The sequence below is a fragment of the Aegilops tauschii genome, chromosome 1 (assembly GCF_002575655.3).
Source record: "Aegilops tauschii subsp. strangulata cultivar AL8/78 chromosome 1, Aet v6.0, whole genome shotgun sequence".
Lineage (NCBI taxonomy): Eukaryota > Viridiplantae > Streptophyta > Magnoliopsida > Poales > Poaceae > Aegilops > Aegilops tauschii.
This window is the reverse complement of record NC_053035.3, coordinates 497,425,088-497,483,326: the sequence shown is the minus strand read 5'-3', so window position 1 is coordinate 497,483,326 and position 58,239 is coordinate 497,425,088. Positions and strand designations below refer to the sequence as shown.

At 45.0% G+C, this 58,239-nt stretch overlaps 5 protein-coding genes and 1 long non-coding RNA gene across 6 annotated transcripts; 3 read left to right on the top strand and 3 right to left on the bottom strand.

Annotated features, from left to right (window-relative positions):
• Nucleotides 1-1,010: 1,010 nt before the first annotated feature.
• LOC109742681 (tryptophan synthase alpha chain) lies at nucleotides 1,011-4,187 on the bottom strand. The gene is made up of 8 exons (XM_020301775.4): nucleotides 3,738-4,187; nucleotides 3,268-3,414; nucleotides 2,987-3,161; nucleotides 2,585-2,661; nucleotides 2,173-2,250; nucleotides 1,653-1,730; nucleotides 1,475-1,534; nucleotides 1,011-1,362 (listed from the first exon to the last, which is right to left on the bottom strand). Exons 1-8 carry the CDS (start codon nucleotides 3,996-3,998, stop codon nucleotides 1,228-1,230), a joined length of 1,011 nt encoding a protein of 336 aa, XP_020157364.1. The 5' UTR covers nucleotides 3,999-4,187; the 3' UTR covers nucleotides 1,011-1,227.
• Nucleotides 4,188-14,229: 10,042 nt separating this feature from the next.
• LOC109742669 (putative F-box protein At3g16210) lies at nucleotides 14,230-15,051 on the top strand. Its single transcript, XM_020301764.1, has one exon. The coding sequence runs from the start codon at nucleotides 14,230-14,232 to the stop codon at nucleotides 15,049-15,051; it is 822 nt and encodes a 273-aa protein (XP_020157353.1).
• A 4,281-nt stretch (nucleotides 15,052-19,332) lies between these two features.
• On the top strand, nucleotides 19,333-20,818 carry LOC109742691 (uncharacterized). The gene is made up of 2 exons (XR_012183679.1): nucleotides 19,333-20,168; nucleotides 20,275-20,818. It is a non-coding gene; the product is annotated as an uncharacterized lncRNA (long non-coding RNA).
• Nucleotides 20,819-40,765: 19,947 nt separating this feature from the next.
• LOC109742680 (uncharacterized) lies at nucleotides 40,766-44,506 on the top strand. Its single transcript, XM_020301774.4, has 11 exons — nucleotides 40,766-40,800; nucleotides 40,955-41,091; nucleotides 41,208-41,469; nucleotides 41,571-41,682; nucleotides 42,594-42,630; nucleotides 42,789-42,858; nucleotides 43,027-43,131; nucleotides 43,433-43,583; nucleotides 43,669-43,751; nucleotides 43,845-43,938; nucleotides 44,028-44,506. The coding sequence occupies exons 3-11, from the start codon at nucleotides 41,442-41,444 to the stop codon at nucleotides 44,110-44,112; spliced, it is 765 nt and encodes a 254-aa protein (XP_020157363.1). The 5' UTR covers nucleotides 40,766-40,800; nucleotides 40,955-41,091; nucleotides 41,208-41,441; the 3' UTR covers nucleotides 44,113-44,506.
• Nucleotides 44,507-48,746: 4,240 nt separating this feature from the next.
• LOC141039206 (uncharacterized) lies at nucleotides 48,747-49,361 on the bottom strand. The gene has a single exon (XM_073506532.1). It carries the CDS (start codon nucleotides 49,359-49,361, stop codon nucleotides 48,747-48,749), a length of 615 nt encoding a protein of 204 aa, XP_073362633.1.
• Nucleotides 49,362-49,433: 72 nt separating this feature from the next.
• On the bottom strand, nucleotides 49,434-49,892 carry LOC109742668 (F-box/kelch-repeat protein At3g17530-like). Its single transcript, XM_020301763.1, has one exon. The coding sequence runs from the start codon at nucleotides 49,890-49,892 to the stop codon at nucleotides 49,434-49,436; it is 459 nt and encodes a 152-aa protein (XP_020157352.1).
• Nucleotides 49,893-58,239: the final 8,347 nt, after the last annotated feature.

Genomic DNA, 58,239 nt, shown 5'->3' with positions numbered 1-58,239 from the left:
TGCCCGACTGAATCAATTTCTGAAAGTTTATGAAGCAGGTTGTTAACCTTACAAATTCATGAAAGTTTCTAAAAGATAGGTTTCTAAAATTATGAAGTTTCTAAAACATAAGTTTCAAAAGCTCAAAAATTCATGAAAGTTTCTTGACAATCCCGAAAGTTTCAAATTATGAAAGCAGGCATAAGAATTTCTGAAAGCCCGCGGTCCAAGTTTTGAGCTCCCAAAAAGAAAAAAGAATTTATCTAAAATGGAATTTTTCTAATTTATTTAGGACGATCAGAATTGACCCTGCAGGTCAAGGAAACCCCTCATGAACATAGTATAGTTAAAATGGCTACGCTTACCACATGGCAGGTGGTGGACAGCCCTTTATCTTGATGAGTATTTGAATCTTGACAGAAGGAGAAGAAAGAAACGAAAAATGGCTACGCTTGACTTCAGACCTTCACCCTGTTTCATAATCTAGTGCTTCTTCAGATTCATCTCAATTTTGAGGACTCGACATTGTAGTATTAATTATCCATGTACCACAGTACCACAACAAAACATTAGGTAACATGAGCTATGTGGTCTTCATCTGAGTCGTTTGATGCGAACCCAAGAAAATAACAGTCTGGCATTTCCCAGTAAATTGATTTTCATTGGTTGTTTGATTTTTGCAGGAGTGTACTGCCCAAGTGATTTTACTAACTAGACGACGAATCTTCCTGGCTATTTAACCCAACAAGTAAATTGGCATCCAATTGTATTTATAGTAAAAAAAAGAAAAGGTATAGGTATATCAAACCAGAAAGATCTGTCATCCAGGAAGTGACTTGAACATGACAGTTCTTGCTCAACCTAGTAGTATTTCTAACTTGAACAAAAATTAGTGTTGGGGTTTTTATAGCAAAACAAATAAATGACAGGAATATTAAGCTGGAATGTAATAGTTTGATAAAATGATAAACAGTGACGAATGCTGTTCAGAAAAATAATAACCCAGGAAATCATTGAAACGGCAATGGTACTGGGACAGAAAGATGCTTTCTTTTGCATAATTTGTAACACTAGCCTCAATTAATTTATTCACCCGAGCATTCAACACATGGGTACAATTATTCTATCACACAACAGGATCCTTCAAAATCTAAAGCCAGGAATGTAATGCTACACTGTAAAACGGAACTATAACAAATATATATGGTATTCATGCGATTTCCCACACAAAAGATAAAAATGCATGTTTCATGGAAATGCGGCCTTTAGGCTCTTGGCTAATTCTTCTAGCTTCTTCAATCCTTCTTCAGGAGAACCAGATTCGCCCAACTGTCTCACCATTGCGCTACCGACGATCACACCATCTGCACCCCAGCCCGCGATCTGCAATTTTTGTAGACAATATTGAAGCAGCAAGCTTGTCAAAGATTGCGCAAACAAAGGAGTATAAAACAAGATATTTTGCTGAGCAGGAGAGTTGCTGGATATGATTTACCTGCTTCACCTGCTCTGGAGTCGACACTCCAAAACCAACAGCAACAGCTTTATCTGTGACCTATAATAACAAGCAGACAATGTTCTATAAGCATCGTTGAACAAGATGTGCATTGCACAATAAGCTAGCAGACCAAAACTAGTTCCTGAGTTGACAATAAAGAAAAGACTTAGCAAACCTGCTTGATTTCCTTGAGAAGAGCTTCCACCTTGAAACTTACGTTTGCACGGGTGCCAGTAACTCCAGTAGTGCTTACCTGAATAGCAAATATTACTGCAACTTAGCAAGTAGCATATCATGTAACTGGTTATGCTCAAACAGATTCAGTAGAATCACAAATGCTCAACGTCAACAATGTCAATTCCATTTAGCGTACATTTTATTATATTTTCAGTTTAGCAATTAGCACAGCTAGCACCAGGATACATGTCAGCACAAAAGCATGTCAAGCCAGCCTCTGTTGAAGAGAAAAAAACATGACAGGGCAGAAGCATGTGCCTTTCTTATGTTTATGAAGTCAACTTCAGATGACAAATTCCGTCAACAAATTTTAAAATGACAAAATACCGTACTCTTGTTAAGTTATAAAAACACTACGCTGGCCATTATGAGAACTTTCTTATTAGCAATAAGAAGAATGTGCTATACCAGAACAGAGTTTAAGGGAGCAAAAATAATTTGGAGTTCTGGACACTTACAAGATAAACAAATCCTTCTGAAGCCTTTGTAATTCTCTCCATTCTCTCTGTTGGTGTAGTTGGTGTTGTTAGTAACACCTGCAGGAATTCATGCAAATGAAATAACTTATAAGACATAACAAAATTGATGTAAACAGCTGCACAAACAAAAGAGGCATCTTCAATATTCCAGACTAATCAGAACCTGACGAGTATTACGAAGTTTAAAATTACAGCAAAGCAATGAGCTAATAAGCATAACTTGTCATTCTGCATCAGCGCTTAAATAATAAATATCAAACAGGGTCTTTCTTCAAAGATAGAGAGTTAATGATAATATTCAACCCTATTTGGTTTAGACACAAAAATGGATAAAAGGAAATAGTTATAAAGGTAGGATGCATGATAGATGATAATGCCAAAGAGAGCCTACCAGCTCTAGGTTGTTCTTGGCAGCCTCGCTTCTCAAAATATCTGTCTCTTCCAGAGGAACATCAGGTACCACAAGACCTGCAGCATGGTAATAAATATGTAACTTGGTTGTTACAATGAGAACATAACTTTACAACAGCAAGAAAGTGCCACATTGCTAATATCACTGTGCGTCGTGTAAAATATAGTTGTGCGTATCTGTCTATGCTGTTACACAACTTTTTAATCCTCAATCGTCTACCTGAAACCTTATGCACTACAGCACTAGTAAAACTAAGATATGCAGGATAAACAATGCCATGTTTCAGAATTCAGATAATTAACAAGGCGACCATATGAGTAGAAATGGCATTTCAATGTAGAAGAACATCACTGAACCTATGGAAAACTATAAGGGCATTACCATGTACACCGGCTTCTTTTACAACGGACATGAAATTGGCGACACCACGCTTCAGAATCGGGTTGTAATATGTGAAAAGCGCAAGAGGGCAGGACAGCTCAGGCACCACCTCTTTCACCATGGAGATAACATCCTCAAATGTGGTGCCCTTTGTCAGCGCGCGTGTAGCTGAAGCCTAAAAATGATGCAATCAAAAATTAATGTTAAAATGTGTAAGCTGAACAACATGAATACTACAGACAGAAGACAATACTAGATGTGTATGTAACATTGTAGCGTACCTGAATAACAGGGCCATCAGCCAACGGGTCAGAGTACGGCACGCCCAATTCGATCACATCGGAACCACAGGCATCGAGAACCTTCAGCGCCTTCGCCGTGGTCGCCAGGTCGGGGTCACCGGCGACGATGAACGGGATGAACGCGATCTGAAAGTTGCAAACACCATCAGAACACAAAAATTATGGCAGCTGTATCTAGTTATGGTGGAAACAGATCGAATCACAGAGCAGGTAACATATAAATATCACATCTGAGGGATCTATTTAGTACTGTATATATTAATCTTTTAGCACAGACGAACACATGGATAACTACAAGTTGCAGAGTAAAGTAAACATGGCCACTAAGACAACCATTATACTAAAATAGAATTATCTTTTACTGGCACCATGAGGATGGCCATCCTCCGCGGCCTAATCGACGGAATCAAAACACGCGCAGACTTCGGGGCGGTAAGAATTATCTTTACCTTGCCCTGCTCCTTGAGGTTGGTGAAAGTGCCCGAGATGGTGCGCTTGTCCCCGGCCACGGCGGGGGCGGGGGCGGCGGCGGTGGCGGACGCCCTGATGGCGGCCACTGGGCGCGCGGCCCCGCGGAGCGCGACCCTCCTCGCCGCGGCGGCGCGGCCCCTCGGCACCGCGGAGGCGGCCGAGAACGAGGGGGACGACGCCGCCGCCGCCGAGGACGCGGCGAGGGCGGGGGAGGCGGAGGCCTTGAGCGCGAACGCCATCAGGGGAGGGAGGAAGGGGTCGACGGCGGCGGCGGTGTGCGCGCGGGGTGTTCGACGCCGGGCGGGTTGGACTGGCTGGCTGGGACAGGCGGCGATGTGGCCGTATTAATAAGTTGTCAGTGTGGGTTGGTGATAGGGCGCGCCAGCCTAGTTGGTGAGGCGAGGCGGATGCGTCGACCCGGCGCCGGCGGGTGGGCCCGGGGCGTCAGCGAGCCGGTTTTGACCGGCACGTGTGGCGTGGATGGCGTTTTACGTGGTGCTGCTCGTAGAGTAGGCGATGGGCGCCGGTTCTCCGCCGCCGCTGCGGTGCCGAGGAAACATCCTCGGAAGAAGCCGTCGCCTCGCCTCTCCGATCCGTGTGATGTGATGTGATGGACCCGGCAAGACATTTTGTACTTCCTTCGTAAAAAAATATAAAAGCGTTTAGATATATGTGGATACGAGGTATGAAGTGTGTCGGTATTGTCATGGCCATTTTCGATTGGCGGAAGTGACATCGCTCGAAGAGGTGTTGCGTCTTTTGGTCTCAGCTTCTTTGCGTGGCAGCTAATGTTGTTTCCAATATTGGTTGTCATTCATGAGATTAATGTTGTCCCCAAATAGCCGCGATTGATTCTGTAACTAATGCTATTTCCAAGATTATCTACAGTTAATGCAACTAATACTGGTTCCGGATAATTGCAGTTATTAGATATTCCATTATGGACTACATATGAAGTAAAATGGATGAATATACACTTTAAAATATGTGTATATACGATACTACAAATTAGGGAGGTAGCATCATACACTAATATCATATGCATGATGCTAACTTATGATACTACCCATTACAAGCAGCCTTAGATCGACGGTTGTGTGTTGCACACATCATTTGGGCACAGTGGCGGAGCCAGGAATTAAAAAACAGAGGGGCAAATGACTCAAAATTTTGATAACAGGGGCCAAATTACCGTAATACATGTATTCTACCTAAATTATACATTGTTCATCTCCAAATTAGGACTAAATCAGGGATGTTAGGGGGGGGGGGGGCAGGGCCCCTGCTGGTCCCCCTGTCTCCGCCACTGTTTGGGCATCTCCAACAGGTTGTGTGTAAGTCTTATTTGTAAAATGATTATGTTATCGACCAACCAGCTAACATACAACTATTCAAATGAGTTATATCTAAGCCTTCTAATAGAAGGTGAAAAACAATTGTAATTGCTCTCTATTTCACCTTCAAGCTTGTGCAAGTGTTGTTGGTTAATTTTTACGTATGATACGTCTCCAACGTATCTATAATTTTTGATTGCTTCATGCTATATTATCTTCTGTTTTGGACATTATTGGGCTTTATTATTCACTTTTATATTATTTTTGGGACCAACCTATTAACCGGAGGCCCAGCCCAGAATTGCTGTTTTTTTGCCTATTTCAGAGTTTCGCAGAAAAAGAATATCAAACGGAGTCCAAACGGAATGAAACCTTCGGGAACGTGATTTTTGGAACGAACATGATCCACTAGACTTGGACCCCACGTCAAGCAACCAACAGGGAAGCCACGAGGTAGGGGGCGCGCCTACCCCCCCCCCCCTAGGCGCGCCCTCCGCCCTCGTGGGCGCCCTGTTGCTCCACAGACGTACTCCTTCCTCCTATATATACCTACGTACCCCCAAACGATCAGATACGGAGCCAAAAACCTAATTCCACCGCCGCAACCTTCTGTACCCACGAGATCCCATCTTGGGGCCTGTTTCGGAGCTCCGCCGGAAGGGGCATCGATCACGGAGGGCTTCTACATCAACACCATAGCCTCTCCGATGAAGTGTGAGTAGTTTACCTCAGACTTTCGGGTCCATAATTATAAGCTAGATGGCTTCTTCTCTCTTTTTGGATCTCAATACAATGTTCTCCCCCTCTCTCGTGGAGATCTATTCGATGTAATCTTCTTTTGCGGTGTGTTTGTTGAGACCGATGAATTGTGGGTTTATGATCAAGTTTATCTATGAACAATATTTGAATCTTCTCTGAATTCTTTTATGTATGATTGGTTATCTTCGCAAGTCTCTTCGAATTATCAGTTTGGTTTGGCCTACAAGATTGGTCTTTCTTGCAATGGGAGAAGGGCTTAGCTTTGGGTTCAATCTTGCGGTGTCCTTTCCCAGTGACAGTAGGGGCAGCAAGGCACGTATTGTATTGTTGCCATCGAGGATAACAAGATGGGGTTTTTTTTATCATATTGCATGAATTTATCCCTCTACATCATGTCATCTTGCTTAAGGCGTTACTCTGTTCTTATGAACTTAATACTCTAGATGCATGCTGGATAGCGGTCGATGTGTGGAGTAATAGTAGTAGATGCAGGCAGGAGTCGGTCTACTTGTCTCGGACGTGATGCCTATATACATGATCATACCTAAATATTCTCATAACAATGCTCAATTCTGTCAATTGCTCAACAGTAATTTGTCCACCCACCGTAAAATACTTATGCTCTTGAGAGAAGCCACTAGTGAAACCTATGGCCCCCGGATCTATTTTCCATCATATTAATCTTTCAACACTTAGTTATTTCCGTTGCTTTTTACTTTGCTTTTATTTTACTTTGCATCTTTATCATAAAATACCAAAAATATTATCCTATCATATCTATCAGATCTCACTCTCGTAAGTGGCCGTGTAGGGATTGACAACCCCTTATCGCGTTGGTTGCGAGGATTTATTTGTTTTGTGTAGGTGCGAGGGACTCGCGCGTAGCCTCCAACTGGATTGATACCTTGGTTCTCAAAAACTGAGGGAAATACTTACGCTACTTTGCTGCATCACCCTTTCCTCTTCAAGGGAAAACCAACGCAGTGCTTAAGAGGTAGCAAGAAGGATTTCTGGCGCCGTTGCCGGGGAGGTCTACGCAAAAGTCAACATACCAAGTACCCATCACAAACCCTTATCTCCCGCATTACATTATTTGCCATTTGCCTCTCGTTTTCCTCTCCCCAACTTCACCCTTGCCGTTTTACTCGCACTTTTTCTATTCGTCTTTTCGTTTGCCTTGCTGTCTTACTTGGCTCGTTTGCCCGTTTGGTTGAAATAGTTGAGTATTTATTCCTAAACAGAGAAGCTAAGATCTATGGATCCCCATCCGCTTGCCAATCTTTTTAAGAGATCCAATTATGATGAACCAATTCCTAGTGATTTGGGTGCACTAGATTATCTTTATAAGGTTTTGCTTGAAATCCGTGAATCTGAAAATTGTGATGAAGTGCTTTATGAAGTGATTCACGATAGATCTTTGAATAAAAAGCATGATTGCAATGATGCTATTATAAATTCTCTTAATGTCAATTGTGCTAATATTATGCAAAACCCTAAGCTTGGGGATGCTAGTTTTGCTATGTCTACTACTTGTTGCAATGATCATGATTGGGGCGATTCTTCTTTTGATCTTGAAAATTTATTTAATCCCCATGATGAATATGAGATTGATAATATCGTTTGCAATAATATTGAAAGTGGATTTGGAAGAGTGTCAACTTTAGATCCCGCATATTTGGAGAATATTCAATCTTATGAAATTTTTGATAAAAATGGGTTTGGAGAGGTCGTGACTTTAGTTAATGTTAATCCCACTATTTTGGAAGAGTGTCAACTTTGCATACATGTGGATCGTGTTAAGAATATGTTTTGTGATAGCTATATTGTTGCATTTGCTTATGATCCTACATGTAATTATTATGAGAGAGGAAAATATGGTTGTAGAAATTTTCATGTTACTAAATTACCTCTCGTATGTTGAGATTGCTATTGTTTCTTTCCGCTTCCTTGCATATGCTAGTTTTTGCTTGCCTTGATAATCTGTTTTCCTATAAGATGCCTATGCATAGGAAGTATGTTAGACTTAGATATGTTTGTCACGTGTTTTATGATGCTCTCTTTGTGCTTCAATTCTTGTCTTTCATGTGAGCATCATTAAAATTATCAATGCCTAGCTAAAAGGCTTTAAAGAAAAGCGCTTGTTGGGAGACAACCCAATATTTTTGCTTTCTGTTATTCAATAAATATTTGATCTAGCCTCTGGTTAGATGTGTTTTTATGTTTTATTTAGTGTTTGTGCCAAGTTAAACCTATAGGATCTTCTTGGATGATAGTTATTTGATCTTGCTGTAATTTCCAGAAACTTTCTGTTCACGAAAACAATTGTTAAAAATCACCAGAACGTGATAAAATATTGATTCCAATTGCTGCTGATCAATAAACAAATTGCCTAGGTCGTCCTATTTTGGCTGATGTTTTGGAGTTCCAGAAGTTTGCGTTAGTTACAGATTACTACAGACTGTTCTGTTTTTGACAGATTCTGTTTTTCGTGTGTTGTTTGCTTATTTTGATGAATCTATGGCTAGTAAAAGAGTTTATAAACCATAGAGAAGTTGGAATACAGTAGTTTTAACACCAATATAAATAAAGAATGAGTTCATTACAGTACCTTGAAGTGGTCTTTTGTTTTCTTTCGCTAACGGAGCTCACGAGATTTTCTGTTAAGTTTTGTGTTGTGAAGTTTTCAAGTTTTGGGTGAAAGATTTGATGGATTATGGAACAAGGAGTGGCAAGAGCCTAAGCTTGGGATGCCCATGGCACCCCCAAGATAATCTAAGGACACCAAAAATCCAAAGCTTGGGGATGCCCCGGAAGGCATCCCCTCTTTCGTCTACTTCCATCGGTAACTTTACTTGGAGCTATATTTTTATTCACCACATGATATGTGTTTTGCTTGAAGCGTCTTGTATTATTTGAGTCTTTGTTTGTTAGTTTACCACAATCATCCTTGCTGTACAAACCTTTTGAGAGAGACACACATGATTCGGAATTTATTAGAATACTCTATGTGCTTCACTTATATCTTTTGAGCTATATAGTTTTGCTCTAGTGCTTCACTTATATCTTTTAGAGCACGGTGGTGGATTTGTTTTATAGGAACTATTGATCTCTCATGCTTCACTTATATTATTTTGAGAGTCTTAAAATAGCATGGAAAATTGCTTTAATTAATATCATGAGAAATTTGATGCTTGATAATTGTTTTGAGATATAAAGGTGGTAATATCATAGTTGTGCTAGTTGAGTAATTATGGAATTAAAAAATACATGTGTTGGAGTTTGTGATTCCCGTAGCATGCACGTATGGTGAACTGTTATGTAACGAAGTCGGAGAAAAGTATTTGTTGATTGTCTTCCTTTGTGTGGCGGTCGGGATCACGCGATGGTTAACTCCTACCAACCCTTCCCCTAGAAGCATGCGTAGTAGTACTTTGCTTCGAGGGCTAATAAATTTTTGCAATAAGTATATGAGTTCTTTATGACTAATGTGAGTCCGTAAATTATACGCACACTTACCTTTCCGTAATTTTCTAGCCTCTTCGGTACCGTGCATTGCCCTTTCTCACCTTGAGAGTTGGTGCAAACTTCGCCGGTGCATCCAAACCCCGTGATATGATACGCTCTATCACACATAAACCTCCTTATATCTTCCTCAAAACAGCCACCATACCTACCTATCATGGCATTTCCATAGCCATTCCGAGATATATTGCCATGCAACTTTCCACCGTTTCATTTGTCATGACATACTCCATCATTGTCATATTGCTTTGCATGATCATGTAGTTGACATTGTATTTGTGGCAAAGCCACCGTTCATAATTCTTTCATACATGTCGCTCTTGATTCATTGCATATCCCGGTACACCGCCGGAGGCATTCATATAGAGTCATATTTTGTTCTAAATATTGAGTTGTAATTCATGAGTTGTAAGTAAATAAAAGTATGATGATCATCATTATTAGAGCATTGTCCCAAGTGAGGAAAGGATGATGGAGACTATGGTTCCCCCACAAGTCGGGATGAGACTCCGGACTAAATAAAATGAAAAAAATGAGAGAAAAAAAGAGAAGGGACAATGTTACTATCCTTTTACCACACTTGTGCTTCAAAGTAGCACCGTGATCTTCATAATAGAGAGCCTCTCATTTTGTCACTTTCATATACTAGTGGGAAATTTCATTATAGAACTTGGCTTGTATATTCCAATGATGGGCTTCCTCAAATGCCCGAGGTCTTCTTGAGCAAGCAAGTTGGATGCACACCCACTTAGTTTCTTTTTGAGCTTTCATACACTTATAGCTCTAGTGCATCCGTTGCATGGCAATCCCTACTCCTCGCATTAACATCAATTGATGGACATCTCCATAGCCCGTTGATTAGCCTCGTTGATGTGAGACTTTCTCCTTTTTTGTCTTCCCACATAACCCCTATCATTATACCTTATTCCACCATAGTGCTATATTCATGGCTTGCGCTCATGTATTGCGTAAGAGTTGAAAAGGCTGAAGCGCGTTAAAAGTATGAACCAATTGCTTGGCCAAAACCGGGGTCGTACATGATATGAATATTTTGTGTGAGAAAGATGGAGCATAGCCAGACTATATGATTTTGTAGGGATAACTTGCTTTGGCTATGTTATTTTGATAAGACATAATTGCTTAGTTAGTATGCTTGAAATATTATTGTTTTTATGTCAACGTTAAACTTTTATCTTGAATCAAATCAAATCTGAACATTCATGCCACAATAAGAAGAATTACATTGAAATTATGCCAAGTAGCATTCCACATCAAAAATTCTGTTTTTATCATTTACCTACTCGAAGACGAGCAGGAATTAAGCTTGGGGATGCTTGATACGTCTCCAACGTACCTATAATTTTTGATTGCTCCATGCTATATTATCTTCTGTTTTGGACATTATTGGGCTTTATTATTCACTTTTATATTATTTTGGGACTAACCTATTAACCGGAGACCCAGCCCAGAATTGCCGTTTTTTGCCTATTTCAGAGTTTCGCGGAAAAAGGATATCAAACGGAGTCCAAACGGAATGAAACCTTCGGGAACGTGATTTTTGGAACGAACATGATCCAGGAGACTTGGACCCTACGTCAAGCAACCAACAGGGAAGCCACGAGGTAGGGGGGGCGCCTACCCCCCCAGGCGCGCCCTCCACCCTCGTGGGCCCCCTGTTGCTCCACCGACGTATCCTTCCTCCTATATATACCTACGTACCCCCAAACGATCAGATACGGAGCCAAAAACCTAATTCCACTGCCGCAACCTTCTGTACCCACGAGATCCCATCTTGGGGCCTGTTCCGAAGCTCCACCGGAAGGGGCATCGATCACGGAGGGCTTCTACATCAACACCATAGCCTCTCCGATGAAGTGTGAGTAGTTTACCTCAGACCTTCGGGTCCATAGTTGCTAGATGGCTTCTTCTCTCTTTTTGGATCTCAATACAATGTTCTCCCCCTCTCTCGTGGAGATCTATTCGATGTAATCTTCTTTTGCGGTGTGTTTGTTGAGACCGACAACTTGTGGGTTTATGATCAAGTTTATCTATGAACAATATTTGAATCTTCTCTGAATTCTTTTATGTATGATTGGTTATCTTTGCAAGTCTCTTCGAATTATCAGTTTGGTTTGGCCTACTAGATTGATCTTTCTTGCAATGGGAGAAGTGCTTAGCTTTGGGTTCAATCTTGCGGTGTCCTTTCCCAGTGACAGTAGGGGCAGCAAGGCACGTATTGTATTGTTGCCATCGAGGATAACAAGATGTTTTTTTAATCATATTGCATGAATTTATCCCTCTACATCATGTCATCTTGCTTAAGGCGTTACTCTGTTCTTATGAACTTAATACTCTAGATGCATGCTGGATAGCGGTCGATGTGTGGAGTAATAGTAGTAGATGCAGGCAGGAGTCGGTCTACTTGTCTCGGACATGATGCCTATATACATGATCATACCTAGATATTCTCATAACTATGCTCAATTCTGTCAATTGCTCAACAGTAATTTGTCCACCCACCGTAAAATACTTATGCTCTTGAGAGAAGCCATTAGTGAAACCTATGGCCCCCGGGTCTATTTTCCATCATATTAATCTTTCAACATTTAGTTATTTCCGTTGCTTTTTTACTTTGCTTTTATTTTACTTTGCATCTTTATCATAAAATACCAAAAATATTATCCTATCATATCTATCAGATCTCACTCTCGTAAGTGACCGTGTAGGGATTGACAACCCCTTATCGCGTTGGTTGCGAGGATTTATTTGTTTTGTGTAGGTGCGAGGGACTCGCGCATAGCCTCCTACTGGATTGATACCTTGGTTCTAAAAAACCGAGGGAAATACTTACGCTACTTTGCTGCATCACCCTTTCTTTTTCAAGAGAAAACCAACGCAGTGCTCAAGAGGTAGCAACGTACAACTCTGCTCGCTCTCTCTCTATCCTCATTTATTGCATGTCATAATCACTATGTCCTAGGTGGTGAATTTACCAACACCCATCTTACAACTGTTAGAGATGCTCTTAGAGCAACATGGGTCATTGGATATAGATGATTGAATGGCTAAGATCATTTTGATTCAACAAACTCGTCCCTTTTATAAGCATGACATAACCGTAGTGCTCGATGGACATGAGCGCATATGTTGTATGTGCTTGTGCACCTACAGTCATATCCAACTACTAATATCATCCTCTCTAGAAAAAACTACGGATATCATTATTTGGTTTCTTACTCTCTTGAAAAGAAGCTACTAATGCCAGTCAAAGGTAAAAATTGACAACCAAACAATATACTTGATCTATATGCATCAAATCAAAAATCAAAACCCGGCTGATGAGCCCCCAAATTTTCCAAAACCCAGAAAAGGGGGTCGAGGCGAAGTGATTGGGATGTCAGCGAGGAGGTCATCATCAAAGGTGTCAAAGTCGATCTCTTCTTCCAAAGTGATGGCATCTATAGATAACCCTTTTTTGTTGAAATCATCGTCGGCGGAGTCCCTGGCTCAAGGTTCTTTGGAATGGTATCCATTAGGAGATACTTCCTCTAATGGGAGAGTTGACGACAGAGATCCATCTATGCCCCATGGTGGGCGCCAAATGTCAACGTAACGGTCTGCCGGTTTTACAATTTGAAGGTTCTCATGAAAGAATGGAGAGAAAGGGGTGGTGCCCGAAGGGGTCTCGTCCGTAACGATGGTGACACCGTGGTTTCATCTCGGTTCAGGCCCCGGATGGGTGGCAACTCTACGGCATGCCCACCTATCTTTATTGATGATCATGGATGATTATAATGGTGTTTTTCCTATCTACTGAGCTATGTATGATACAAGTATATGCTTCATGTATCTTGTGTCCTTAAGCGGGGATTTGACCCTTTATATAGGTTGTCCCATGCCGGTTGTTAGTCTCAAGGGATATGATTCAATCAGGCGATCATGTAGTTATGAGGCTCAAATCTCCCACAACCACAGAATCTCTTAAATAACGCTCTTGGCCCTTATCCTTATAGTGCTTGCTCGACTCTGAAGTTTAGGCACAGTTGGTAATGATGTCCAGGTGCATCTGCATCGTCTCTCACTCCGAGTGGGTATCCTTACTCATCGACAAACAGTAAAAAAAATTGTACGTTCTCTCACAAGAATAAAATGCAGATTTTGAATGGTCCAATAGGGAGAGGATACCCGCATGAATTTTACAACACCGTCCAAGGGCAAAACAGAGCCTAAATTGCACCATAGGGGGACAGAACTCAGCACACTAGAAACAAACCTTCACTGCTCTCAACAAAAAGGAGGAGCATCACCACGGTGGACGAAAAGCACACCAGTCACCGAGATCAATCATGCATTTTTTAGTAGTATATACTCCCTCCGGTCCTAAATATAAGTCTTTATAGAGACTTTACTATGGACCATATACAGATGTATATAGATGCATTTTAAAGTGTAAATTCGCTCATTTTGTTTCGTATGTAGTCTATAGTGTAATTTCTATAAAGACTTATATTTAGGAAGTAAAAACAAACTCCCCCAGCTATGCATATGCATGCGCATATCCACCCATTAGATTTTTTTTCTTCTTCTGTAGTTGTGGGGGGACATATCCACCCATTAAATAATAAAGTGGGCTGCACTAAAAAAGAAGATGATAAACTGGGCCTGGGCATATGGATATGCCTCCATGTTGGTGGGCTAGGAGAGGAGGCCTTATCAGATCCGTCCCGTGTCTCGTTCATCCGCTTGCTGCCGAACCTTTTTCTTCCTTCCTATAATCTTGGAATAGAGACATCCGGAAGGAGCGCATCTCAACCCTAAACCAACAGAACTGCAGCAGCCGCAGGCCGGACACGGGATGGAGAAGGCGAGGAAGGAGGAGGAGGAGCAGGCGCTGGAGGGCCTCCCCAACGACCTCCTTCGAGAGATCATGTCACGGGTGCCGTACCGGTCGCTATGCCGCCTCAAGTGCGTGTCGCCGGCGTGGCTCCTGCTTTGCTCCGACCCAGGCGTCCGCAGGAGGTCGCCCCAGACGCTCTCCGGCTTCTTTGGCGATTCCCCCGACGGTACCACCCGCTTCATCAACCTGTCCGGTAGAGGCTGGCCGCTGGTCGACCCCTCTCTCCCTTTCCTTCGCGGCTTCGAAAACGTCAAGCTCCTGGACTGCTGCGGCGGCATCCTCCTCTGCCACGGCATGAGAGCGTGGCGCGCAGAATACATCGTGTGCAACCCCGCGACCGAGGAGATCTGGGCCGCACTGCCCGTGCCTCGTAGCCACCATGCGCCACCGGAATCTTATGTTCACGACCGCACCATCAGCTTCTGCTTCGATCCCGCAGTTCCCTCTCGCTTCACGGTGTTTGTCATCATCGATGATGATCACGACATTATTACCGCGATAGAGGTCTACTCATCGGATGCCAGAGAATGGGCTTCCATGTCGAGTGGATGGGGTCACCAAAAGCGGATTGGGTCACCATCGCGACAAATATTTTGGGACGAATGGAGAAGTTGTGAATCAGGATACTTCTTCTTAGACGGCACTCTGTATTTCATTGCTTGTTATGATTCCGGCTATAACATATTTGACTCGGAGGGTAGTACAATGCACTTGATAGTTACGGTGGACATGGACGTACGGGAGTACCTGGAGGACAATTCAACAGCCGCCCAAAGTTAAGTTTACTTTTATTGGGCACTCTCAGGGACGCTTACATGGTATGCAGATAGATCATTATAATGGTTGCCGGCTATCAGTTTGGGTTCTTGAGAATTATGCTAGTGGCCAGTGGACCTTAAAGCACACTGCCAGCATTCTGGAGCCGCTAGGAAGGCCTTGTCTATCTCGACACTTTACCTTGGTTGCAATCCATCCAGAACGTAACCTGATTTTCCTTAATGGTTGGGTGGAATCGAAGCAGGCACTTATGTCGTATGATATGGATACCCAGAAGCTGCAAGTTATCTGCACCCTTGAAAATTACCCCATGGAAAATTTAAGACCTCATGTTCCGTGTTTTGTTGAATGGCCGCCGTCGGATGCTCACTGAATTTCAGAGCAACTTCACATATGCTAAGTTGGCTTGGCACTTTCATGAAAGTCAGCTGTTGGGTATGGTCCTGATCTTCTAGTTTTGGGCAGTGGCTTGCACAAGTTTTACATTTACTCCAAATTTTTTTCATATTGGTTGGCTTCCAGGTGCATGTGCTTTTATGGCTTGAACAATGTTTTGTTGGATAGGCAGTGAGAACTTGTAAGCCACCCTTCAATGGGTTATGTCTAGTAATATGAATGAACCAAGTTATTTGATCTCCTTGCCTTATGTACTAATTCTTGTGGTCACTTGTTCTTGTTAGCCTCTCATGTGGGTAAGTGTGAGACAATGGGTATTATATCTGTTTGAAATTATCTGTATTTTACATCTCTCTCTGTCCATTTATTCAGGGCAAGAACCTCTAGCAAGGAACTTTCTATCCCAACAAAGTTAAACATTGGTGTCGTCTTGTTTTGATGCATTTGAAAGTTTATTTAATCCTTTTTTCTTATTCGAAATGATTATCTCTTTGTGTATATAATATAATTATACGTTAGCGTTGACTTCTCAAGATTATTGTTTTAGTGAAATCTGTATGCATGATGTTCCATTGACCGAGAACGGAATACTATCGTCTTTTCTAGGGAAAGAGAACAACACAACTTGTGTCATGAACTCATGATGATGTTTACTTCATCACTTTCGGCTGTGCAACCCGTTAGTGTGCTGTTTGTCTTTGTTCCGACCAGTATGTCTGAATTTTTGCTTGACTGAATCAATTTCTGAACACACTGAGCTTTACTATCCATAATGAACTTGCGGATTTTGTCATCCGCTGAGATTTTACATTCTGAATTGTGCATCGAGTTCTTAAACACACAAACTGAACCCTGTTCACACTGCTATTCAACGGTTTTGAGTGACTTTTAATTTCGACGAATTGGACTTCTGTCGAGCATGACCAGACTCACAATGCCAGCCGAGGCTGCTGCCCAAATTGTTATGCTGATTGCCTGAGTGTTTCCTCTTTATATCTAGTTAATCTTGTCAACCTCTCGGTGACCTACCATAATTAGGATTAGCCTCTTTGTTTTTTGCAGGAAGACGCTAGATGTTGTTCCTCTACCCCTGGACACTGTAGAACGCTGTTTATATTTAGCTGGTTTGATTTTTATTCAGGTTGTATCCTACTGTTGTGCTGCCACAGTTGCTTGAGCCTTTCGGTTTGACTGGCTGGAAATATGCTGATAAGCTGATACTGCGCATGTGTGTACTGGGGTGGGTTATTTCTTAAGAACAAAGGCTCAAGAAGAACCCGACAATAAAGCCATCAACCGGCCAATAGTACAAGAATTAGGCCACAACAATATTGGAAAAATCATTTTTGCCGAGTTTCAGCGTCGTTGCCTAGTGCATTCCATCAGGCACTCGGCAAACAAGGCCTTTGCTGCGTGTCGCCAAAATAAAACTCGGCAAATAGTCTTTGCCAGTATTACACTGGGCAAACAAAAATACTAGGCAAATGGGAGACTTTGCCGAGTGCCTCGGCAAAAGGGGGTCTTTGTTGAGTGTCACACTCGGCAAAATGGTGTTTTAGCCGCGCTGCACTATTTTAGGAGGTTGCATACGATCTCGGATGAAGATGATCTAAAAATCAAAGTTGTTCATTTTGACGTGAAGAATAATTCTCATGTTGAGTACTTTATCATTTTAGGACATCTTACTATTATTTTTTTGCATGCTAAAATATATTGTAAACACATATATGCCCGTGCAAGTGCAAACGAAGTCCAAAAGGCATAGAACTTGGCATGGTGCCATGCGCTGGCCTTGAATTTATCTGTACAGCTCAATATACACCATTAAGGTATCTTCAAGGCCGACCCTCAAACCGCCCGCAACGGTTCGGTCTGTCTGGCTTTTGCTCTCTGTTATGGAGGGTCCTCATTTGTCAGACTATATCGTTTGCCGAACTATATGGCTGTACCTTTGGTCTACTCTGCGCTAGTGCGGAGCGGAGTCAGATTTTGTTGTTTGATGGTATTATTAATGTATTTGAACGGTCCGCCTGTTTTCCTTTTCTTGATGAAATGTGTTTCAATCAGGTGATGTTCCAGATGTGTTTCTGCGCTTTCAGAGACGTAATGGTGCACTTTGGCCTCTGTTGCACATGGGTCTGGAACCTGGAACTGTGAGGTTCAGTGATTTCAGCGGGCACCCCCGCAGTTGCGCTTAGCATCGTCAGGCGCCATTGCTTGCGGTTCGTGTTTCCTTTCAGGTTAATTATTATTGTTTCTTTCGTCAGGTGAATTAAGTAGTACTGTTTGAAACTATCTGCATCTCTTCTCTCCGTTTATTACCTTCAGTGTGAAACCATTTATCCGTCAAAGGTGAACTTGAAAGTGTTCTTATTATCTCTTGTATATACAATTGTGGACAGGGAGGTTCCTTCAGTGAAATCTGCACGCATGGTGTTCCATTTATGTTGTCAGACAATATGTTACTTTTATTTAGATCGCTAAAGTTTAGAGGAAAGAATGAAGCAAAGTCAAGTCTGGAAACGACTAATAAATCGTGCCATGTGTTACTTTGTGTTATTTCAGTTTGGAGTCCCACTCTTCACTAGAAGCTGGACATGGCAGCTTTTTTCTTTTATTAATACAGATCACCTTGGTCCTGTTAATATCACTCATTTAGAAGTACTTTTTTTTAGTACATTTAGAAGTACCTTTGTCCTGTTAATGTTAGTACTTGCCAAGGTAACATAATTGTTGCGATTCGTTTAAAAAAATAGCCACCCGGAAATGATTTCTCATAAAAGGGAAAAAAAAACATGAACAGTGAATACAGTGTTCATTCAATGGTAAAGATAGAGTGAAGGATAGGCTGTGCAAGGTCATGGTGAATGAGCAATCATAAATTGGCAGCGATGATGAAACATTGATAACGAAGCACATAAAATGAATTCTGGGATTTTCCCATGAAAAAATTGTGGTTTCTCGCCCGATAAATATTACTTATTCAATCTTGCCCCACTCTTGACAGATACTCAAATAAATTGGTTGAAGCCGAAAAAAGGAGAGGAAAAAAAAAGGAATAGGAAAAAAGTAAAATCGGAAAAGACATAAACTGGTTCAGGAACCTTCCCTTACCTTCTAGAAGATTCGTAAAACCAGAAAAACCGACCAATACTGTAGCGTGTTCTTTACTAATAATTGGGCCGGCACATGTCGCTTGGTGCCTCGCTAGCCCTGTGGGAACCTACAACTATCTGCCGCAGAATGCGGCAGATAGGATTTCCGTTGCGTACGTACATGTTGTTGTAAGGCTGGCTGCTCCACATGCCCGCTGTTGGGCTGATTGTTTCAGCTTTATTTTCTGACAGAATGGGCCCTATAGACTAATCTATTAGCCATACACATACCTGGGCTGGGGCGTCTAAATTTTTGGGGCCCTGTGCGGTGGCACCTGCTGCACTTGCTCAGGGCCGGCCCTGGAAGACCACATCAAACACGCTACCTTAGTCCTGTTAATACCTGGAGAGCTTCAATTTTTACCTGTAAACATTGTGAAGGTTGAATAAAAGCTTAGTGAGAATGTCTCAAAAAATGTTAATACTACTCATTTAGAAGTTAATTGGTTATGTTAGGGCCTGTTCTGATCTCCTCCAGCTTCTATCTTATCAAAATTCTGGAGTGAATCTGTCCCGAACGGTTTAGATCGTAGAAGCTGGAAACGAGAAGTTGAGCTGGGCCGTAGTGCAAATTAGAGAAGCCAGGGAAACCCAGCTCCACGAAAGCAAAAAGTGAGAGTTGAGAGTATTTACAGCGATGTTGCCACCGCCAAAGAAAAAGATTCGTTATCCTCACCCTTGAAACAGAAAACGATTCGCTAGAGGACCGTCTCCCTCTCTTGTTACACAGGGCTGGCTGAACTGGGCTGGCTCTAGACGGCCCGTTATGGCGCTTAGGCAGGCTAGCGACGCTGCCAGCCCACACTAGCGATGGAGAAGCATAGCGATGCTGCCGAACGGAATGACTTCGCTACGTGGAGCAAGAAGCTGCGCTAAGAAGCTGGATTCACGGAGTTTGGAGAGTTGGGATGAGTTCCGAACAGGCCCTTAATACCACTTATTTAGAAGTATTTTTTTTTCGAGTAAATTTAGAAGTTCCTTTGTCCTGTTAATATTAGTACTTGCCAAGGTAACATATTTGTTGCGATGTTCATTTAAAAAAAATAGCCACTCGGAAATGATTTCTCATAAAAGAAAAAAACATGAACCATGAATACAATGTTCATTCCATGGTAAAGATAAAGTGAAGGATAGGCCTTGCAAGAGGCGATGGCGACAAATTGATAATGAAGCACATAAAATGAATTCTGGGATTTCCCCATGAAAACACTGCGGTTTCTCGCCCGATAAATATTACTCGTTCGATCTCCCCCCACTCTTGGTGACAGATACTCAAATAAATTGATTGAAGCCGAAAGGAAAAATTATTGGACTGAATTTTTTTCTCCTGGCAGAAAATGCATGTTCATCTTGGGCCGAGTGAGGGAGAGAGATTCCTATATTACTAGATCCATTTTGATGGTTATCGTTGGGCCTCCAATCCAAATACATCACCTCTCTCTCTCCAAAAAAAAAAAAAAACCAAAGACAGCAGCCTCCACCAGCTCGCCTACTCTGTTCCCCACACTCTAGTTCCAGCTCGACCTCCACCAGTGCCGCCGCCGTTCCCGTCGCGCTCTGAGGTGTGAGGTTTGCCGCCCGTCTCTCCCCTTCTTCTTCTAATCTTCGGCCCGAGGAAGGGATCCGGGAGGAGCACATCTCAAATCCCTAAACGAGCTGCTTCTACCATTCGCAGCAGCAGCAGCAGGCCGGGTACGGGATGGGGAAGAGGAAGAAGGGGGAGGAGGAGCAGCAGGCGGCGGAGAGGATCCCCAGCGACCTACTCCCGGAAGTCCTGGCGCGGGTGCCGTACCGGTCCCTCTGCCGCTTCAAGTGCGTGTCCACGCCTGGCTGGCGCTCTGTTCCGACCCCGCCGTCCGCAGGAGGTCGCCGCAGGCCATCTCCGGCTTCTTCTGCTACCCGCGTATCGACGGTGTCAGCGGCCGGCGCGACGAGGGCCTCAGCTTCCTCAACCTGTCCGGGAGGGGCCGGCCGCTGGTCGACACACCCCTCTCTCCCTTTCTTGGGGGACTACGAGGAGGTCAGGCTCCTAAACTGCTGCGGCGGCATTCTCCTCTGCCAAGGCTGGAATAGAACCATGGAAGTTCCGGAATACTTCGTGTGCAACCCTGCGACCGAGAAGATCTGCCTATGCTTGATGTGCCAGAGCCTCAAGGTCCCTACATCTACATGGTGGCCCAACATTTAACCTGGAGCAGCAAATTCTGTTTGTGTTTCAACCCCGCCGTTCCCTCCCGCTTTGTGGTTTTCGCGTTCGTTGAGAGAGGCCACACCATAGTGGCAGTAAGGGTCTACTCATCCGATACCGGAGAATGGACGTCCAAGGAGAGCGGTCGCCATATTGTGGAATATGGTGGTGAACCAGTATACGACTTTTTCGACGATACTCTGTATTTCAGAGCCTATGATCATGGAGATGACAGGTTCTATCCGAAGGGGAAACTAATACCCTCGATATTTACAGTGAACACGGACGGGGATACTTGGAGGAGAATTCCAATGCCACCCCAAGTTCATTTTGTTAGAGTTATAATATAAGTCATGTATACCCCTTTGTATTTATCCCGTAGTATAAGGGGTTTCCTGCATATGTACCACACCTGTACATGTATATATATCGGCCTATGGCCTCATGGGAATACAAGTTGCTTATTCCTAACATGGTATTAGAGCTAGGTCAATTTTTTGCACGCTGCAACTCGTGCTATTGATCCGTCCCGATCGAGTCCGGCTCGTCTTCCTCCCGCTCGAAGCCGCCGTCCCCGTGGCTGCTCCCGCTCGAAGTCAGCCGCCCTCCTGCTCGAAGTCGGCCGCCGCGCCTGCGGGACTGCTCCCGTGGTCTTCCGCCGAAGCTCTCCCCGCCGAAGCTCCCTCCCGTCGAAGCTCTCCCGCCGCGCCCGCGGGACTGCTCCCGTGGTCTTCCGCCGAAGCTCTCCCCGCCGAAGCTCCCTCCCGTCGACGCTCTCCCCGTGCTCGGCCACCGCGCCCGCGGGACTTCGTGCTCTTCCTCGTGCGCCCCCGCACCGCGCTCTCTCTGCCCAGATCTGCCAGGAGCCCGGACTCGTGGTCACGCATCCACTTTCGGTGGCCGCCGTTCGCGCGTGGTCTCCCGTGGTCTTCCGCCTGCCGTCCGGTGTTCCACTGATTACGGGTCTCTCCTAAAAAAAATGTCTGCTGCATCGGGCTATGTTTCTGTCCCTCGCTGTCCGGTGATCTTCGATGGTACTAACTACACCGAGTTCGCTGGCTTCATGCGCATTCACATGCGTGGCATCCGTCTCTGGGGTGTTCTTTCTGGCGAGGTCTGCTGCCCGCCACGTCTGGTTCCTCCGGTGGCCCCTACTCCGCCGACTCCACTGGTTCTTCCTACGGATGCTAATCAGGCCGCCAAGGATGCGGCTAAGATTGCTGATGAGGCTGCTGATCGTGCCTATGATGAGAGGGCTTTGGCTTATGAGGAGGCTCTTCAGACGTATCATGGTGCTTTGTCTGTTTACACTCAGTGGCTTGATGATGATGCTCGTGCTGCAGCTGTTCTCACTGCTAGTGTTCTGCCTCAGTTTGCTTCTGAGTTTTTGGGTCTTCCTACTGTCTTCCAGATGTGGACCTGCCTTCGTCAGCGCTATGAGCCCTCTGGTGATGCCTTATATCTTTCTGTGGTTCGTCAGGAGCATGCTCTTCAGCAGGGTGACTCTACTGTTGATGACTTTTATGCACAGAGTTCTGCTATCTGGCGCCAGCTTGATTCTCTTCGCAGTGCTGGTTGTCGTACTTGCCCCTGCTGCCAGGCTGTCCAGGCCGATTTGGAGTTTCATCGTGTCTATGAGTTCCTGTCTCGGCTCCGTAAGGAGTTTGAGCCTCGGCGTGCTCAGTTGTTTGCTCGTGGCCGTATTTCTCTCATGGAGGCGCTTTCAGAGATTCGTGCTGAGGAGACTCGCCTACGTGGTGCTGGTTTGCTGGAGGTTCCCTCTGTGCTCGCTACTCGGGTTTCTTCCACTCCACCTGCTGCACCGCCCCATTCTCGCTCGAGTGCTCCGCCGCTCTTGCCCACTCCTTCTGGAGGCTCAGGTCGGCCCCGTTCACATTGTGACTACTGCAACAATGATGGTCATATTGAGTCCCAGTGCTACACAAAGCGGAAACACCTGCGCAAGGCGCGATCATCCTCCTCAGGGACTTCGTCATCTCCCTCGCCAGCTTCCGCCATTGCTTTGACTGAGCAGGATATTCTGAGACTTAAGCGTCTGCTCGCGGCTTCAGGTTCTTCCTCGATGGGTACTGCTGGTTCTGTGACTGATGCTTCCCGCACTGAGCACCCGCCCTCTACACAGTCAGGTACATCCCCATGGGTTCTGGATTCTGGAGCTTCTTTTCATATGTCTTCTCATTCTTCTGCTTTGTCTTCTCTTTGCTCGCTGGATTCTCCTGTTCATGTCTTCACTGCTGATGGTACTCCACTTTCTGTTGCTAGTAGAGGCCATCTTTCCACTCCTTCTTATTCTGTTCCTGATGTTGCTCATGTTCCTCGACTTACCATGAATCTGTTTTCTGCCGGTCAACTTACTGATTCTGGTTGTCGTGTCATCCTTGATGTTGATTCTTGTTCTGTCCAGGATCGTCGCACGCACACTCTGGTTGGGGCTGGCCCTCGCCGCCGTGATTCTCAGGGTCTTTGGGAGTTGGACTGGCTTCATGTTCCTTCCGCTGCCACCACCATCGCCAGTTCCTCCGCTGCTGTCGCTTCTGTTACTGGTTCCTTCAAGCAGTGGCATCATCGACTTGGTCATCTGTGTGGTTCTCGATTATCGTCTTTAGTTCGTCGAGGTCTTCTGGGGTCTGTCTCAGGAGATGTCTCTTTAGAGTGTCAGGGTTGTCGTCTTGGCAAGCAGATTCAGCTACCATAATCTCATAGTGAGTCAGTGTCTCAGCGTCCTTTCGATTTAGTCCATTCTGATGTATGGGGTCCGGCTCCTTTCACTTCGAAAGGTGGTCATAAATACTATATTATTTTCATCGATGATTTTTCTCGTTACACATGGCTTTATTTCATGACTTCACGTAGTGAGGTGTTGTCTATTTATAAGCGTTTTGCTGCCATGGTTCATACTCAGTTCTCTTCACCCATTCGTGTTTTTCGTGCTGACTCCGCTGGTGAGTATATCTCTAAGATGTTGTGTGGTGTCCTTGCTGAGCAGGGTACTCTTGCCCAGTTCTCTTGTCCTGGTGCTCATGCTCAGAATGGTGTGTCTGAGCGCAAGCATCGTCACCTTCTTGAGACGGCTCGTGCTATGATGATCGCCGCCTCTCTTCCGCCTCATTTTTGGGCCGAGGCTATCTCCACTTCTGTCTATCTCATCAACCTTCAGCCATCTGCTGCTTTGCAGGGTGGTGTTCCTTTTGAGCGTCTGTTTGATCGCTCTCCCGATTATTCGATGCTTCGCTTGTTTGGTTGTGTTTGCTATGTTCTTCTTGCCCCTCGCGAACGCACCAAACTGACCGCTCAGTCTGTTGAGTGTGTCTTCTTAGGCTACAGTGATGAGCATAAGGGCTATCGTTGTTGGGATCCTGTCGGTCGTCGGATGCGTATCTCTCGAGGTGTGACTTTTGATGAGTCTCGTCCTTTTTACCCACGACCATCTTCCTCGGTCTTTTCAGTGGAGGATATCTCTTTTCTCACTTTTCCTGACTCCCCTATCACTCCCATCGCGCCTGTGCCTATTCGTCCCACTCCCTCTGCTTCTCCACCCCTCGTCGAGTCACCGCCACCATCTTCCCCGGTCTCCTCACCTAGCATGTCACCGGATTCTACACCTTCATCTCCGGTGACTTCTTCGTCGCCACCCCCTGATTCTACCTTGGCGATTCCTCCTTCTCTTGTTCCATCTCTTCCGCAGCACTACACTCGTCGTTCACGACCTGTGGATGCTTCCTTGGATGAGTCGTCCTCTTCCTCTCAGCCTACTTATGGCTTGCGTTCTCGTCCTCGTCCGCCTATTGATCGCTTTGGATTTCCCACCGCTGGTGCTGCTGTTCTTGAGCCGACTTCTTACCGTCAGGCTGCTGTTCATCCTGAATGGCAGTTTGCGATGGCGGAGGAGATTGCTGCTCTTGAACGCACTGGTACCTGGGATCTTGTTTCTCTTCCTCCCGGAGTCCGTCCCATCACTTGTAAGTGGGTCTACAAGGTTAAGACTCGCTCCGATGGTTCTCTTGAGCGTCACAAAGCTCGTCTCGTGGCTCGTGGTTTTCAGCAGGAGCATGGTCGTGATTATGACGAGACTTTTGATCCTGTGGCCCATATGACCACTATTCGTACACTTCTTGCCGTTGCCTCTGCACGCCACTGGTCTATATCTCAGCTTGATGTTAAGAATGCCTTTCTTAATGGTGAGCTGCGTGAGGAGGTGTACATGCAGCCACCACCTGGGTATTCTGTTCCTGATGGCATGGTGTGTCGTCTTCGTCGCTCTCTCTATGGCCTTAAGCAAGCCCCTCGCGCCTGGTTTGAGCGTTTTGCTTCTGTGGTCACTACTGCTGGTTTTTCAGCAAGTGCTCATGATCCCGCATTGTTTATTCACCTTTCTCCTCGTGGCCGGACTCTTCTTCTTCTCTATGTTGATGATATGATCATCACTGGGGATGACCCCGAGTATATTGCCTTTGTAAAGGCCCGTCTTAGTGAGCAGTTTCTTATGTCTGATCTCGGACCTCTTCGCTATTTTCTTGGGATTGAAGTCTCTTCTACCTCTGATGGCTTTTTTATATCCCAGGAAAAGTATATCCAGGATCTTCTTGCTCGTGCTGCTCTTTCTGACGAGCGCACTGTTGAGACTCCTATGGAGCTCAATGTTCACCTCCGTGCTACTGATGGTGATCCTCTCCCTGACCCGACGCGTTATCGTCATCTCGTTGGCAGTCTTGTCTATCTAGCTGTCACTCGTCCGGACATCTCTTATCCGGTTCATATTCTGAGTCAGTTTGTTTCTGCTCCCACATCGGTTCACTACGGTCATCTCCTTCGTGTTCTCCGATATCTTCGGGGCACGATCTCTCACCGTCTCTTCTTTCCTAGCTCCAGTTCTTTACAGCTTCAGGCCTATGCGGATGCTACGTGGGCTAGTGATCCTTCTGATCGCCGTTCGCTTTCTGCTTACTGTGTTTTTCTTGGCGGTTCTCTCATTGCCTGGAAGACGAAGAAACAGATTGCAGTTTCCCGTTCGAGTGCTGAGGCTGAGTTGCGAGCTATGGCTCTTTTGACGGCAGAGGTGACTTGGTTACGGTGGTTACTTCAGGACTTTGTTGTTTCTGTCACTACACCGACTATGCTCTTTTCTGACAGTACAGGTGCTATTAGCATTGCGCGCGATCCTGTGAAGCATGAGCTCACCAAGCATATTGGTGTTGATGCTTTCTATGTGCGCGCTGCTGTGCAGGATCAGGTCGTTGCTCTTCAGTATGTGCCTTCCGAGTTACAGTTGGCAGATTTCCTGACGAAGGCCCAGACTAGAGCACAACATGGCTTTTATCTCTCCAAACTCAGTGTTGTTCCTCCACCATGAGTTTGAGGGGGGGTGTTAGAGTTATAATATAAGTCATGTATACCCTTTTGTATTTATCCCGTAGTATAAGGGGTTTCCTGCATATGTACCACACCTGTACATGTATATATATCGGCCTATGGCCTCATGGGAATACAAGTTGCTTATTCCTAACACATTTTTCTTTCATTGGGCACGCTCAGGGACACTTATACGGTCTGGACATAGAGCATGTTAATGATTGCATGCTATCGGTTTGGGTTCTCAAGGATTATGCTAGTGGAATGTGGACCTTAAAACATACTGCCAGCATCTTGAAACTGCTAGGAAGGTCTTATCGTGAGCTCGGTGAACAATATATGGTGGCTGCGGTCCATCCAGAATGTAACCTGATCTTCCTTGTTGGTTGGATGAGATCGCAAGAGACACTTATGTCATATGATATGGATAGTCAGAAACTGCACGTTATCTGCACTCTTGACGATTACCAGATGTCAACGCTCCGACCTCACATTCCCTGCTTTGCGGAATGGCCGCCGTCAAATGCTCATTGAATCCGAGAGCAGCTTCACATTTGCTAAGTTGGTGCGGCTCCTTCATGGAAATCTGTTGTTGGGTATGGTCCAGATCTTCTAGCTTTGGTCAGTGGCTTGGACAAGTCCTATGTCTGTTCTAATTTGGCTTTCTTATCAGTTGAAGTCCATTTGAATGTGTTTTTTGTGGCTTTGGAACAATGTTGGCTCGGCAGTGAGAACTTGTAAGCGACCCTTCAATGGGTTATTTCTAGTAATATGAATGAACTAAGCCACTTAATCTCCTTGCTCTACGTATTAATTGTTGTAGCCACTTGTTTGTTCCTCGTGCGGGGTAAAAACAATGGGGCATCGCATATGTTCGAAATTATCTGCATTTTCATCTCATTCTGTCCGTTTATTTAGAGCAAATACCTTTAGTGTGAAACTTGTTATCCATCAAAGTTGCATATTGATGCCACCCTGTTTTAGTGCACCGGAAAGTGTTTCAGACTTCAAAATCTCGCCAAAATGGCGCACCCAACCGAAGCCGGCTCCTAGCTGCTGGCTCTTCAAGATAGGAAGCTGACCGAGCTTCTCGTCCTCTTCTCAGCCTCGAAGCCCAACCAGCTTCGGGGACTACTGTCGGAGTAAATGACCACGGGTAGCCTAACCGACCCCCCTGGCTCTTTGAAAAATTATCAGGCCGATTGGGCCTTCAAGCATCCAAAACACAGGGCCACCTTCCCCTGGTCGGCTATCTCACAGGCCGACTACCGGAAGGCGACCCGACCTCAAAAACCTTCCCGAAGATAACCATAAAATGGCCGACTCCCAGAAGCCGGCCACGAGATGACCGACTCCCAGAAGCCGGCCAAGACTACACCCTCAAGGGCTGCACCCACATAACGGTGATGAGACGGGGCGTGACCACGGTTCAGCCTGCCACCCCCGAATCCCGGAGCACGCATAGCCACAGTGCGCCGTACGGATCAGCCATCCCCCGTCCGGCGCGACACTGTTGCCATGTTGACCGTGACACCACCCACGACAGGCGCCAGTGTAGGAGATATGCCCTAGAGGCAATAATAAATGATATTATTTATCTCCGAGTTCATAATTATGTTTATGTTCCATGCTATAACTGCTATGGTTCTCGAGTCTGCAATAACCACGAGGCTCGGAGGAAGACTCATATGCACGTGTGAAATAATAAACGGTAAAATGTATTCCTAGTCTGGCCTCTAAGACTAGCTCAAGTGTTGCATGATGGTTATGTTTTCCTGATCATGGGCATGTCTATGTCAGCAACCTTGAGGGCATAATGTTAAGAGAACATTTGTGTTGAATCGACCCGGCATGATGTTATGCTATGAGATTCATTCGTCACAAGTTTATTGGTACATAACACAGAGATGGTTAACGTTTGCATGATTCCTTAGACCATGAGAGTATCGAGTTTCTTCATGCTTGCTTCATGAACTTTGGGGTTTGTTAAACGTCATCCGTAAATGGGTGGCTATTACGGCGGCTTACGGGTTCATGGAAAAGTGTCTCAAGTAACTTGATAGCTCAAGATTGGGATTTGCTCCTCCGACGATGGAGAGATATCTCTGGGCCCTCTCGGTGTTACGGTATCCATCATCGTCTGGCCAGACACTTTGTGATTTGATCACGGGGATGCCGGAACACGATAACGAGAAAAGAGAACAATACCGGTAACGAGGTAACTAGCATAGTGGACAAGTTGTTGATCCACGGGAATGCCAACATGTCTCACCTCGGGTATTTGTAACATATCGCGAAGCAACAGGAATAGCACACGGCAACTGGAGGTTCACTCGAATATTTATTCGTGTGGGTATAGGGGTCAATATGGGTGTCCACGGCTCCGATGTTGATCATTGATCAGAAGGGGTTCCGGGTCATGTCTATACTTCACCGAACCTATAGGGTCACACGCTTAAGGGTCATCTATCTGCTGAATACTAGACAGGGAGTCTGAGAGAAAATCACCGAAAAAGTTTCGGACAGCGGAATCGTACCGCAGAGAGAGGTCATCGGATAAGTTTCGATGATACCGAAAAGTTGTTTCGGGATACACCATTAAGTCAAATTGGTTTCGGCACATGCCTGATAATTCTTGGAGGATGCCAGAATCATTCTGGAAGCTTTTTGGAATTTTCTGAGATAAAAACCGGAAATGTTCCGGAGCTGCCGGAGCCACTTCAGATGCGTTTCGCAGATGAAAATCACTAAAATCGGAATTGTTTCGGAACGCGTTGAAAATCATTTTAGTGGGTACTGGAAATGTTCTTAGCCCACATAAATATTTTCAGTTCGATCAGACGCTGAAAAATGTCGTCGTGAATAGTGAAAATCAGCTTTATGGTTACTTTATGGAAAGCCACCTTTTGGGGCTTTGCTCTAAAAGATCTTGGGGATGACATGGATGGATAGGAGCCATTTTTTGGGCCCCTCATGGGGGTGTGGCCGGCCACATGGGGTATCCCCCCTTGGGGACCCTCTTGTTCCTTGGTTTCACTCCTAGGTCCTTGTGGAAGGACTTCATTCATGTGCATTTTGGGTTTTTTGTGAAACTACCCTACCCCCTTGGGATTTCCTATAAATAGAGGTGGAGGGGCAGCCCTCCACACTCATCCCTTGCTCTCATACACATGCCATGCATTATCTGGCTTCTTCTCTCCCTCCCACGAAAAGAGTTTCGTAGAGCCGTAAGGCTGTCTGGGTTCCGGCAGGAACTAGTTCTGGACGGCGAAGCCCTGCCGGATAGATGACACCGTATGTGTGCAACTCTGTAGAGAGATCGTAGTTTCGGTCTTAGTTCGTGAGTGCCTCCCGAAGGGCTGTCCGTGTGACCGTCCGAGTTTCGAAGGTCCTCCCGAAGGGCTGTCCGAGTGACCGTTCAAGTTTCGAAGGTCCTCCCGAAGGGCTGTCCGCGACACCGTCCGGGGGGCTGTTCGACCGCCTCCTGGAGGGCTGTCTGAGGAGCAGATGAGGGTATACATCCTCGCGGTTGGGAGGTTGTAAATCCTAGCTGCGGGGATCTGCACCGCCGATCGTCATCGACTCTACTTCCCGCTGCGCTACGAGTCGGTAACATAAAAGATCAAACCATGTATGCAGTCTCCATAGTGGTCCTGGGCTGGTGCGTAGGTCGGAAAATTTTTGTTTTCTGCTGCGTTCCCCTACAGTGGCATCAAGAGCCGTGCTATGCGTAGATGCAGGTTTCGATCTAGAATACATGGAGATGTATGGGTATTGCATAATATAATTATGTAGTAGATGAGATCTATTGCTGAAAATTATTTATGCGGGTGACAGATGAAATCTGTTACCCGAGGTTGTTGTTGCTTCCCTAGAATTTGCGTTTGCTCAATCTCGAGACAGCATGGTGGAATTTGACAAAGTTCTGGCAATCCGTGATCCTGATTGATCATGGAAGTGCTATCAGTTCTTTGGGTTCTGCCGTAGTCAAAAGAAAGATGAAATTTGCAGATGAAAGGGCATTGCAGATATGATCTGCACGGGGGTCATGCGTTTGACGAAGTTTAGTATGGGGCTCGAGATTTAATTATCCCATGTTTCATACACCCCGAGATGTTAATCTAGCAACCTGAATAATCATATTTGATGATAAAACGTTGGTAGCTGCGGTTTAAGTCAAAACCTTAGAAGCCACGTAAAATAAAATTTTGCATAAACCTATTAGAGGCGTCTAACTTGGTTTTGCAGGATGTGCATGTGATGTGGTATAGCAGTGCTCATACTAATTCGATTATGTATGAGATGACTATATGATGTAATTTGATTAACATGACCTGCGTGTCATGATTCGGCATGATGGCTGGAGCCATATGATTGCATTTTAATGACCTGCGTGTCAACCTTGTTGTAATGCATTATTTTGTTAGCTATAGAGATAGCAATATTATCTGGTGCATCGACAAGGTGGTGGCAATCTTCGTGAAGGTGACCACCGACGCGAATGCCGAAGACGAAGAAATGAAATACTTCCCCGTCAGAAAGGGCTATACCATATCATGCTATTATGAATTGCCTGAGATGTTTATCCCTTATGATGCACCCTTCTTGATTGCGCGGTAGTCGCTTTTATTAGGGTGATCTCTCACTTAAAATATCAAGTAGTTAGTGTTCTCCCAAGTGTAGCACCGTCACGGCACCTATCTTTTCGGGGTGCGCCATGGATGCATGGGTACGAACGATTAGAGAAGTGTGAGGCGGGTGAGGTCAGACCTCGCAGCAAGATCACTTGGTTGTCTTGACGTTCATGGCAGGATCATCCTGAGCTCGGAACACACGCATCGAAAGATGAGCAAGAGTCACATAGAGATGTGATCGACAAGTTGGCCTACCGATTAAAATTCCCGTTATGAGATGATGATTCTATGGCGATGAATTGAAGTCTGGATCTTGTATCACTCAAAATTAATTGTGTTGATTTGAGTGGGAGCGCACTGTTGAATTAACATGTTTAATTCTCAGTGCAATTAATTATGAACACTGTCTAAGTGTTTCTTGCAAAATAGTTGTAGAATAATGGCTCGCGTTTCCACCTTCCCTATTAAAATTGAATAACTGTTAAATATCTGGTTAAAACTTTACGATTGGTAACGTAATATGAGGATTGTCCTCAAAAGTGCCGAGAAGGACTTTGTCCTATCGCATGCTTTCCGTATCCTCCCGCTAAAGCTATGGATCATGTGACTCTCGTCCTTCGATCCAAAAGCTATAATTCCGTTTCAGTCAAGTGCAATATGTTTGCTTCCATGAAACCCAAACTTCGAAAGTTGGGATAGTTATATGATATTCATGGAACTGAAAATTATTTTCAGATACAAACAAAGCAATGTTTGTTTGCAAGTATTAGTAAAAGTGTTTAGTATGCATTTGACTGTTGGGAAAGGGATCCAGAAGAACGCCTGTCATATAATGAAAGGTGAATAAAACAACAACTTAAAGAGAAAGGAAGTGTCCAAAGGGTGTTAGTATGACTTACACGCCTAGGAAGTCCGGGGCTAACGCCACTCTTAAGTTGGGTGCTTCTTTTGCGAGTAGGAGAAATACTAAAAGTTAAACTGTTAGAAGTAAAAAGGCAGAAAGAAAGATGACTGGAATATCCAGCTCATGTATGAATGTCATACAAGTTTTTTGTTGTATAGTAGGCTGGTCAAAGATATAGTTCTTGGGAATTATGGTTAAACATGTTAATCACTAATTCTTGGGTATTGTGAGTTAATCAAAAAGATACCCGCTCGATTGCATTCAATTGCGAATCACTGTAAGAGCTACTGTGGCCTAAAAGACTAGCCAGAAATGAGGTTAAGGTATACACAGGGAACATAGTAAATGTTACTATACCTTCCATCGGTGTATTTCCGTCTGTATTTATTTTCATAATTCATTTAGAGTTTTACAAACTCTAGCCCATTGCATAAGGTATCTTGCAAGATGGTTGTTCATAAGAGAACCTTTTATGTTCGATGTTATGAATAACACAAGGGCCATACTTTCATTACGAATGAGATGTATGTTATGAATATTGATAATAATACAATACCTCTGGGTTTACTTTCATAATTCATTTTAGAGTTTCATACACTCTAGCCCATTGCACAATGTTTGTTGCAAAAGAGTTGTTCATAAAAACAACAATTGTTGTTAAGTATTATGAATAACATGAAGGGCCATGCTTCCATCCAAGATGGGACGTATGTTATGAATATTGAGGGTAATATGATACATCCATAACACTGACGCTAAATGTCGCAAGACTAAAAGAATACCACACAAGTGTGGCACTACATTTGGTCACATTGGAGAAACCCGCATGGAAAATTCCATTATGATGGATTTTGAAGTCTTTTTGATTTTGAATCATCTGACACTTGCAACTTTCCTCCGAAAAGTGAAGTGACTAAAATACCGTTCACAGGCAATAAGGAACGAACAACAAACTTATTAGTGATCATACATTTGATGTGTGTAGTCCGATAAGTGTTGTTAGTGGTGGATTTATTTATCTTCAGAAATGACTCAAGTAGATATATGGATATTTACTTGATGAGACGTAAGTCTGGATCTTTTGAAATCATTCAAAAGGTTTTCAAAAATGAAGTAGAAGTTATTGTAACAAGAAAATTATGTTTCTGCAATTTGATTGCACAAAGGAATATTTGAGTTACATGTTTAGTGAATGTCTGATGAGTTGTGAAAGGGGTTTCATAACTTGCACCTCCCGGAACACCACTGCAAGTGAAAAGTCCGTGGAGATGTAATCTAACCATTTATGACATGGTAAGGTCAAAGATGACATAAATAAATTTGCCATTATCCTTTTTAAAGTGATGCTTTAGAGACTGCGGCTTTTACACTGAAAAGAGCTACATCAGGTCTGTTGAAATGAAGCCATGGTATGGTACGCCCAACCATGTTATATCTTTTCTTAACATTTCGAATATGGGGCTTGTGTAAAAGGTTACAAACCTATTCCAAATCAGACAAGTGCTACTTTGTAGGTTATACCAAAATGTTGGGTATTCCTCCCTCACTATACCGAGGCAAATAGTTTTGCCGCGAAACGGTGTGCTTTTAAAGAGAATGGTTCTTTCAAAAAGGTGAGTGGGAGAATAGTGCAACTTGACGAGATAAACAGTATCTAAGTCATCAGATCAAAGGAAAGAGACCTTGGAAGTAATTCCAGAGTTTCCTACTGCGACTGATACGGAAGTCTCTACAATAAAATGTATGAACTTCGGTCGAACTTGCAGCTGAACCACGTAGGCAAGGCTCGTGCAAACCTCTCAGGTGCGCAAACGAGATATTGTTGTTAGACAACATTATACCTACGATACACAAGGAAGCGTTGATGGGCCCTGACTCCGGAATTGGCTAAATGCCAATACAACCCAAGTTAGTTTCCATATAAGTGATTCAAGATTAAAACCTTGATACACCTTTCAGAAGACTTAGAGTCTAACGAATATTTATGGAACTTAAAACTGATATGGATAAAAATGTTTTATCCATAAAGCTCGACTTGTTGAAATAACAAGTTCAAGAGTTGACTACGATGAGGTTGTTTTCATCGTAGCGATGCTTAAAGTCGGTTCGGGTTGAACTAGCAATTAATACATATTTCAATCATGAGATATGAAACATGGATGATAAAAGGATTTCCATCTGATGGAAATGAAAGCTAGGACTTGTATATGATACAGTCCAAAGTAATTTGTCGATCCAGAGGATGCTAGTAGGTATGCAAACTTCAGAGTTCCAGCAATGGACAGAAGAGAGCAAAATGGAGTTGGAATCTTCGTGTTTTGATGAAATGGTCAAAGGGGTTTTGACTTCATCAATGGGTAACGAAGATGCTTGTAATTCAAGAAAGTAAGTGGGAGCGTAATAATATTTCTAAAAACCTTATGTGCTTGGCACATTGGTAATTGGAAATAAATTTCTTGACACGAATTAGGACTTCATTTGAAAATAGTTTTTCGATGAAGTGCTTAGGCTAAATAGCCTCAATATTAGGCATGATGATCTATGGAGATAGATTTACCTAATGGGGCTAAGCAATGAATACATATTGACAAGATGCTAAAACCTTTTAGCATTTAAAACGCCAAGGAGTGATTCTTGCCAAAGTCACATGGAAGGAGTTTTTGCAAGACTCGGTGTCCCAAAACACTGATGAGTAAAATACATGATGCAGATTCCACACACTTTTATGTTTGGATTAATCATGTATTCCATGGTATGTAAAACAACCAGATATGTCCGATACTCCCAAGGTGTTGCGAGTATGGATACTAAAGTGATCAAAGTACTGATCGTGGGACAACAGTGAAAGATGTCATTGAGTACTAGAGTAAGTACTGATGATATGTTTTCTTGCAAGCGGAGATCATGAAGAGTTCGTTGTAAAATGTTACATCGATAGTCTTCATCTTTTCACCGTGCGATTTTCGATTTAAGTTAAGGGTTTTGTGTAACACACAATGTGGTGGCACAGTTAGTTGGAATTTGTTCAAACTAGTTACTGTGGCGAATTCTATAACAAGGGCTAAGTATGTTGACGCTTTAGAAGCGACAAAGAAGATGTTGAATCATATAGTTCATTCATGAACTTAGTATAGTTCCAAGATGGCTTTTGACAATGGGACACTACTGCAGGTAGTTGCTCCATAACTCAGTCTGAGGAATCCAGGTTCGACATGTGATTCACATACATACAAAGCCAAGTCCACACAAAATATGAATTTTGTGAAAACGTGAAGACGCGAGGACATGCAAAGATACACACGGAACTGAAGTCGTCAGATCCGTTGGACATCAGGCTATACCACAAGCGAAGCATATTTACACCGGTGTGCCACAGGTGTAAAGTGCATTAGCATTAACTAGATTATTGACTCTAGTGCAAGTGGGAGTCTGTAGGAGATATGCCCTAGAGGCAATAATAAATGATATTATTTATCTCCGAGTTCATAATTATGTTTATGTTCCATGCCATAACTGCTATGGTTCTCGAGTCTGCAATAACCACGAGGCTCGGAGGAAGACTCATATGCACGTGTGGAATAATAAACGGTAAAATGTATTCCTAGTCTGGCCTCTAAGACTAGCTCAATTGTTGCATGATGGTTATGTTTTCCTGATCATGGGCATGTCTATGTCAGCAACCTTGAGGGCATAATGTTAAGAGAACATTTGTGTTGAATCGACCCGGCATGATGTTATGCTATGAGATTCATTCGTCACAAGTTTATTGGTACATAACACAGAGATGGTTAACGTTTGCATGATTCCTTAGACCATGAGAGTATCGAGTTTCTTCATGCTTGCTTCATGAACTTTGGGGTTTGTTAAACGTCATCCGTAAATGGGTGGCTATTACGGCGGCTTACAGGTTCATGGAAAAGTGTGTCAAGTAACTTGATAGCTCAAGATTGGGATTTGCTCCTCCGACGATGGAGAGATATCTCTGGGCCCTCTCGGTGTTACGGTATCCATCATCGTCTGGCCAGACACTTTGTGATTTGATCACGGGGATGCCGGAACACGATAACGAGAAAAGAGAACAATACCGGTAACGAGGTAACTAGCATAGTGGACAAGTTGTTGATCCACGGGAATGCCAACATGTCTCACCTCGGGTATTTGTAACATATCGCGAAGCAACAGGAATAGCACACGGCAACTGGAGGTTCACTCGAATATTTATTCGTGTGGGTATAGGGGTCAATATGGGTGTCCACGGCTCCGATGTTGATCATTGATCGGAAGGGGTTCCGGGTCATGTCTATACTTCACCGAACCTATAGGGTCACACGCTTAAGGGTCATCTATCTGCTGAATACTAGACAGGGAGTCTGAGAGAAAATCACCGAAAAAGTTTCGGACACCGGAAAGTTTCGGACAACGGAATCGTACCGCAGAGAGAGGTCATCGGATAAGTTTCGATGATACCGAAAAGTTGTTTCGGGATACACCATTAAGTCAAATTGGTTTCGGCACATGCCTGATAATTCTTGGAGGATGCCAGAATCATTCTGGAAGCTTTTTGGAATTTTCTGAGATAAAAACCGGAAATGTTCCGGAGCTGCCGGAGCCACTTCAGATGCGTTTCGCAGATGAAAATCACTAAAACCGGAATTGTTTCGGAACGCGTTGAAAATCATTTTAGTGGGTACTGGAAATGTTCTTAGCCCACATAAATATTTTCAGTTCGATCAGACGCTGAAAAATGTCGTCGTGAATAGTGAAAATCAGCTTTATGGTTAGGGGATGACATGGATGGATAGGAGCCATTTTTTGGGCCCCTCATGGGGGTGTGGCCGGCCACATGGGGTATCCCCCCTTGGGGACCCTCTTGTTCCTTGGTTTCACTCCTAGGTCCTTGTGGAAGGACTTCATTCATGTGCATTTTGGGTTTTTTGTGAAACTACCCTACCCCCTTGGGATTTCCTATAAATAGAGGTGGAGGGGCAGCCCTCCACACTCATCCCTTGCTCTCATACACATGCCATGCATTATCTGGCTTCTTCTCTCCCTCCCACGAAAAGAGTTTCGTAGAGCCGTAAGGCTGTCTGGGTTCCGGCAGGAACTAGTTCTGGACGGCGAAGCCCTGCCGGATAGATGACACCGTATGTGTGCAACTCTGTAGAGAGATCGTAGTTTCGGTCTTAGTTCGTGAGTGCCTCCCGAAGGGCTGTCCGTGTGACCGTCCGAGTTTCGAAGGTCCTCCCGAAGGGCTGTCCGAGTGACCGTTCGAGTTTCGAAGGTCCTCCCGAAGGGCTGTCCGCGACACCGTCCGGGGGGCTGTTCGACCGCCTCCTGGAGGGCTGTCTGAGGAGCAGATGAGGGTATACATCCTCGCGGTTGGGAGGTTGTAAATCCTAGCTGCGGGGATCTGCACCGCCGATCGTCATCGACTCTACTTCCCGCTGCGCTACGAGTCGGTAACGAAAAAGATCAAACCATGTATGCAGTCTCCATAGTGGTCCTGGGCTGGTGCGTAGGTCGGAAATTTTTTGTTTTCTGCTGCGTTCCCCTACAGCCAGTACGTCCCGCGGGCGGCGGGCCCCTTCAGCCAGAGAGATGCTCGAAGGCGGCCAGGCCTCCCCTAGTCGGCCTGGGGCATAGCCGGCTCCTAATAGCCGGCTACCTCCCTGCCTGCCTCGAAGTATGTGCATCATTAAGGAGACAAGATGAGGTAAGGCTACAGCGAGAGCCCGGCAGGCGGCGGCACTGTAGCCATGCTTACCTCGACCAAGCCCTCGTCATCAGGGGCGAGGCAACAGTAACCAGCCACCGACAAGACCCCAAGCGGTGGGGCCGGCCTGTCGACCAAGAGGCCGGCAGCCGGCGGGACCCACCAGTCGGCGGGCCCCAACGGCCGGCGGAGAAGCCGGCGAACATAGACACTGACGGATGGGACCCGCGCCCAGCTGGATTACCATTGTTTCCCTAGGGGGTAGGCCTATATAAACCCCCCAGGGCACCCATGCAAAGGGTTGATCTCGGAGATAGTTTTACACACCACGTAGAGCGAAGAGGAGAGCTAGCCTTGCCTTTCTTCCTCCTCTAGCCAAACAGCTCAAGGAGCACTTGTAGCTACTTGTGTTGATCTAGTGATCATGCGGAGACCCCGCAGAGCAAGACTAGGGGTGTTATCTCCACGGAGAGCCCCGAATCTGGGTAAGATTCGCCGGCGTGCATGTCCTCGCCTTATCCCGTTTCCAGGCACCGGCGATGTCTTACTGGCTCCCACAATGATAAGCCACCCGTTGGCATATGTCGCACCTACCACCCGACACTTTGCCTATGAAAGAACTATTGTTTCTTGCCACATATTTGCTGTTCGATTTTCCTCCACTCATAGCCCTCACTTTCCCTGTGCTTTGACATCTATTCATTGACATTCTCACACCCTAATAACTCTACCACACCTGTAGGCCACATCAAAGGAGATAATGTCTTGATTCTTCCACTCTACCAACTTTGAGTGTGTTTTCACGCTCAGGATTTCAGAATGACAACAAATAGCTGGAATTTCCTGCCTGGATAGTTGAGTGTCTAGAACACAATGTTCCTTGAGCAACTTGCACAGCTTTCCTTTATTGATTTGAGTGATGTGATGCATCCATCCCCTTGCTGCAAACATGGTACTATTTGAGAGAATTTAAGTCGGTAGCATGATAACTTCACTTGTTTGTTGGATGCTGAACTTGGCATAAATCCAAACGTGTCATGTGTGTACATTCTTTTAAACATAATGACCATAGCAGGTAATTTGTCAATCGTAAATATTCTATTCTGATCTCTATCTTTGCCAGCATGATGCACTTAAAAAGCAAGATTACTTGTGATGTCGAGGTGAGGTAATCTTTCACTTGTTCTACTCACAGTCCTGTGAGGTAAGTCGGTTACTTGCAGGTTAAAACTTTCACTTTACTTTACATCCAGATTTGTGTTTTTGAGTTTGGATCCAGTGGCCATAGTTTTCTGTTCTCCTTCTCTGGCAACAACTGAGAGCTCTGAAAAAGTTGGACACCAACAGATAACATATAAATGAACTGGTCAATGGATGAAAATTATTTCCAATTTAATCTATGGGACAACCTCTAGCTTTTAGTTTTGACAAAGTTGTATTATAGTTTGTTCAGGTAATGTCATTTTAATTGTTTGAGCCTGGAGCCCATACACGAGCATTAGCTTTGAGCTGATGTTCCCCTGTTATTCATCGATTATGATGTTCCCATCTCTGAATTTTAGGAGATAAGCAATGTCTTCTTTTGTTTTCCATTACCTAAAGCTGACCATGGGATATGTTCCGCACCATGCTGACTGTTGCATCTCTAACATTTTGCATCTCCAGTATGCTTATGAAAAGCTTAATTTGAAAACAGAATCAAACAACATGTACACAAAACTACAAAAGACACCTCAAATAAAGCAAATAAAGTTGATGCACATTGACAACCAATAGTGCAAAGCAGAACGCAAGGATTGTTACTTTAGAATTTCATGAGAGATCAACCAATACAATAATAAGCATGCAGAATGCCACGATAACATTAAAAGGCATAATTTGTCTGATAACGGTGGCCACAATCTTCGATTTTGCAACATTCCTTTTCGCATTCTAGAAGTTGACTTCTGTCAATACTCAAGCTTTGATGTGGACTTCTTGTTACAGTGAGTAATCTCTACAAAGTGATTTGGCCTTAGTGGGAGCTGAACTGGGAAATGTACCTAACTGCATGTTTAATCAGAGAATTGCTTGCCTGGCAAAACATCAGTGTTACAGTGGATGTAGGCTACATAGTACCTGCATATTTGCTCTGCCATTGTGTATCCTCTTGACAGGAGTGTTATTGGAGCTAGCCTTTTAATGTATATAAAGCTAAAACAAGCATGAAGTAGATAAAGTTTTAAGAAGAATATTTTTTTACTGTTCTCGTATCCTCCCTAGCTGTATACTTTTGAGAAACGACAAATCTGATATTTTGTACATGCGCCTTTTCGAGAATGTTTTCTGACTTTGTAGAAACTTCACTTTTCGTAGGAGCATGTGCAATAAGGCGAGGAAAAATATGCACTAGGGAGGAATATGCAGGCTTCTAGTACTAGGGCAGAGCATAAGCATAGGCCTACGATTTGCAGTGTGAGAAAAGCTTGATCAGGTGGTTGATGAACCTGTCTCTTGAAATAGCTTCATCTAGCCTGATGCAGCCCCAAACTTCTAATCTTAGATAGGGACAAGAATGCCATATAGATCATATATTTTAGCATGAGCTGCCCCCCACATCGCCCATCCCAATCATTATAAAATGCAAGGGAGAATGGTATATGGTTCTTGCTGTATATAGTGGGTTGGCACCCAGAAAAACCAGATGCAGACCTTTGCATCACTCGGGTATCAAATTACCACAATTTAATTGAGGTCAATTTATGCTTGTATTTTTTTAACACCGCTTAAATTTCCACCGTCGAGAAGGGATCAACTGGTCCTATTTCTGAAAGCAACCAGGCATATGTACAAAGGTTCCAACCTTTGCTCCAAGCAAACCTAGAGTAGAAGTTGGTTATGAGAAAGCTCACCATAAATAAATATAAAAGATTGCCGTTGTCTTGTTTCAGGAAAAAATATTTCTTTTGTCAAACAATGTAAGGTGACTGAGTTTGGCATTTGATGACAAAACACACTCAAGCTTAGATTCATTCCAGCATGATCTTTTAACTATTTGATCCAGTGAAAGTTAGAAGAGAACCATATGATGTCTATAAGACTTGAAATACTCTGCTTTATATAAGCACTTATGTTGCTACAGTGTACTTAGGTCTCAGGAATTAATATGTACCTCCATGAAGAGTGCACCACGTTTATGCTGCAAGCTGCCTTGCATTTCAGCCGATATGGTTCCCTGATCGATGCTGATTGGGTATCGGCTCTTGATAGGTACTCCTGGCAAAATTGTCACTCTTCCTTGGCTCTATATCCTGATTGTATCCTGAAACAAGTTGTGGTATACAATTCTTTCCGCACTGAAATTCCACCAGCAGAAATGATTTCTGAAAGTCCATGGATCAGTGATACTTGAGGTAAGAGCTTCTGCGAGAAAGCTTCATCTCTAGGAAATAAAATTCGTGTGCGCTTTATATTCCTTGCCATTTTATTTAACTTTGTAGCATGCAAGTCGTGCCAATTTGTGGGCAGAAGAAAGCAGTGGGCATTAATACTCTGTGCATCAAGCAGGGAAATTCTTGGTTGGCTGTAAAATGAGATCAATGGGAGAGGAAACAACATTTGATTATTTTTGTTCCCTCTCCACTGCCAAAGATGCATCTTATCAACCTGTGTGCCAGATGCACTCTTAACCTTTGCATGAAATGGTAGGTCTCACCATCACCGTTTCTGTCTCAAGGCTGTAAGTATTGTGCCAGATGCTTCCTTATAGAGCAATATAGCCTTCAAAAACAAAAAATTCCTAATCCCCAGAGCTTTCCAGGTTCCAGATTCTCTTGTCATGACAGCTGCAGTGAGCACGGTGTGAAAAACCGCACTGTCGTGTGATCAATGCAGATTCCAGGGATTGTTCGACATATATTCCCTTCTTCAGTGCTTCAGGCCTCCACTATAAATACAGCCAAATGGGGATGTGGACTTCATACACTTCCTTACGTCTAAGATCATACAAACTAAAGCATCACCTAGTGCTCTTGTTGCAGAGACAACAGAAGCCATGAGCTATTATGGAAGCAGCTCTTCTGGTAATTTTCATCTTCTCCGTATATATGATCATGTTCAAAATCTCAAATGCTCCATGGATGCCAAAAGATCAATGCTGAGATCGTCGCAAATGGTCATTCAGGTGGCAGGGGTGGCCGTCGAGTCGAGTATGGGAGGAGCTATGTGGTGAGGCCAAAGGGACGGCACCTAGCCACCATTGTGTGGCTCCATGGCCTAGGTGACAATGGTGCAAGGTATTACTTCTTTCTTTAACTCTTGCCTACTCAGGTGATGCCCCTCCAGGACTTAACATCTCACGTGTCTGGTTTTGATCGTCAGATCGATCTAACGCACTTCACTTCTCTTAACTGAATGCTAAACTTCCTAGCCAAATTTCAAAGATAAATAAATGATGGCACCTTCTCCATGCAACATGCATGCTGTATGCTGTGTGAATGTAATAGGGATGCAAGAAACCACACATGTCAACCAGAGAAGACATGAGTAGATGATCGCAGTGTCGATGCAGAACGCTTTATTCCCTTGCACCTTTTAGCCTGAAATGATCGATGAAGTGGCCTCCTTTTTGCATGCATATATTCCTAGTATTGCTTTACTCAAAGTTAAATAATTTCCTTGTCCTACATCACACCTAACAATCTTCTCAAGGACATCAATATGCTCTCACTTTCCTTCATGCAGTAAGTGGAGAGGAATGTCAAATACTTGATGTGGGCTAATGACATATAAATATTGCACAAGTGTAGGTAGCTCATGCAAGATACCTAATTTCCTATCCCCTGTCTTGGCAAAACATGTAAATATGCCATATAGTTGTATAATTTATCATAAGGCAGTGGACGGGAGTATCTTCGTCCTGTCGACCACTGCGCAGAGTCCTTAACGGCAAGCATTAGCTTGCTAACTAAGTAAGCCTCAAGAGAAAAGACAATAACACCTAGAAGGATCTAGGTATCTTTCTAACAAATAGGAGAATAAAAAGACCCCAGCCGAAAAGGACTAACCTGGGGGGTGGGGGATAAGAGTGTAATTTTAGGCACCATGTGTGGTTCACGCTGCAGGAAGCTGGAGTGAAATATCTTCTGCTGCAATTCTGTTCCTGATGCAGAGAGCTAACTTCTTTTGTCCATTCTGTCATTTTCAGCTGGTCCCAGCTGCTGGATGCTCTTCCCTTGCCCAATGTAAGCATCCATTTTTGTACTTGGAGCACTCTTATTGCCCAACTTAAAACAGAATATTCTGCGATTACAAAGTGCAGTAGTGTAACCTGTCGTGTTCAGAGATTAGTTCTGTTGCAACCAAGTTTTTTTATTCACCTTGGAGCCAATTGCTCATGTAGATCAAGTGGATATGCCCCACCGCAGCGACCCGGCCCGTCGCGGCTTTTGGCGGGTTCCCCTGCACTGCATGTGAGTTTCTTCTTGCTTGGAACTTTGCTGCATGGTTTTGAGGCTTCGAATGCGGGAACTGAATGCTATGGGAATTGAATCGTGCTTCTATGAAATTCATGTGAAATTTGGTCAGGGTTGTGAATTTTGAAAACTTACTAAACACCAGTTTTTACTGAACTAAAACAGGGTTCGACGTTGATGACACCTCGGTCGATGGTCGTGACGACATCGAGGGGCTGGATGCTTCAGCTGCACACATAGCGAACCTACTGTCGTCCGAGCCTTCTGATGGTACCATCTGCTTACTTCAGGATCAGGATACTTCACTGTTAAGAAATATGCTAAAAGTGTTATTTAAGTGCTAGGCCTAGTGTTCTCTCTCTCTCTCTCTCTCTCTCTCTCTCTCTCTCTCTCTCTCTCTCTCTCTCTCTCTCTCTCTCTCTCTCTCTCCAAGAGCACACCATCTGGTCCTGTCGTTTCATTAGACTGCCATTAAATACGTGTCACAACTATGAAATTATATGATGACGGTGCTGTTAAACGGGAATTCGGCAGTTGCAGATAACTGATTGTTCACAATTTGTGGATGCAGTGAAGCTTGGGATCGGCGGCTTCAGCATGGGTGCAGCTGCCGCCCTGCACTCGGCAGCATGCTACGCTCACGGCAAATTCAGCAGCGGCACCCCCTACCCGATCACGCTCAGCGCAGTCGTCAGCTTGAGCGGCTGGCTCCCTTGCTCAAGGTCAGTCAGTCAGTCATCTGCCACAGAACCAGGCACCTTTTGCTCCTAATTCCTAAACAAACCCTGATGATCTTGGTGAATTCAGGACACTGAGGGGCAAGATGGAGGGCTCACACATGGCAGCAAGAAGAGCCGCCTCCCTGCCCATCCTGCTCAGCCATGGCAGAGGTAACAAACAAACAAACCTACAGGCTAGCTGCTGATTCAAAGATGTATTTCATGGTGTCACTGAATTCTGTGTGGTGACCTCTACTCGTGCAGCGGACGAGGTTGTCCCCTACAGGAACGGCGAGCGGTCGACCGAGTTCCTGCGGTCCTCGGGGTTCTCGTATCTGACTTTCAAGTCCTACAACGGGTACGCATCTTACACCTCCCCTGACAAAGCTCTTCCTCTGTTCTTCCTTCCTCAGAAGTCAGAACATTAAACATGGTTTATTTACGCAGGTTGGGCCACTACACCATCCCCGAAGAGATGGACGACGTCTGCAGGTGGCTCAGCTCGCGGCTCAGCGTCGACCGATCTCGTTAAAGAGAACAGGGCTTCTGTCATTCCGCGTGTGCGCGCGCGACGCGGTGGCTTCCATAGTAGCATATAGCAGAGTGTAAACTTACTATAGAGAGGTGAATGCTGGTTTGGTAGCTTGTGACAGCACCACATGCCCCTGATCTCTACAGGCGCCTGCTGCTGGCTGCCATTGCTGCTCTAAGCAAGCAACCATGAGTGCTGTGTAGTAAACTGGTGAAGGTGTGAGAGCATATTTATCAGAATTATGTAATGTAACCAGTGCTTGTTTTGTAATGCAAAAAATAACCATCTATTACAGCTCAGCGTCGAAGACTTTGTCACAATCTTCCTAGAATATCAGAGAAAAAGCTTTGTAAGAACGAACTGAAGCACCCCTTTCCAGGCAGTATATGGACGGCAACTATTATGCTGTATGTATGTTCTCAGGCGTATCGCTCTGATCAGATCTAGGTCAACTGAAGCATCTGAGGCTAACTTTGCGACGCCGAGGTTGCCCGGAGGATCATGGAGCCCTCGCCGTGCTTGCTTCGAGTAATCATTACAATTTACAAGGAACATACAGGAATCTGGCAGTGTTTACAGTGGGATATCTGAACAGGAGGAGAGTGGGCACTGTCTTGAGGATGGTAAGTAAGTAAGGTGACTTGCATCATGCTCTGGCATGTCTGAAGCCTACTGTCATCACTGCACAGAAGGAGCAGATCACCAGGGTTACCAACTCTCAACAGACATACACTGAACTTTGATTTCTCTCGGCGAACTGCACAGATAAGCAGATGCGCAAACTCACCTCGAATCTTGGCCATTCGCTCGGGTCAGAGCACCAGTCGTCCACAGATCGTGCAGGGTGCTCCAGCCATGCCGCCATGCTAGGATTATCACACCCTTGGCAGTCGCAACACGAGGTGCACGCGACCTCGTGCTTTAGGAAGAAGAAGAAGAGTCAGCTAGCCTCGGTCAGGATCACCAGAGAAAGAAGAAGCATGCCTGGCTTTCAAATGAAAGAAAGAGCCTGCGTGTGGAAGAGAACGCACCTTCACACGGTTTCCGCATCTGTTTACCTTGCGATGGCATCGCTTGGGTTTCGTTTCGGTGCTTGATGGTGGTGTGGTTTGTCCTGGACCGGCGTTGGACACACCAGCTGCTTTGTAAATGCAGAGCAACGGAGAAATTTAAATTGCACGCAGACACACATGAAAGAGGAGAATGTGGTGTACTCGCCCTCCTCCCTGGTCCCAAAGGGATTGCGGCAATCCTGGCACTGGCAGTTTAAGGTGCACCCGATCTTGCGCTTCAGAACAAGAAGAACCAGCTAGCCTTGGTCAGGATCATGGAACAAGACGATAAATGCAACGAGAGTACATGAAGAAAGAATGTGCGTGCACAAGAGAACACACCGTCACGCAGCTACTCCCTCCGTTCGGAATTACTTGTCTCAGAAATGAATGTATCTAGACGTATACCATGCAATGGCACATCACATGTTGCCATTAGGTAAAGTCCGTATACCCGACTTCCTCTTCACGAACTCCTTGTATAGCATCAGGTCTTCCTTCTCGTTGCTGTCCATGTTCTGGCAGCCCTTGCAAACGCAGTCCCTCGGAGCAAAGCCAGTTCCCGTTGAAACAAACGCAGTAGCTGCACATAGTATATTTATTGACAAGCAACGGTTAGATGGCACTGGAAAATCAGTATACAGATTGCCACCATGGCCAGATCCTCCACCCTCGTTCGTGGTTGCACTTACTCCTCTCGGCGAGGTTGTCTTTGACATGTTCATCATCTTCTGCGTGGTTGCCTTGAGAGTGACTACGTCGACATGTCTGGTGTCGGCAACGATTGACGATGGCGACGCACACGAGCAAGTGGCATCGTCCCAATATTTTTCAACACGGTACTGACCTTCCAAATATTTTTCTTTTTCAGTTAGAGGATGAAGCTAGAGGAGAATTTGGCAGATTCAAGACAAGACGGTACTGACCTTCCAAATATTTTTCTTTTTCAGTTGCGCTTTTTTTGGAGTGGTATTTTAATCCCATCTTGACCCAATATCGGGTCTTCCAAGCAGGAACACATTGCTTCACATATTTCACACCCATTGAAAATGGTTCTAATGGAATAGATTGCACGCTCATTCTAAAAGCCCTATATGAAAAAGAAAGATACATCTTGTTTGGGTAGCAAGTACTTGTTCACTAGGTAGAAAAGCGAATGTACTTAAGACCTGAAGTAATTCGTCTCCTTTTTCTTACTTCTCATTCACGACAGTTGCTAGCCTACACCTTTTTTTACATCATCAACTGGCCTATATGGTGTCGAGTTACCCTACACCTTTTTTTACATCAGCAACTGCCCCATATGGTGTCGAGTTACCCTACACCTTTTTTTACATCAGCAACCGGCCTATATGGTGTCGAGTTACCGCGAGTTAACTCACCCTGCTAATATAATTCTATTATTTTTATTAAGATAAAAAAGTCAACTGTGAACTGAAACCGTAGATCTTCATCTTTTGTCCTAGACCGAGAGCATCCGAGCCGTTGAAAGACTTGACCGTCACACTGTCTGTCTCTAGAGTGAGATTTTCGGGCGCACCCCAGGAGACCGCCAGCCGCAAGGTAGGCGATGTCCGCCGCCACCAAGCACGCAAGCGTTTCTGCTCTGGTCGTATCCCCCGATGCTCGGAGCGGGAAGGATTCAGTCAGACTCGTCGTGCAGCACCAGCAATGGAAGCGTGCTCCCCGTCCCGTGCATGCCTCACCGTCGGTTCAGCTGGAAGAGCAGAAGCAGATCTTGTAGGCATCTCCTGTTTGATGCTCGAACCCTTGCATGGTGGAGTAGTTTCTTTGACGTGAACAGCAGGAGCTCTGCTTTTGCATTGTGGAGTCGTTCACAGGTAAAAATAATTTCAGAAGTAAATAAAAGTTCGTAGGTAGAAGAATCAGCGACAATGCTGTTTGCGTCTGAGCAACATATTGTGTGTGTTGGATTCCTTCTGTATTTCCTAGCTGGTGGTTTTCTGCTCGAGTAAATAAATACCTTGGCAATGGCATCGTGAGTTCAGCATCGTGCTATAACTGAAGGCGCTTACTGAATCAGTTGGTGCGTAGGTATGTGCAGGCCTGTGAGAATAATCTGGCAACCCAATCGGTCAGTTTGACATGGGCAACTTGTTTTGCCTCCTTCAGACTACAGCTTTGTAGGCGATTCTCAAGTGCAGAGAAAGTAGACTACAGCTTGAAGTGTTATTATCTCATTTATTATGCAAAGTTGCAAACCGTAATCATGCGCCATACCGAGCTCACGGCCATATATGGACCATATTCGCCGGTATCAAGGCCGTGTCGGTGCACTTTCCGAGTATGGGAACCGTTATAGGCATGGCCACCAAGAATAAGGGCGCAATATGCATTTTACTCTAGACACAGTTCTTACATTTTCAAGGAAATTTTTTATCTTGAACATGACTGAAGGAAAGCTTCAGGCTTCCTGCGCCTCTGCTTTGCCCTCACCGTAGTCGGCCGCTACCAGCAGGCGGGACAAAGGTCTCCCAGCCAGCAGATTGGCAATGCTCCCAGCGCCAGGAGCCAATGAAGACGATGTCAAGGCCAAAGAAGAATCAATGTTGAGGGCGAGTCGACGAGCACCCCCTCCCCAATGGGCACAGGGAGCTAACAACCCGCACCAACGGACTGAGTAACATCTTCTATTAGTCAGACCCACATTTGACTCTGCTTTAGCAAATTAGCAGTCTGAATGAACTTGCGCAGTTTTGTTATGCGCTATGTATGTAACATTCTGAATTGTGCGTGGGGTTCTTAAAATATGCAAACTGGACTCTGTTCAAACTGCTACACGACAGTAAAATCTTAGGATTTTTAGAAAATGAATCAGCCAGGCATCAACTTGAATTCAAGACAGGACACATTGGTCATGGACTCATGGACCGCGCTTAGTCAGAACAAAAACAAACATCACACACTATGGGTTGCACGAGCGATAGAAATGAACGGTGAACCTGCATGACATCACATGACAAGTCGGAAGTCCTAACTAAAAACATGCCATGACATGAGGGTGTGTTCTTCTCTCTCCCTAGAAAAGTTATAATTCCTTTAATCGGTCTAGCACATATTGTTGAAAAGCACCAGGCATGCAGATTTCACTAAAGGAACCTCCCTGCTTGTATGTACAAGATACAACAACTAGAGAAGCCAGCCCTAACATATAATTATATTACTGCAAAAAAGAGATAACCCTCTTAAATAACAAATGAGATAATAACACTTCAGAGTTGATAAAAAATAAGGCACCATCAATATTTAACTTTGTTAGGATAACAAGTTACACACCAAAGGTACTTAGCTTACTGTAAATAAATGGACTTGGCTCATTCATATTACTAGACATAACCTATTGAAGGGTAGCTTGCAAGTTCTCACTGACTAGCCAACAAAATAATGTTTAAAGCCACAAAAACAAATGATCCTGGACGCAACTGATAAGAAAACTAAACTCGAGTAGATGTAGTACTTGTTCAAGCCACTGCACAAAACTAGAAGATCTCGACCATACCCAACAGCCGATTTTCATGAAGGAGCCATGCCAACATAGCAAATGTGAAGTTGCTCACAAATTCAATGAGCATCTGATGGCGGCCATTCCACAAAGCAGGGAATGTAAGGTCGGAAATTTTTCCTCTGGTAATCTTCAAGAGTGCAGATAACATGCAACTTCTGGGTATCCAAATCATACGACATAAGTGTCTGTTCCGGCTCCACCCCGCCATTAAGGAAAATAAGGTTACGTTCTGGATGGATTGCAACCAAGGTGTAGTACTCATCGCACTCACGACAAGGCTTTCCTACCAACTCCAGAACACTGGCAGTGTGCTTTAAGGTCCACTGTCCACTAGCATAGTCCTCGAGAACCCAAACTGATATCCGGCAACCATTACGATTGTCTATATCCATTCCATGTAATCGTCCTTGAGAGTGCCCAAAGAAATTCAGTTTAGCTTTGGTCGGCTGTCGAGTTGTCCTCCAAGTATCCCCGCTTGTGTCCACTGTAACTACCATGTTTATTGAATTACCCTCCGAGTCAAATGTCTCCACACGAGAATCATAGGCACTGGAATGTAGAGTGCTATTTAAGAAGAAGCATTCTGGTTCCAAGCTATATAACACAATTTTGTGACCCCATGGGCTCGACATGGAAGTCCATTCTCCGGTATCCGACGAGTAGACCTCCATAATGGTAATGCCGCGACCATTCTGAATGACGACAAACACCGCAAAGCGAGAAGGGACGATCGGATCGAAACACTAGCAAATGGCGCGGTAAGCACGAGGACGTGGTGTCTCATGGGTATCAGGCACGGGCAGCACGGCCCAGATCTCCTCGGTCGCAGGGTTACACACAATGTATTCCACGCCCTCCGCTCGCATGCCATGGCATAGAAGGATGCCGCCGCAGCAGCTTAGGATCTTGACGTTTTCGAAGCCGTGGAGGAAAGGAAAAGAAGGGTCGACCAGCGGCCGGCCTCTCCCGGAAACGTTGACAAAACAGTTGCTGCCGCTGCGGGAGAGGCCGAAGAAACCGGAGAGCGTCTGCGGCGATCTCCGACGGACGGCGGGGTCGGAACACATCGCGAGCCACGCTGCCGACACGCACTTTGAGCGGCACAGAGACTGGTACGGCACCCGCGACAGGATCTCTTGAAGGAGGTCGTTGGGGACGCCCTCTATCGCCTGCTGCTCCTCCTTCTTCCTCCTTTCCTCCATCCCGTGTACCCGGGCTGCTGCTGCTGAGTGGTAGAGGCAGTTCGTTTAGGGTTGAGAAATGAGAATTGAGATGCGCTCCTCCCGGATGCATGCCTCTCTTCAAGATTAGAAGGAAGAGGAGGGCAGAGAGTAGCAGACCTGAAGCTCGGCGATGAACGAGATGGCGGCGACCGCAGCGATCGATCTGAAGCGGGACGGCGCCGGGAATTTGGATCGGAGACGGCACGGAGAACAGCCAGCTTTGATTTTATTTTCTGAGGCAAACGGCCAGCTTTGATAAAAAAAACAATAGCCGAATAGTCGTCTGGATGGGCATCACAGGCCCATTTTCTTAACCCAAAACAATCCGATGATGCCTCTCCCAGCCCACTATCCGATATCCATATGCACAGGCCCAATTTATTGTATCATCTAGTGCACGATATAATTTCTCAAACTTTTTTTTGTCTATAAAAAATAAACGTATAAAGACTTTGCCCTCTAATTGTTACTAAAAAACGTATATCGACTTTTCCCTCTAGCTAGGGTTTCTATTCATCTCCACGGCAATACGCCGACATTGAGAAATTCTTCCCTGCTTCCCCAATATCCCGATGATGAAGCCTAGGACCGATTCAGGAGCAACCATGGACCTCCCTGCCCTGTCTTGGCTTAAGTGTTTGGAAGGATTCGAGAGAACTAGGGTTGGTGCACGGTTTGTCTTCTACTCCGGCTTAAGGTTTCCAGTTTGATCATGGACCATCGAGCGTCAAGGTCAGGGACTGACTCATGCGAGGTCGAGGCCGTGATGAAAGAATCGGTTTACATGAGAAGGATCTTGACAACGGAGTTTTTCTTAGTAAGAGGAGATGTCACCGCCAATGGCAACCCGCTGGATGGCAATAGCACGGGTACACATAGACAAGTCTTACAAGTATTGGTTTTACAGGAATATGTGATCGGTGGGATCTTGCACAGGATGTCAAGATTCACCCGCTAGACAACAACCTTCATTTAATGCAATTCTTCTGCCTAACGGATTGGGAGAGGGTTATGGAAGGAGGACCATGGTCCTTCCGGGGCGATGCCGTTGTGCTAGCATTGTATGCAGGTCCACAAAATCATCATCCATCTTGCTGGAAATTATAGAAATATGTCTTAGAAATATGCCTTAGAAGCCATAATAAAGATGTTATTATTCTATTTTCACCTTCATGTTGAGAAACATAGTAGAAAACAAAATTTCTTTCTAAGAAATCAAAACCAAAGATCATTTGTGAAGGTGGAGGAGATTAGATCTAGATCGGCACTATTGAAAAAAGGCTTATAGGTGGCCTCAAATTAGTGGTGGGCATGGCGAGGAACCCGCCATAGCTAATACGGGAAAAAAAATCTAGTGGCGGGTAAAATTATTCGCCTGCCACTAGTGTGTGCACATGATACGTCTCCAACGTATATATAATTTTTTATTGTTTTGTGCTGTTATATTATCAATCTTGGATGTTTTAGCCGTGACCCCTGCCCGTGCCCGTCGCGTCCCGCCATGCTCCCACTACGCCTGACCTGCTGCCCGCGCTCCCTCCGTGTTTGGGTCGCGCCCTGGCCGCGCCTGCTTCTGCCCGGGCACGCCGGCTCCATCCGCTGCTCCCCTCGCGTGGCCATGGCATCTAGCGCCGAGGCTCCCAGCGCCCTCCGCCACCGCTACCGTGGCTCCCCGGAGCCCGTCCGCCGTGGCCAGAGGCCACCGTCGCTAAACGCCGGCCTAAACGGCGTTTGCCACTAACCCGCCCCCTAACCCCACTGACAGCGGCCCCAGAGACCCTAACCCACTTAATTAGTTTAATTGAATGTCTATTAAAGGTAGCAGTGTAAGACAGGTAGACCCCACCTGCCCTGTTGACTAGTCAAAGGCTGAACGGGCCAGTCCCTGTCAATGACATGTGGGTCCCCTGGATCCTGTTGACCAGTCAACTGGTCAACAATTGACCCTGCTGATTGGACCCCTCCTGGCCCACTGTCAGCCATAGGTGCACTCTGGCTGGGTACACTCTTATGGGTGCCCATAGCATTTTGCTATTGAATTTCAAATTAATATTACACTAGTAGAAAAAGGGGCTTTCGTTCGGGCCTGGCCAGCCCATTAGTCCCGGTTCTGCCACGAACCGGGACCAATGGAGGCATTTGTCCCGGTTCGTGAGCCCAGGGGGCCGGCGGGGCCTCGTGGGCATTGGTCCCGGTTCGTCTGGGCCCATTTGTCCCGGTTCTTGGCACGAATCGGGACCAATGGGCCTCGCTCCTGGCTCACAACCATTGGTCCCGGTTTGTGGCAGGAACCGGGATAGAAGGATGGACTTTAGTCCCGGTTCCACCCACGAACCGGGACAAATGAGTTGCCTATATATACCCCATCGCCGGCGAGTAGAGCACTCCATAGTGCTCTGTTTTTTGCTGGCCGGCGAGGAAGGGCATTTGGGTGCTCTAGCTCACCTCTTATGCATGTGAGGTGTTCGATGAAATGCCCGAGCCACACTAGTTAAGCTTTCTCCTCTCAAAGCTCGACCTCCGAGCTCCATTTTTTCCGAGATTTGTCTAGGTTTAGCGGTCCGTCACGCCCCGTCCTCGTCTTCACCGCCGTCGATCGCCCGCGCCGATCTCGTCGCCGGCACCACCGTGGTGAGCCTCTTGTTCTTATCTTCTTTCTGAAAGAAAAAATCTTACTTTAGATAGATACTTGTCTAATTTTCTTACTTTTGACACACATAATTATATATAATGCACGCAGATGAACCGGCAATGGATGTACGGTGACAGACACACCTCCGAGTACATTAAGGGCGTGCATAAATTTCTCGATGTGGCTGAGGCAAACAAGCAGAATGGTTTTATGTGTTGGGCATGTGGGAATACGAGGTCTTACTCTGACAAGAAAATCCTTCACACCCACCTGCTTTATAAGGGTTTCATGCCACACTATAATGTTTGGACGAAGCACGGAGAAATAGGGGTTATGATGGAAGACATCGAAGAAGAAGAGGACGATGACAACTATGTGCCCCGTGAATACGGTGATGCTGCAACGGGGGAAGCTGAAGATCAAGAGGAAGCTGAAGATCAAGAGGAACCAGACGATGTGCCCGATGATGATCTCCGCCGGGTCATTGTTGATGCAAGGGAAAAGTGCGAAAGTGAAAAGGATAAGCTGAAGTTCGATCGCATGTTAGAGGATCACAAAAAAGGGTTGTACCCCAATTGCGAAGATGGCAACACAAAGCTCGGTACCGTACTGGAATTGCTGCAGTGGAAGGCAGAGAATGCTGTGCCTGACAAAGGATTTGAGAAGCTACTGAAAATATTGAAGAAGAACTTCCAAAGGATAACGAATTGCCCGACAGTACGTACGCAACAAAGAAGGTCGTATGCCCTCTAGGATTGGAGGTGGAGAAGATACATGCATGCCCTAATGACTGCATCCTCTACCGCGGTGCGTACAAGGATTTGAACGCATGCCCGGTATGCGGTGCATTGCGGTATAAGATCAGACGAGATGACCCTGGTGATGTTGAGGGCGAGCCCCGCAGGAAAAGGGTTCCTGCGAAGGTGATGTGGTATGCTCCTATAATACCACGGTTGAAACGACTGTTCAGAAACAAAGAGCATGCCAAGTTGATGCGATGGCACCGTGAGGACCGTAAGACAGACGAGAAGTTGAGAGCACCCGCTGACGGGTCGTAGTGGAGAAAAATTGAGAGAAAGTACTGGGATCAGTTTGCAAGTGACCCAAGGAACGTATGGTTTGAGCGCGGATGGCATTAATCCTTTCGGGGAGCAGAGCAGCAATCACAGCACCTGGACCGTGACTCTATGTATGTATAACCTTCCTCCTTGGATGTGCATGAAGCGGAAGTTCATTATGATGCCAATTCTCATCCAAGGCCCTAAGCAACCCGGCAACGACATTGACGTGTACCTAAGGCCATTAGTTGAAGAACTTTTACAGCTGTGCAATGGAAACGGTGTATGTGTGTGGGATGAGCACAAACAGGAGGAATTTAACCTGCATGCATTGCTGTTTGTAACCATCAACGATTGGCCCGCTCTCAGTAACCTTTCAGGACAGACAAACAAGGGATACCACGCATGCACGCACTGTTTAGCTGACACGGAAAGTATATACCTGGACAGATGCAGGAAGAATGTGTACCTGGGCCATCGTCGATTTCTCCCGACCAACCATCAATGTCGAAAGAAAGGCAAGCATTTCACAGGCGAGGCAGATCACCGGAAGAAGCCCGCCATGCGTACCGGTGATCACGTACTTGCTATGGTCTCTGATTTACACGTGATATTTGGAAAGGATCCCGGCGGACTAGCTGTTCCGAATGACGCTGAGGGACGCGCACCCATGTGGAAGAAGAAATCTATATTTTGGGACCTACCCTACTGGAAAGAGCCAGAGGTACGCTCTTCAATCGACGTGATGCACGTGACGAAGAACCTTTGCGTGAACCTGTTAGGCTTCTTGGGCGTGTATGGGAAGACAAAAGATACACCTGAGGCACGGGAGGACCTGCAACGTTTGCACGAAAAAGACGGCATGCCTCCAAAGCAGTATGAAGGTCCTGCCATCTACACTCTTACGAAAGAAGAGAAAGAAATCTTCTTTGAATGCCTGCTCAGTATGAAGGTCCCGACTGGCTTCTCGTCGAATATAAAGGGAATAATAAATATGCCAGAGAAAAAGTTCCAGAACCTAAAGTCTCATGACTGCCACGTGATTATGACGCAATTGCTTCCGGTTGCATTGATGGGGCTTCTACTGGAAAACGTCCGATTAGCCATTGTGAAGCTATGTGCATTCCTCAATGCAATCTCTCAAAAGGTGATCGATCCAGAAATCATACCAAGGCCAAGGAGTGATGTGGCGCAATGTCTTGTCAGTTTCGAGCTGGTGTTCCCACCATCCTTCTTTAATATCATGACGCATGTCCTAGTTCATCTAGTCGACGAGATTCTCATTCTGGGCCCCGTATTTCTACACAATATGTTCCCCTTTGAGAGGTTCATGGGAGTCCTAAAGAAATATGTCCGTAACCGTGCTAGGCCAGAAGGAAGCATCTCCATGGGCCATCAAACAGAGGATGTCATTGGGTTTTGTGTTGACTTCATTCCTGGCCTTAAGAAGATAGGTCTCCCTAAATCGCGGTATGATGGGAGACTGACTAGAAAAGGCACGGTAGGAGCGGACTCAATAATATGCAGGGACGGGCATTCTTGGTCTCAAGCACACTACACAGTTCTACAGAACTCTACCTTGGTGACCCCGTATGTCGATGAACACAAGAACAGTCTGCGCTCCAAACACCCGGAGCAGTGTGACGACTGGATTACATGTGAACACATCAGGACTTTCAGCAGTTGGTTGGAAACACGTCTCAGAGGTGACAACACTGTTTGTGATGAGCTGTACTCGTTGTCTAGGGGACCATCTTCGACTATATTGACTTACAAAGGATAGAAGATAAATGGGAATACATTTTACACGATCGCCCAAGATCAAAAGAGCACCAACCAAAACAGCGGTGTCCGCTTTGATGCAGCAACCGAGAGGGGAAAGGACACATATTATGATTACATAATGGACATATGGGAACTTGACTACGGACATGATTTTAAGGTCCCTTTGTTTAAGTGCAAATGGGTCAATCTGTCAGGAGGCGGGGTACAGGTAGACCCACAGTACGGAATGACAACAGTGGATCTGAACAATCTTGGGTACACTGGCGAACCGTTCCTCCTAGCCAATGATGTGGCACAGGTTATCTATGTGAAGGACATATCTACCAAACCGAGAAAAAGAAAAGATAAGGAAGCGAATACATCATACGATGAGCCAAAGCGCCACATAGTTCTTTCAGGAAAAAGGGACATCGTGGGAGTGGAGGGCAAGACAGACATGTCTGAAGATTATGAAAAGTTTCATGAAATTCCTCCCTTCGAAGTCAAGGCTGACCCAAGCATCCTGATAAACGATGAAGATTATCCATGGTTACGGCGCAATAAGCAAAGCACACAAGCGAAAAAAAGTGAAGACTTTCTCTCCACAACTATTATGATGATACCATGCCAACTTTCAACCTTTTCGTAGTTCATTTGAAATGCCTGTTGTAACAGACGAGTTTCTGTATGAAATCCTGATACTTCGAAACAGATTGTCCGTTTTGTACACGAAGTGCATCCACTTTTTGCCGTAACCCTCTCTACTTTCTTGCACATGCTATGTGGGTGAAATGATGATACCATGCCAACTTTCAACCTTTTCAGAGTTCATTTGTAGTGCTTTTCAATTTCATGGTCTTATAGCTCAAAATAATCAGTAAATGCATGGAAAATAACAATTGAAGTCAGAAAGGGTTGAAAATTGATGATGTGGCTTTGAATGGTGCATTTTGAACACAGAAAAACTATGGAGTTCAAATAAGTTCTAACAAATGAAATCCCTTTGTAACAGACGAGTTTCCGTATGAAACCCTGATACTTCGAAAGAGATTGTCCGTTTTGTACACGAAGTGCATCCAGTTTTTGCCGTAACCCTTTCTACTTTCTTGCACATGGTATGTGGGTGAAATGATGATACCATGCCAACTTTCAACCTTTTCAGAGTTCATTTGTAGTGCTTTTCAATTTCAGGGTCTTATAGCTCAAAATAATCAGTAAATGCATGGAAAATAACAAATATCATAAAATAAAATAAATAAGTAATTAGAAACAGAATAAAATAAACTTTAATAAAATATAAGTAGAAACAAAATAAAATAAAATAAAATAAACTTTAATAACATAAATAAAATTTATGAAACTAAAATTATCAACGTATTTTCTGTTCAAAACATTATAGGCAACCTCTTGTATTATTGAAACTAAAATTATATAAAATTGATGCAACTAAAATTATCAAAGTTTTTTTTGTTCAAAATCATTAAAAGCAAAATGAATTTTCATAAAGAACTTTTTTTGTTAGAAACTTTAATAGCAAAAAAGAATTATCATAAAATAAAATAAATAAGTAATTAGAAACAAAATAAAATAAAATAAATAAGTATTTTGTTGTAAGTAGAAACAAAATAAAATAAATAAAGCAAAAAAGAAAAGAAATAAACTGGAAAAAAATAAAAAATGCCACCTACTGGGCCTCCAAGGCCTGAATACGACTAGAATTCAGGCCCGCAGAAGGCCCAGCAGACCCACAGGCATAGCAGTGCGAGATTAGGCCCACAGGCCTGCAATTCAGAGGAGTTCAATGGAGATGGCGGGGCAGGGCTTATAAACAGGTCCTGCCGCTCCTCGGCTAGCGAGGTGGGACTAAACATCCCACCGCACCGCGGCTTTGGCAGGCGCATGCCTTTGGTCCCGGTTGGTAGCACCAACCGTGACTAAAGGGGGGCATTGGTCCCGGTTGGCGCCACGAACCGGTACCAAAGCCCCCCTTCAGTCCCGGTTGGTGCCACCAACCGGGACCAAAGGCCTCTGCTTCCCGCCCTTTGGGCTGCTGAAAAGAGGCCTTTGGTCTCGGTTGGTGGCACCAACCGGGACTAAAGGGGGGCTTTGGTCCCGGTTGTTGCCACGAACCGGGACTAAAGCCTTAGCATTTTTTCAGATTTCATCGCCAGTTGCCGCCCGACGACGCCGACCTCCTCAACGCCGCCAGGCTGCCCCGCCGCCGTCGCCGTCGCCCGTGCCCCCGAGCCCACGCCGACGCCGTCTGCCGCCCCCGAGCCCACGCCGTCGCCCTCCGCCGCCCCCGAGCGCGCCCGGCCGCGCCCCTGCGCCACGACCCGCCCCCACCGTCGCCGTCGTCGCCGGCCACGCCCCTGCCCCGGCCCGCGCCACCCACCGTGGCCGTCGCCGACGCCCTCGCCGCCCCCGCCGTCGCCCTCGCCGGCCGCCCCCGATGTGAGCCGACGCCGCCACGGCTCTGTTTTTCAGTGCATTTTTTCATATATAATGTGTATTTTGTTTGTTCATTGCATTTTTTTCATATATATAATGTATATATGTATGTGGTAGCTATATGATGAATGGACGTGGCTATGTATGTATGAATATAATGTTCATAGCATTTTTTTGTTTATATTTTTTTTTCATATATGTATTAATTTTTTATTTAGGTTATTGTTAGTAGATATCGATTTTAGGTTAGTGTATTTTAGGGTAGTGTAGAGGAAAAAGTAAAATTAAGTGCTTAGTAGTTGAACTAGTTGATTTAATAAAACTACTTTATTTTACTATATATAGAAGTAGTTTATTTTTAGTAAGTACTACTTTATTTTATTTATAGTAAGTGCTTAGTAGTTGAACTAGTTGATTTAAT

What these genes read in the sequence shown, in the direction of transcription:
- LOC109742681 (XM_020301775.4), bottom strand. Translation starts at nt 3,998, where the DNA reads ATGGCGTTCGCGCTCAAGGCCTCCGCCTCCCCCGCCCTCGCCGCGTCC. An exon ending in CTGATGGCCCTGTTATTCAG is followed by an intron (nt 3,162 to 3,267) that starts GTACGCTACAAT and finishes CATCATTTTTAG; the next exon opens with GCTTCAGCTACACGCGCGCT. An exon ending in CTCCAGAGCAGGTGAAGCAG is followed by an intron (nt 1,363 to 1,474) that starts GTAAATCATATC and finishes CAAAAATTGCAG; the next exon opens with ATCGCGGGCTGGGGTGCAGA.
- LOC109742669 (XM_020301764.1), top strand. Translation starts at nt 14,230, where the DNA reads ATGGAGAAGGCGAGGAAGGAGGAGGAGGAGCAGGCGCTGGAGGGCCTC.
- LOC109742680 (XM_020301774.4), top strand. Translation starts at nt 41,442, where the DNA reads ATGAGCTATTATGGAAGCAGCTCTTCTG. An exon ending in GGCTGGCTCCCTTGCTCAAG is followed by an intron (nt 43,584 to 43,668) that starts GTCAGTCAGTCA and finishes TGGTGAATTCAG; the next exon opens with GACACTGAGGGGCAAGATGG. An exon ending in ACTTTCAAGTCCTACAACGG is followed by an intron (nt 43,939 to 44,027) that starts GTACGCATCTTA and finishes TTATTTACGCAG; the next exon opens with GTTGGGCCACTACACCATCC.
- LOC141039206 (XM_073506532.1), bottom strand. Translation starts at nt 49,361, where the DNA reads ATGGAGGTCTACTCGTCGGATACCGGAGAATGGACTTCCATGTCGAGC.
- LOC109742668 (XM_020301763.1), bottom strand. Translation starts at nt 49,892, where the DNA reads ATGGAGGAAAGGAGGAAGAAGGAGGAGCAGCAGGCGATAGAGGGCGTC.